The sequence below is a fragment of the Drosophila serrata genome, unplaced genomic scaffold, assembly GCF_035046125.1.
Source record: "Drosophila serrata isolate PLE 108 unplaced genomic scaffold, ASM3504612v1 contig_245, whole genome shotgun sequence".
Lineage (NCBI taxonomy): Eukaryota > Metazoa > Arthropoda > Insecta > Diptera > Drosophilidae > Drosophila > Drosophila serrata.
In genome coordinates this window covers 1,820,113-1,880,678 of record NW_028257143.1, presented here as the reverse complement: position 1 = coordinate 1,880,678, position 60,566 = coordinate 1,820,113, and the positions used below count along the sequence as shown (strand labels likewise).

Here is a 60,566-nt window from a genome sequence, read left to right as displayed (position 1 = left end):
TTTGATCTCAACGTGCTCGTAAATTTCGATTTAAAACAATTCTCCCCCATTCGCAAGTTCCGCTGACATCATCGCTTTTCCAACATGGTTTCCCCCCCATAAAAATATCCTCACATCCCGGCAATCATCTAATTGAAATCGAGATGAGATCAACCGTACTAACTCTCACACCGAACGCACTACAAAAACCATTCAATAGTAGACTTTGGAACGAAATCGGCTTCCACCCCCAGAGATGGAATAATTGCAAATACATAAATAAGTTGATGGTGGATCGGGCTTTAAAGCGTAATAAATTTTGAATGCGCCATTAGCATGATTTATGCCCATTTAATTTTTCATAACAATGAAAAAGCACAACAGGAACAGAGGACACACGGGATGACAAACAGGACAGGCCGGCATTAGCAGGACAATAGAGCAGGAAGTTCGAGCAAGGGGACTCGCTCATCATAAACAAGAGTGCATAAAAAATGCTGCGAACGAGGCGACAAGCGGCAACATAATTGAATAGTAAAAGCGTTGCACTGAAATTAACCACCACAAAATGACGCAAATAATGTTAAAAGGCTGGGCAGGATTGGGGAGGAGGTGGCATGGCATGGTCACTGCCATGTACGGACGATTAAGTTTCATTGAAATTGAATTACATTAAAAAAAATAAAGAGAAGGGAAATAGCAAAAGCGGAGGAGGAAAGTGCAAAAGGCAAGCGTTTCATTCAGCGGGTCCTGCAGGACAATAGTGCACAAATTAACTTACAAAAGCTAAATACAAACTGCCAACGCGGCAGTCAACGTGTGGACGTTCTGACTGGACGCATTTTCCTCTTTATCCTTGCAGCCTGCCATCTGCCTTAATTTCAGTCCTGCCTCGCCCTCTGTAGTTTACGGCTCTGGGCTTGTTTATGCCAAGTTCTTATCGCGCTTATTGTCATCCAACCAAGAAGCCCAGGATACCCCGGGAACCCAGCCAACCCGAGCAAACAAAATAAGCAGCCCGAAAACGAGTTGCTTATAAAGTAATTTGCGGATTTATTAAAAGTTTTCAGCGCCTCCAGACGCGGTCTTTGTCTGACTGGAAAAGGCTGTTTTCCTTTAGCTCCCTTTGCTCCCAGAAACTGCGGCCAATTAGTTTGCCTAATTCTTGAGGTGAAACGCAAAACGCTTTAATTGAATTCTGCGGTTCACGGCAGGGAAACCCCAGCTGAGAGGTATTTAATCAGTTGAAAAAGTTTCAATAAGTAAAGTCCTAAGATCATATTTTTATTATTATCTCTAAGCAATCATTGCAAATTATCTTTATTATCTGCTCTTTAAAAAATCCAAAACTCTCTCCAGTTTTGGATCCCATTTTAAATATCCTGTGTGCATACGAGTACATTTTTCCTCTTTCAACTTTAGTCTATGATTTAAATATTATCTCAGCAGATGTTCCATTTTTTCCTGGGTGGGTTAACGGCACTTCCTTTGTGTAAGTTTTCTTCGCACAAATAAATCAAAAAGGAACTCATCACCGCACGACAAAATAGCAGCAGCCACATAAATCTACTTGACGCAGCAAGACCCCAACTTCATACAGACCCCCCCGGGCAGTGAGGGTGAGATTTATGAAACAGTCAAGTATTTTCTATTTAAGTTAATAACAATCATAATAATGGCAACGGGAAAATTGATGCAGCCCAAGCTGTGAGAGAAAGGAAGGAGCGAAGGAAACAGCATCTCAGGGGGAAGTGCAGAAGTGGAGCACAGTTTTCCTTTCCTCCCACACACACAACCTGATGATAGATGATAGATGATGTGCATATAAGCGCAAATAAACACAAGATTCGCTCTTGTCTACGAAAATAAGTTCCATTTTTCCTGCGGGGAGTCCTTGAGTCCTTGGGGCAAGAGACTTTCCTGGCAGGGTGAACGTAATAAGCCGTAAGGTGTCCTGTATGTTGGCGTCTGCTTGGGGTAAAAGTCTTTGCATATTTGAGCAGCTTGTTGTTTCATTGTACTTTGTGCATTTCTGTGACATTCGCTTAAAAATTCCATTACACTAAGCTCGAATTACAAACATCAGCAATGGATATGACGATGTTAGCAGGAAATGTCCATAAATGGAGGCCCGATATACCCTTCATTAATTTAGGTGGCTAATAAGTTTCTTGTTAACTTTGTTGCTGCAAAATTATTGATGTACCTCCGTTCATAAATAATATTATATGAATATTTGTCCGTCTTACAAGACTCTAACCAAAAAACCAAGCACCCCTTGCAAAGGGTATCGCAAATCTTATTTCAGGCAGCGTTGAGCACACAAAATATGAAATATACCAGACTGGCAGTGGAAAATGTTTGGCTTTTAAGAAATGTCCTGGGCTTCTCTCCTTTCGCACAGAAATATCATTTCACTTTTCATTAGGCTGCAAAGAGCACTCGAGCAGCTGTCAGCTTTTGATTTTGAATGGCCTGCGGCTGCACTTACCCAACACCTTGAGAGATTCTCAAATTCGGCGAAAATACGTTCTAATGCCATTCCTGGGAACTTTGTAATCAAATTAAATTTGTGTATTTAGCAACAAGTTAAACAACAAATTTCCATAGTTCCCAAACAGCAACCAGAACTACGACGAGGGTCAAATGAAAATGCCTGCCGGCAGGTTTTTTGGTCTGTCGAATATCTTTGATTTTTCTCTGAACTCTGGTCAAAGTACGGCACTGATGGATTGTGGTTAGCCCCAGGAAATGCCCCAACCATCTCGGCAGCACAGCTTCCAATCTTCCCACTCAGACTCATTAAATTTTTAATCATTCTGTTGTTTGTAGCCTAACCATAACAGTCAATAGCAATTAGTGGGGGAGCCAAAATGAATATGTCTCTTCCGCAGTTGGGTAAAGTGTTTGGTCCTGGTCTCGTGGATGGATGCTGGGCCAGGATTTTGGGGTCAAGAGAAGTCAATTATCCCGGAGGCGTGACTGTGCGTACATCAATTTAATTATAACTCCTCAGATGTCTTTTTGCCAGTTTTTTAACTTTTTTTTTTTTTATTGAGCTGAATTTTATTATTGTACAATTACTGTAGTATAGCAACTTTTTACAATAGTGAGGGGAGAAGTTCAATGGAAAATGGATGGAAGGTCCGGGGGTGACCATGCTACTTACTACCGGGACTCGAACCCGGACCGGCAGTGCTACGGGTTCCAGTGTTTGTCGTCTCAACCCTTTGAGCTCAATAAATCTGAGATTAAGCTAAGGATATGCCAATACACAAAAACATAAAACATTTACCATTGGTAACTAGATAAATTAAAATGATTAATATGTTATTATTTCATATAATGTAAAACAGGATATTCTTATATCTTCTAAGGAGACTCTCTCTCAAAAATTTCCTATTTGTTTTATATTTAATTTTTTATACATTTAATATACAAAATGTATCTCTATTTTAATTTCTCAAACTAATGTCTCTTCTTACATGGAGTATTTATTGTCTTTTGGTTTTAGTTTTTTAATAAATATAAACAAAACGTTTAAATCTTATGTAAAACCATAGTTATACCACGTTTCTTCAACTGTTAACTAGCCAGGGATTTCATAGATTCCTTTAACGAAGACAATGCCAATTTCAACGCTTAATTAGGCAACGACTACAGTAAGTTTCTGGGTCTTGTTAAAATAAGCTGGAAAGCCTTTAAGCGGCTCCCAGACAGACAATGGCCAAAACAAGGGAACTATTTATGTCTGTCCAGGTATTCGCCATTCAGGGGTAATTTCCCTAATGCGATTTGGGCCCAGAACAAAACGAAACTTGCCCCAGCTCGGGTCTCCTCGCACAGATGGTCATAATTAACACACGTTGTCAGTCGTCAGTCTGGCAGGAGGAAAAACAGAGGAGCTGGGAAGATGAGTGCCAGACAGACGGCAAACCAAACCGAAACCCAAACGAAAGTTTCCCAATGCCGCCAGATGATAGTGGGGAGAAGAAGTTTTCTGGGAAGCAAAATACACACATGACAATAATAATTATTGTCTTGATTATGCTCCCGTGCATGTTTTACTTGGCCAAGTTTGCCATTTAGCCAAATTGCCAGACATTTGTCTTCCTCTCGGCTCGGTCTGGTTATCCTGCTTATATCAAATTTATCTCTGGCATTTTTATGCTCCATCTTCACCTTGAGCTGGCGTCTGGAGCACCTCGCTTAAGAGCTTTTCATTTAGCTTAATTAACTTATAACAATTTTTATGCTGGTTTATCGTCTTAATTAATAAGCGCCAGGCATAAATCGTGAGAGGGATTACACTTTAAGTGTATTTTTGTGACAGTTCTGGAGGATGATTTTATGAGGCACTTTAAAATTAAGAACTTTTGTTTTTACTTGCTGAAAATATGATAATAAAATTTAAAATAATAACTGCCTTTAATCTAATTCTTTATCTTATAAATTTCTATAAATATATTTCAAATTTTTTAGTATTGGATTCGCATGTAATTTTCTTAAAGTGTTCCCTTTGATTTATGGCCAGCTAATCAAAGGACTCAATCAGGCCAAAAGAAATGTGTCTCGAATACAACTAATTTATTTAAAATGCTCATTCATGTCATGCCGAATTCTTGGCCATTCATCAAAAGTCAAACGCAGGGGAAGGACACGGGTCAGTCGAAGCGTCGCGTCCTTTGTGCTGGTTCGACTTGACCTGACCCCCAGGACCCACCGCCATCTTATCCGTCTTCGTCTGCCCTCCGAAGCTCCGCAATTAATATTGAAAAGCTCAAGGAACTCCGTCACCAGCATCAACATAAGGATCGGGATAAGGGTAACGAATGGTTGAATGAATGGCCATCCAAATCAAGATGATGATGGAGCTGGTGAAAGCGAGCGTGTGACAAATGTCCTGCTGCCTGTTTGGAAAAGATTTTCTTGAATTCTGACAAAACATTTCGGTCGTTGGGGCGCTGGTGGGTGTGGGTAATTAATTGAACTTCTACCAGATAGTTACTGACCGAAGACTTCTTTGAAGTCAAATGAAGTTTTGGGACAATAATGTGTTTTCCATTTATATTATTTGCCATTTAAGTTGTCTTAACCATGAATTGAGAAAATAAATATAAAATAAAATGTTTATTTTTCCAGTGGCAACCATTATGCATGAATGGCTCATGCCGATTTAGTTATGAACGATCTTAAGACCAAGATTCAAAAGGGTCTGGGTCTGAAACCGAGGTCTGTTGAGCGTTTTCCACGTAAACAATAGAGAAAAATTGAGTTTAAGATATTTATTTTTTATAAATACCAGCAATTGACTGAGCAGGAGGGCCGAAGATCGAACAACTAAACCCGAAGTATCTGGGTATATAGCTTTAAGCAGCCTGTGAGTGATCCAAACTCTAATACCTTACTTTTATTATTTTTGTTGTACTTTTAGTACAAGCTAATTTTGTCATTTAATTTAGTTCTTGCTTGTCAAGAGCGTGACAATTACCATTTGTGAAATAAACTGTCAAACTGTTGTACATGCTTAAAATTATATACACGCTTTGGCGCATTAATACTGTACATTAAACTAAACTCAAACTTCTTTGAAAAAATTGTACAAGCTGTCCAATATAGTTTCTTTCAAGCTGGCAAATTTCGTTGGCTTCAAGGCATATTATACTCCAAGCTAATTGAACTTTTCAGCCAAGTTTAATAGGCGTTGAGCTGTGAAAATTTGTCAGTCAGTCATTCGGTACGCAGCGGCTTAGCCATTATGTGGGCGTGGCGTGACTGGGCAATTATTTTGGTCCGATGGCAGGGTGCCATGCTTAATGAGCTATAAGTATCTGAAAACTGTCGAGGCATTTGCATGATGATGTGGCAATATCTCCGGCTTGTACATAGCATGTACAATATCTGGCTGCCACTAAGTATGCAACAAAGTTTTTGACAAACGACGACGACTCTCGGCGGGGGCGGCACTGGCAATTAATTGTCCAACTTGATGAGACAGCACCCACAGAGGGAGGGCAGAAAGTGATCCATGAGTGGCCAACTGAGAAGTGAGAACGCAGAATCATTCCCGTCATGGCCATCACATTACGTCTCATTAACGTTTTGAATGCATCGCGGAAATCATTCATTTCCACCCGCAAAACGAAAATGAGCACAATTTCTGTTCAACTCTGTAAACTCTCCAAGTGATTTTTCAGCTAACAAAAAAGCACCGATGACATCGCAGACTAGCCAAAAAAAAACATGAAAAAAAAAGGAACAACACAGAGCAAAAGTCAACCCTCACAAAAAAAAAGACAGGAAGGAGAGGGAAAAACAGGAGAGGAAAATGTTTTTCAATTGAATTGATTTTGAATGCGCTCCGTCTGACTTGTGTCTGTGTTTGGTCCATTGAAAAGTGCGTACTTTACTACAATCGAACACAACCACCCACTACACCGGGAGAAAAGTCCAGTTATTTACTAATTGAAAATTTTATAAGTAACTACTATGAAATACCATTTATAATTAGTAAAAGAAAAATGTTTGTAATTTGAATTAAGAAGAATATAGTATATTTCAAATTCTCACTTCTGTTTACTGTTCAATAAAAAATATTTAATTTTATAATTTGATTTAAGTGCACCCTCCTTCACTTTTGTCTGGTCGTGTGTCTGCCACGCCTACAGCAGCATCCTTCTCCCCTGGGGATGAAGTCCCACCCCCTAGACTTCTCTCATCTGCTCAGCATCCAATGCATTGATTGACTTTTGCATTGACATTTGCGCCGGGTTATCACTTCTTTGGGGGATTCCCCAGCTGGTGCCCCTCCCCAATTCGACATTGTGTCCCCCACAATAAACGCATTATGTTGCCATTAGTTGAGTGCCAGAAGAGCCTTCCGCTTGTTTGCCAGCTTCCGTTGTTGTCCTGCGTCTGTCGTGCGTTTGTTCGCTTGTTTATTTGTTTGTTTGTTTGCCTTTCCACCTAACAATACACAAAAAATTCCACTCAATGGGGGGCTCGACGGAAAAACTTGAAAAGTTTTCATGCCTTGGATTGTTAATTTAGTTAAACTGTTCTCAAGTTGCTCATCGAGTTTAAGGTGCTGCACATTGAAGTTGATTGAATAGAGTCTATCGTTTAATTAATCTTTGAAATTCAATGAATGAGGAGCTGAAAGTCATAAAGAAGGCAGAGGATTTTAAGGGTTTCTATTCTATTTAATCTACGTGGACACACTTTAAATCAAAGACCCTTTAATGACAAGATAAGGTAGAGCTGGGGTAACTCATCTCAATATTATAAGGTCTTGGGCAAAATGGTGAAAACCTTTGGTATTGGCTCAAAGGGGTTTTTACAATTTAAATATTTAAATTTGCATATGATATTGTTTGTATATTTTAAAGCAATAAATAAGGGTTGGGGTTCCAGTATGAAATAGTTTTTAAACAATTATTATATCTACATTTTTAAGTCAAACTTTTCCCACTTTGCATACCTAACTTTAGCTAAAATATTCCCATGAGCTTAATTTAAGCCACTTCAATTATGTAAACGATCAAACATAAATGGCTTCACTGTCCATTAAAAGTTGCGATTAACATGTAAACAATCATGGGCAATTGCTGGCGGAGCAGAATCCTCACAAGTCCCCTCCTTCTGTGTATCCTTCCGCTGACAGCATAAAAATAACACATAATCATTTTATTAGCTCAAGGAGAACGGTGCAGTGAAACATGGGAGTCGTTACGCCGGATGGTCCATCCTGTTGCTATATCGCCAGTTCGCCGGAATCAACTCGACTGAAAGGAGTCCCCAGTCCTGCGTCGTCCTCGATGCTGTTGTTACAGTTGCTCCTGCTACTTGGGTTAACATGCTGCACTGGTGGCACCCAATCCCAATCGTGGGCCATGTGTGTGTGCGTGGGCCGAGCAAGCCAGTGGAAGTTTTCTCGTTAGTGAAACTAATTATCCGTTGTCGCTGTCAGCAAATTTATCGTTAAACGCTAGGTGACAAGTTGAAGCCGAACGCATCTGTTACCCCAACAAAGCCCCATCTGTCTGCCAGGATCCTTTAAGAGGACATTGCCTGACTTGCCGATTTGCTTTGCTAACAACACAAGATAAACAATGACTTTGGTTATTGCCTCTTAAGCGATTAAATGATAATATTTTTGGACAAGAGTTGAGTTTTTCCTTTTTCTTTTTTAACTTTTATTGTTTAACGATACTTTGTTTTAGTTTCTATTAAATTTTTATTTAAATCCCCTTTTAGCTCCCTCCTTCTCCAGTAGATAATTAAATTATAATTTAACATTGCGATGGTTTCTTTTCCCATTAAAAAACCGCAACTCACAAATGTTGTTCCGCTTTCCTTACTCACTCTCCATACTACGTCTCATCCTCCCGCATTTTGTGCACCGGAAATGGTTGTCGATTTGCAACAAATGGCCTCCGGATGTTGCCACATGGCGCACGTGAAAGCTTGGAGCGGGAAAAAATTTGCGGGATTTTTGTAACTCTAACCCCTTGGGGCCATTAATTGCCTAGCACGTAATTATTTTGTAGTTAAAATGGGCGCGGTCGCCACGTTTTAACCCTTCCTCTCCCCAAAAGCCCACCACTCGGTTGCACGGGGAGTCATGCATAATTTGGGTCTCGGAGTTTGCAGCTAATTAAAAGCGCGTCGTCTGCCTGAAATTAGTTGGTGGCAAAAGGATGAGGCAGACTTGCATGGTTGGGAATTTAGAGAAGGGGTTCCAAATGGATTGGGGATGCGTGGCCGAGCATTCACAGGTGGAAAGTTGTGACATTTCAATTAGCAATGTCAGAGTAAAGACGATACGGGGAATTTTATGTTCTCCATTTTGTCTCAGAAAAATTATACATCCGTTTCCTTAATATTTTTTTAAACAATCTTTAAATTTTAACCAATATAACAAAGCTATTCGGGAAGACTACAAACGATTTAAAATCGCAAAAGGTTACGCCTTAAAGTATGCTCCACCTCCGACCAGCAACTTGTTCAATTAATTTTGTTAAAATAAATATTTAAAGGACATTTTAAAGAGCTTTCCAAGAGATAAATTCAACTGTAATAAAACAACAGATACCCAATCATCGAACTCCAATCACTCCAGCTGTGGAATATTTACCGAAGAAAATCAACAACAGCCAAACAGTAAATAGCAGTTAAAAAAACAAAGCTTTCGCCCATGATTTTGTTTGTTTTAATTTCATAATTATGGCATTTTTTATTTTCGCTTTTGTAATTGCTACATTGTAAATACGTATTCAATATCAATAATTACAATTACGCATAGACACACATACAAAACGCACTTAATTACCATCATTTTGGGTGCGATAAACAACATGCTAAATGAACTTGTGTGTGCTGAACGTCCTCAACCGAGATTTCGGTACAAATCGTTGGATATATCTATAAATAATTGTCTGCGTTTGAGTACAGTTCATTAGTGCGAACCAAAGAAGTAAACAAAATGCTTTTTGTTTCGTTTTTTTTGGCTCGAAATTGAAGGATTTTTTTGTATATATGCCTTGGTGGTATTCTTTTTTTTAATTCAGTTTCTATAACTATGCGGATTATATATGTATGTAGGTGTGTACGTATGTATAGGGTAGTTAAACAACAACTAATTAATGGGAGTGTGGGGCTGCTATGATTATTACATTTTAAATTACTATATGCACAATTTATTCACTTGTCTGTAATTCTTTATGTTTATATATTATTTGTTATGTCTACTCATTTGTGTTCACATTTGCATAATTAGATTGAATAATTCATTTGATATTTATAGAGATACATATATATACGTATGTATAATTACCTACAGCTAGGGTATTACAATATGTACACTTAGCGGATAAACATTCACGGGTATTGAATCGATATCTTTTCGAATGCTTAACCTAATTACGAACCCCTTAAGTAGCTAACAAATGCGGCCCCTAATCGATCTATCTAAATCGGTTGACATATCCTAAAGCTAAAGCAGAGTTTTGGCTATCATCGTCTGCATACTTGGAGGAACTTATCATACGTTTGTTATTAACATTTACAGTGATTTGCTACAAGTAACCTTAGTCTACGGTGTAACGAAAGCAGTTTCTTAGTCAGAGGTTTAGCGCGAGATAAAGATATAGATACTAGATAGTGCAGGAGAGATGGAGAAAGGGGATAATATGTCTATCACTAGCATAGGGCCGATGGCTCAAAGTTTACTGAGCTCGGCTTTTCATTAAATCGAAAAGAAACCTTGTAATACTAATCAAACTATAAGTAAAACTCATGCAATCCTCGCACTCTGTCAGTCTCAGTCTTGGTCACTAAATCAGCTTTGTGACAAATGCAGCAAACGGAACGAGCGAACAAGTGACTTCTTCAAATGGTAAACTATTTTTAAATTTTGATCGATTTTACCTTTTTTATAAGTAATAAATATGCAATATGTATCAAACAAAATAAGCGAAACATTTTATTTCCCCAAGAAATGTATATCCTCTTTTCATTAAATTGAGATTACTGAAAATAATAATCTAAGTAATGGACGTCTATCAATAACCAAAAAGGGAAAAGTCACTTCACTCGTTCCACTGTCGCTCCTTTCTAGCTCTTAACTCTCCAACCCTTTTCCAGCAAATATCCTTTCCTTTCGCTTCTCCCTTTCCGAATATCCTGTTTCCCAATCTACTCAAAATTCTCAGCTCCCCCGTTGTTGAAGCGTTCGCACCAGGCGAGCAACTCCCGCACCTCCCTGGCATAGAGCTGCTCCTGGGACGGGGACTCCAGCTGGCTCTGCGATTGGGATCGGGATTTGGATTGAGATTGAGATTGGCCCAAGGATGAACCACCGGGCAGGGGTCAGACATTGTGGCAAGCTGGCTGACTGCTGCTGCCGCTTCCCGAGTTGCTGAGCAGGCTCCTCTCGCTGGCCACACTGCCGGGGGCATAGATCAGCTCGTTGGGCTCCTTGCTGGACTCCTGGCCATTTTTCCGACTGCCTCGAGTGCTCTGGTTGCGCCACGACTGCAGGTGCGGCGAGGGTTGCATCAGTTCTGCGGGATGTTGGGGCACCAGTGGTAGCAACTGCTGCTGCTGTTGCTGCTGCAACGGTGGCTGTTGCTCGTCCACCTTCACGTACAGTCTCTCCATATCATCCAGATCTCCATCCGCCGTGTGGTACAGAGCGTGCTCATCCTCGTGCGACATCAACATGGCCATGGGAGAAGGTGACCCACCGCAGCCGGAATCCGCGAGGCCGTTGTAGCACAAGGAGGAGCCATCCAAATCGAGCAGATTCTGCTGATTCTTGCCCTGGTCCGTGTTCAGGACCTTGAAGCGAGCACTGTCCCTGCCGATACTGCAATTTGGCGGCATTTGCTGACGCCTCACACTGGCAAACTGCGAGGATATCGGCGAGGATTGCTTGGCACCGGGAGCAGCCTCGTATGTGTGACAATTACTCAACTTGTTCTCGGTAATATGGATGTGTCGCTGCTTGTCCTTGGGGTAATAATACTGTTCGGAGTACACGGACCGCGGGGCTCCCGAATTACTGGGATAGATCTCGCTGGTGGTGGACATTTGCTGATAGATGTTGCCCGGCGGCAGTTGCTGTTGCTGGTGGACCTGATGTTGCTGCTGCTGCTGCTGCTGATGTTGCTGCTGCTGCTGCTGGTAGTGGGGATGCATCGGCCTTTGGAGGCCATAACCAGGAACTGGTCGCTGTTGATAACGCGGCTGGTGCTGCTGTTGCTGTTGCTGTTGCTGTTGCTGCTGCTGGTGGGGATTCACGATCGAGGAGGTGGCATATGGGGCAGGCGAGGCATTTCCATGACGCCCATATTCGCTGGGCGCTTTGCCGAAACTGGACACTTCCGCGTAGTCCGTGGGAATGTTGGAATACTCGCCCACGTACCTGCAAATGAAAAGATAAAAACAAACACAGAGTTGAAAAAAGGCAGACTCGGTTATTACTCGGCTTGTTTATTACAATATTTCTGACCCCAGTGGTTCTCCCACTTTGGTTATAAATTTGTGCGATTTATGGCGTGGCGGAAATTTGCATTTTTGGTCCTGCTGCTAGCTGCTGGCTGCTGGTGCGTGTTTTTCCAACCGGAAAAATGTGAATTTAGTTGGGATTTCCCGTACATATATTTCATGCACTCCCACACACACACACACATGCCCAAGATCAGGTGAGAAAATAGTGCTAGAGACGGTTATCCTTACATCCATTAAATAAATTACCAGCTTAAAACAAAAGGCGAAAACGTTGCTGGATATTCCCAAAAGCACCCCCAATTTCCATTCCCACCAGGAGCCACTGAACCCCCTTCATTCTCACATTTTTAGCATTATTTTCGTATTTAAATACTGAAAGCGGATTAACCTGGCGGAGCCATCGCGAACCGAACTCACAAACCGACCAACATACAAAAAATAAAATGAGTGCAGAACGAGAACATTTTTAAAACTCTGAAATGCTTGTAAAAATATACGGCGCATTGATGGAGTTGCCATGGCGAAGGGGATAAAGGCGAGGGCACTCCACATAGAAGGCTTTTAATGCCCTTAATGAGTGGCGTTCTGGAATGAAAGTTGGTCCGGTACATGGAATAGTAATGAGCTTGTCAATGTCCGCCCTCCCCCCAAATGGGGTAAAAAACATTTAAACTTATTAAACGAATTAATTCGGATAAATCTATTCGAGGAGATAGCTTCACTTAATTTTTTTATAAATATAAAAGGAGCACCAACTTCCCCCACAGTGTATAGTACTTTCCAAATTGGTCAGAGAATAAACTAATTTTCCCTCGCACATATGACACTCATTATTGTGTGATTACTTTTATTGTTATGGTTATTATTTTGTTGCAATAATTATTAAAATTTCTGTTAAATTGCACACTGCAATTGGAGGGGAAAGCCGGGAAAGGTGAGACTCATTTTCAATTTGCGTTTTAATGGCTAATTAAGTGTGCAAAAATAATTATAATTATCTGGGCGCCGTATTTATTTACAGTAGTCGCTTGGAAAAGCATTCTCATTTAATATTCGAGCAGGCCAGCGTATTTTTAAATTAAACAATTTTGGTTTTGCTTTCCTCAACCTATTTTTTTTTTGTGGATATTATTTTTAGCATGACTCTTCGGCTTTTGATGCCTGATTGGCATTTAATTGCCATCGGATGGACAGCAGCTGGGATGCTGGCGCACAATAAATATATATTTTTTTCATTAAGTAGATTTCATCATATTTTCCTGTTGAATTTTCGCCATGGTAAAGCGATTATTTTGTAAGAGGTTTGAAAATTTACAAAAGTGAGGGTCAAATTGCATTTTAATTATTGAATAGCCAAACAATTGTTAGCTTAACATTTATATGCACTATTTTCTCAAAATTTAAAGAGTTCGAACGTTTGCTTTTTCACACCACCTAAAACAATTTAGTATTATAATTTGTGGCCAACGCTATATTAGCCGCAAATAAATAACAATTACAATTCGATGCCAGAAACATTGCGCCAAAACATTTTCGAGCCGAAACAATATTTTTTCAGCCCCATTTGCTGGCTCTCCTGCACTTGCCAGGGGCCAGACATATAAATTAGATCGCTTTAGGCCAGATTCTGCCCGCTAAATGGATTTGGCTTTGATTTGCCATCTACCGCAAAACTAATTGCAAATGTGTGGCCAAAATTATGCATAGCATATTTTATTGCAGCCCTGAAACCCTTTTTTCCAAATCGACTTAAAGCTGCCTTAAAGCCGACCCTCTGAGCCATTGGTAATTGCATTACCCTTTTTTTGTGGCTCAAACTCAACTGGGCAGTGGCCAAAAATCAACATAAATAGCGTGGCCAACATTTCTATTCCTAACTTGATTTTGCCTATGGCCCAGGGGAGAGCGAAAGAAAAACTCGTCCGAAAAGTGAGCTTTTTGGTGTGTTTCCCTTTTTGAGTTTTCCCTTTTTTATGTTTTCAGAATTTTCGTTTCTTTTTTTTTTTGGTAGTCGCCGCGGCAGAAAAATGCAATTTCACAGTTTGGTGAATTTTTATTGTCGTCGCTTTGAGCTGCCAGGTTGTAAGAATACTCTATACTCTACCTTGGAAGGTGGTTTTACAAACTAAATATTGTTGATTATTCATGACTAAATGAGCACAAACAAGAGAACTAATTAAAGGAAGTACTCAAGAATAAGTTAATTTATGAATTTTAACAAAATTTTTACAATTGAAATATTAAATTGCTTTCAAAAGCAACTTATTGATATATTTCCTTTTTCAAACTACGAGTATTTCTTTAAGAGCATTCCAAATCGAGTTTATATTTTAACAATCTCCTATCTTCCCCCACTTATTGTTGTTGGATTGAGTTTTTTTTTTTTTCGGAGTAAAACTTACCGCTGCTGATTGCGTTCACTGCCGTGTCCTCCATGAATGTCATCGACGCCGCTGGCACCGCTGCCCGCACCGCCGGAGCCACCGGAACCAGCACCACCGCCGGCGGGTGAGCCCGGGGCACCGCACACAGGCGCATAGTCCGCTATGTGATCCTTTTGCATCTCCAGTGAGTCGCCGCTGGGCGAGGGACGCCACACCATTCCGCCGGTGGAGGAGTCCAGCCAGTAGCCATTCCCATTGCGAGTCGATAGGTTCGGCATTTTGAGCACGTCGTTCGTGTGATTGCCTGCAGGTGAGATGGGGAAGGGGCCAAAATGGTAGACAGTCAGTCAGAGCAATTAAATGTGGTGCAACAAATTGTGAGCCGAATAAATTGCATTCCGGAAATTAAACAAAAATATACAAAAGAGCAGCCTAGACAACTTGGGTGTTCCCGCAAAGGGAATCGCTGGATAAAATCCAAGAGATTTTTGTATGGTATACATAATATATATACATTTGTTCTTAAGTTACTAATATTAAAATACAATAAAAATGCGATTTATTGTAAATATGCCCTAGATATTCCCACGTTTAAATCATGCGACATGACAGTATATGATAGATTAAATGAAGTCCTTAGTGAAAAGTAAAAGTGAAGATTAAAGGTATCAGTAGTGTGATCACAAATTGCTTATATAAATAATACTGTTAAATAATTTCAGATTTCGACAACCAATTTCATAGTCGGAATCGAAAAATTTCCCCGCTTCTATAAATTGAACGCATTAAAACAATATTATCCCCATCCAGCAAAGTCGCGGATGAAATTTTCCCCAGTCTCTGCGGCAGCCAAATCAAATAAATTATTGTCAATTTTCCAGTTGCATTGCCTGGTCACAAAACACATCAGCACAGCAACAGCAGCAACTGCAACTGCAACTGCAACAGAATGGGCTGCATAAAAAATGCAACCAATTAAACTGTCCCCGGGTTATAACTGAGCATCAAGCAAGTGTTTTATAGCCTGCCACCTCCCGTCTACAGTTCTCGTATATTTTTGCATTTTTTTTGTTCAGTTGGTTGCAGGTATTTCTGAACCCTGAACCCCTGTTCCCATTTTTGTTCTTTTGTTGCTCCCTTCCTGCTGCTTAGTTTATGGTAAATGGCGCCCATGAATATGCAACGCTTTTTTGTTGCCTTTTTTCAGGCCATTTGGATTTTTTGGCTTTGACTTGTCTGCGCAATTGTTGAGCACTGAGTTGTGACAGCACAATGTGTTGCTTCCCTGACAATATTTAAGGATTAAAGTAGTCGCAGTATATCACTTTAAGTTAAGCCTATCTGATTTCATTTAACTTTCCATTTCTATTTAATTTCTCTTTCCCTTTTCGAATGTTAGGTATGCCCAATAAATCTCCACAATTTCCCTGACCCCCTTGACAACCATTTGGGGTAATCGTCTAAGCCAAAATGCCCAATTCCCCAGTCAACAGGCCACCAGGACTACTGACTGCTCCTTCCGCTCACCTCGTAATGCTGCTAATTTCAATTAGACCACAAGGCTTGTCCCCTATAGCACTCCCTGCTCCATATCCCTATCCATATATATGGCTATATATATACTGGTAGGTAGGTAGGTACCAAACTGGCCGGCACACACAACTTGTTGGTTAATAATGCACACAAAACTAAATGCATAATTGCAATGGCAGCCATTAGGGGGTTGGAGTCTAGGAATTCCGGAGGGCGAGCGGAAGTGAACTAGGGGAAGTCGACGCCGTCACGTGCAAAATGTTAATTTCTATTATGTGTGTGGCATGTTCGAGTGTGTGTGTGCCTGGTGCTCTGCTTCCCTGCCTGCTAAAATATTTATTCGCACCTATTTTGGACTTTTTATTTCAGCCTCTGTCCTGGTGTTGTTGTGCCCAGCAATGGGAAATTAGCGTTATTTATATATGCAAATGTGTGTGTGTGTGGTGTGTGTGGCGTGTGTGGCGTGTCTGGCGAGGAAGGAAACAAAAACTAGCAGCTCGCAACGGATGCAAAACTCGGAGGCTTCAGCCAACTCTGTATCCCTACACTATGTACAGTAAAAGAAATAAATTCCACTTTAAATATTATTTTAAAACTATAGAATTAGCTACTCTATTAAATTCAAGGAAATGCAATTTATACAATTACTATTTTTGTAAGTGTACTTACCACGCATGGTATTCAGGGCCGACTGCTTCATCATCATGTGCTTGCGCTTCACAAAGACCATTGCGCCAAAGGACAGCATAAGGATGGCCAGGATGGCGCCCAGGAGTATTATGAACCAGGGCTGTGTCAGCACATCGTTAACATGGTCCTGATTGATGGGATAGCTAAGGGACGCGAAACCAAAAATGTATAAATATAAATTATTTTCTAGTAACGGCCTAGAGGCCTTACAGGTCCTTAAACTTACCGCTGATTGATGAACGGATCAAGGCGCTTTGTGATGGGATCCAAACGCAATGTGGCTGGGACACAATAAGGACCAATTCCGGCATTATTTCCCGCTGCCACGCCCACCGTGTACATGACGCCCTCGGTGAGATTGGCCAAAACCAAGGTCGGTGAAGCAGCATCGATAGTGACATTGGTCAGAATTCTAGAGAAATTATGAGCGGTGTCAATGCCTCGCACAATGACGTGATAGTTCAAGAGAACACCTGAAAAAATATAATATATATAATTAAATTAAAAATCTTAACATTTGTCGTTTGATTTTCCTATCAAACTTGTTAAGGTTAAACTTTTAAACTCACCATGCCGATCCTTGAGCTCGGGTGCCTTCCATTTGAGGAACACCGCTGAGGAATTGAGCAGGAGTGCCTCCATTCCATATGGCGCTTCATTGGGAACTGGAAAGGAAAACGATTTGGTGCGGGTTAGATTGGGATTCGTGCCTGGGCAGAGATTGAGGAGCAAAGTTAAATGGCTTTTTGATTGTGGTGCGTGATGTCACCCAGCTGACGTCCGCTCTAATGAGATTTGGTGTCCGTAATTAATTAGCATTTAGTGTGTGGGATCAGGCTCGGGGAAAGCTCCTGCAAAATCTCCGGCCACTAGTTCCGGGTGTTGACTCTAGGGGCTCAGACACATCCTGCCTGCACATCCTAAGTGCGTATAAAAACGGGGAAGTTGAATAGCAACAAAGCAATCCTTTTCTTTCTCCCAGTTGCAGCTCACTTCACTCATAGTACATGCAACTCTCTTCTTCATTTGTTTATTTATTTCCTGCTGTAGCGTTTTACAAGTGGCTACACCTAAAACAACGGGCTATTCAAAATAGTTTACTATATTCTCTATCATAAACGAACTGTCTTTAGTTTATAAACAAGCTAACGATCGTCATTGAATTTTAGAAGTACTGTATTTTGCTGAGTTTAATTTCACAATTTTGGAGTAATTTTCCAGCATTTTCTCAAGTGCAACCCTTATCAACTTTATCCTCATTCCTTTTCCCTACCCCCAGGCCTGGGTATCCTTTTTGTGTGTGCGACTGAGTGAAGCAATTTCTTTAAATAAACACACACGTGCAAAATTCTCAACGAGACAAAAGTGGGAGACCGGGAAAACAAAGCGGAGAATGAGGGAAATCTCTAAATAGGCAACGTCTAGCGATTCTAGCGGAGTGTGAAGTGGAGTGCAGTTCTTCTTCTGTGCTTTTTTTGGCTTTGTTGTTACCCAAACCCTCTCGTGTCCTCCAGGACCCCTTCCTCCGGGGACATTGCGACATGCTAAAGTGCTTGTCGTGCTTTTGTCTATGCGGGTGCTGTTTTTTTTTGTCTTCTTCCCTGTACCCCTTTACTTTCTACTCCTGGTGCTTTCTCCTCCTGTTGTCCTGGCTGTCGTCTTCGCCTTTTCTTCCGCTGATGAGGCACCGCGATGCTTAACACGTAGCTGCTATTGTGTGGCATAAATGACCCCCGGGCGCTCGAGATTCAGGAATTGTCTCAGACACACCGGCAAGCAATTGAAAAGCTCCAAATTGGCTATGTGATCACTTGGAGTGCAGCTGGAACCAAACGAGAGCTTATCTAAATGCTGATACGGAGGCTTTATTCGATAGTCAGTGCTAAAAATATGACTCATCTCGTTTCGGGGTTAATTCGATAGTGACTCAGATTGGGTTGCATGTGACTGAAGGGATAAGTGACCACTCCTTATTTGGCATTTCTGTGTCGTTGTGCAAAATATCAAATTGAAATTCTGTTAAGCGGACAGCGAACGGAACGGACAATGATATATTTTATTTGTTGTATATGCAAAAGAAAGGGATATTAGCATATTGCGAAAGAAACTTGGGTGAATAATTATATACACGGTAGGGTTTCTTGCCTTTTTAAATTCTTCAAAAGTTTCCTAGAACCTTTACCTTTAAAAGCTCCTTCAGAGCATTCCCCAGTCGTTGAATCCCTGTTTAAACTATAGAGTATACCCTCTAACATTTACCCGGAACAGCACACCTTTATTTGCCAACTTCCGACGTGGGTAAAAATGTTTCCTGTCGCCAGGGAAAAGGACTCCCTGGAACTCCCTGGAACTCCCTGGGTTTCCCTGGAACTCCCTTTACTCCCCTTTTAAGGCAAACGCGCATCAAATTTGCATTGCCAGCACTGCACATTTTTGTGGCTCCATGTAGGGGCTGAGGAGCAGGTACTGAGTGCTTCATATAGCAGCAATAATTGTTGTTTATCTTTACACAATTGCGTTGGCAATTTCTTTGAGTTGCTCCCACTGCCGAGGAGCAGTAATGTGGCTTTGAATGTTGTTGTCAGCAAAAGTCAGACGACGCTCAAGTGAAAATGTGATGCATACGAAATGAGTTTTGATTTGACGACAGCAGGACGTGGAGCAGGAAGGGACGAGCAGGTGGCCCTGGACCGGCGGAGAGTGTTGGCTTTGGCGCAACGTTTGTGCATTTTATATTGCTGCGGTTGCTGCTGCGTCTGTTGACTTATTTGAGGCACTGTGAGAGGTCTCCTCCTCTCCCAGTGTTTACCCTTTGCAGCCAAAAGCTTAGCGTGGCTTTTGTTTTTTAATTATTTTCTTTTTAATTTTGGTCCTTTTTGGGGTCCTTTTCTCATTGAGACTTGTTCACTTCTCGCTGCACTTTCGGTGCTGCTGCTGCCGGAAGTTTTTATATCTCAACAGCTTCACCGGTGATGGAATGAAGTGATAAACCTGTCTGGAAAGTTTCCTTCCTTTCTTTTTTCCCGTCGAGTTTGCATTTTTCCTGGCTGGCAGCAAGTTTTCCGTTTCCGTTTAAAACAATCTTATCTGACATACTCCCCGCCTGTCAATGATATTTTCGGATGGCCTAATCCTGTGGATCCGCTGCGGGGAATCCCTTAACCGCTCCCGGAATACAACACATGTAAATCGCCAACATCAAGTATTCCGCACACAAACCGCATTTGATTTGAAACTCTTTTTTTTTTTTTTGATTCCCCAACTGGAAATGTTATCCACGTGGATTTGACATCCTTACCTTGCTGCCGGGATATCGCTGTCGACATTGTTCGCCATTTAAGTACGCATGATTCGCCTCTTGTCGGTGCTCAGTGATTGACATACATACTTTCCATTATTCGCCCTATAACGTGACCCCCTAAAAAAATAAGTAACCAAAAATCCTACCGAGCTGCCTACGCCCTTTTTTGCTTTCGCTTATGCGACCCAGGCAAAAAATAATTTGCGATTATGCGACCCGCATTGAGCGCAGCTGATGTCCGCCAAGGATAAAGGATACCTCCCTCCCTCTCCTGCCTTTATGTTCTGACATTTTCCTTTTACCGCTCATATCCTTTTATTGAATTTAGGTTATTGTTGCAATGCAAAAAGTGCCCTGTAACCCGCCTTCTGCATTTGTCACATGAGGCTCATGGGCTTGGGGTTTGGGTTCGGGTTTGGGGGTTGCTTACACACAAGGGGTAGTTTGTTGTAAAGGTATTTTTACGGTTAGTTGGATTGCGCTGGATTTGATGCACATGCTTCATTAGATAGGGCGGGAGAAGGTATCGCGACTACAGTGCAGACAATTGGATATAAATCCTGAGTGACAGTACGAACGAACAGTGTATATAAAGTTGGAAATGAAATTTCATAAGTCCGACTGCAAAGATAGCAATCGAAAGTTGGATGTTCCGAAGTCCTTAGTTTTGATAACTATTCCAACTTAATTAATTTTTAATTGTACTACATATTTTCATATTTAGGAGTTCTTATATCCTTCTAACTCGTAAGCTAGCAGCACTCTTTACTATATAAACTTCTTCTGTCTAATAACATATTAAGTTTATCAGTGATTTCCTTAGCGAGTGCTCACTGTCATTCGTCAGTACGAGTGTTTACAATTTCAAATAACCGAATTCCCCATATCAAAGTGACTTAAAATCAGTGTAAGAACCCTCTGTGTATCCCTTAAATGTTGTTCAACTCACCATCTTCAAGGGTGCGGGCGATGCGCGAATTCGACGGCTTGCCCTCGACGGATTTGTAAAATGGCACAATGAAAAATTCATACAGCGTGTACTGGACGAGACCGGTGATGGTGCAGGATGAGGCTCCACCTCCATTCAGTATCGTCAGCATGCGGTACTTGGTGCTCAGTGCGGCCGGGGATGATGAGGACGATGGGGTAGCTCCTCCGCCCTGGATGGTCTCCCCGTCACGTTTGCCGGCAGCGGCAATATTTGGTTTTGTCGAAATCAATGCGGATGCCGAGGCGGACGCGGAGCCCAGCAACGGATTCGTATTGGCCGTAACAGGCGCCGGATTGTTGACTATTGGATTTGGCAACTGTCTAGCGTAGACATAGAAGCCCTCGACGTATTTGCCATTGATGATCTGCATGAATAAGGCAAGCGGCGCATGAGGTGACGATGAGCAATGGGATGAGAGGGGACCTCGATTACTTACCTGCCAGGTGAGCTTCATGCTGGTGGAGTCCACCACACTGGCGTTGCTCAACTCCACAACATCTCCGGACAGGAGGCTGGCACGAGCCTCGCTCAAGTCCAGGCCACTGTTGAAGTATCGCTGTAATAGAAAATATAATACGTATTATAAATATATAATATATAAAACTAATTGTTGTAAAGTCTCTTTTTCAACTTACCGTTCCCACCGTTATGGGTTCCGACATGGGACTGGGCAATGAGAGGCCATGGGAGTTCTCCGCTCGGATCAGGAAGAAGTAATTTACACCCGGCAGCAAGCCAGTTTGGGTAAATGTCGTGTTCTGCACCCTGGTGCCCACAGCCACCCATCCGTCCGTTTCGTTTTTGCCAAACATCTCGATTACGTAGCCCACGAGGCTGGAGCCACCCACTTTGTTGCTCCTCGTCCAGCTGAGCGTCACTGAGCTCTCACCCTTCTCCACCATCTGCGGTTTCCCCGGGGGCCCTGGATAGGTGGAAAGTTCCGCAGCTCGGTAGAATTTAATATTCGGATTGGTGGGCGTGTCCAGGCGCAGGTAGCCGCTCCAGGAGGATTTCCCATTCCGATTACTGGCCACACAGGTGTAAAGGCCCTCGTCCTCGTGCCGCTGAAGATCGGAAATGGTCAGAGCACCAGCCTCCGATAGATTCCTGCGCTCGTGCTCCTGCACATCGATGGGTATGCCGTCCAGGTACCAAGAGACTTGTGGCACCGGCGTGCCCAGTGTCCGGCAAGGCAGCACCACAATTGACTTTACGGGCAGCGTCTGATTCACCGGACCCTGTTCGATAATGGGCGGCGGTAGCTCGAATTGTGTATCCACACTGACCACAGTCCTGCTGCTGACACTGCCCACGGCGTTCAGGGCATTGCAGGTGACCACCTTCCCAGAATCCTCGCGGGCAAATCGAGCTATCGAGAGCACTGAGCGACCCTCGGGCGTGAGGGTAACTTCCATGCGTCCATCCCGATAGCCGGGCAGGAGCAGGGAGCTATTGCCCTCCACCGACCAGTAGAGGGTTGGCCTGGGGTGTCCATTCGCTTGGCATTCGAATAGTACTTCATCACCGATCTCCACCAGTTGATTCTTGGGGCGAATCACAAATTTGGGGGGTGCTGAAACAAGAAGCAGGGGGAATGTTAGCACTGGGGGAAATATTGCACGGAGAATGTTATATATTATATTTGCTATTTCAAGAGGTTTCTGCCAGTGCACTCCTTGAGCAGTTTGCGCTGCTTTCAGGCAATTAACTTACCGTGAACGGTGAGGATGCCCGTGGCCGTGATGCCGCCCACCGCATTGTCCGCCTCGCAACTGTACTCGCCCATGTCCTCCAGCGTGACGTCGTCCAGCTTGAGACTCCGGTCCTCAAGTACGTGCACACGACCTGTCGAATCAACGTAGAAATAGGGGAAATGAATCTCATGTGTGTGTGTGGGTGTGGGAGGGGAGGCTTCTCTATCCCGCCCGGACTCCTCGACTCCATTCGAAAGAAAAACAAACTTTGTGGCTGTCTGTCCCTGTGTTTCTGAGCTTCTGGGTTCCGAGTTCTGGGTTCTGGGTTCTGCTTCTACTTCGTTAGTAGTTCAAGTGGCGTAAAAATGGCCAAGCCGTATTCTCCGCAGCCGGAGAGCCAAATAACCGCAGCAAAGTAAGCCAAGACAAGATACGACTACAACATACAAAAGTACCTCACCTTCCGCCGCTTTCTTTCCCAGGAGGAGCCCCTTTTGTGGTTTTTCCTCACAATAAACAGAAAGAAAAGACAACGGTCGGGGGAGAGCCTGTGCTTTCTTTTTGGTTGGTTGACTGCGAAATAGGTTTTAAATGTGGGTGCCACAGCTACACCACCTTATCCCCTGCCCACCTCCACCTGGCCACTGTGCCAATTGTTTGCTTAACAAAAGTTTAGGACAACAACCGAGGTAGCCAGCTCTAGCTCTGGCTCTCCGGTGGAATCTTTTCTGCTGCTGCTAGTATTTTCTTTGAGGTCTTTAAAGAAGCGTAAACTGGACAGGGGGATGTCTACCCTAGTGGAGGGGTTAGTTGCACTTCCCCCGGGGTTGCCAACTGACTCTGACTCTGTCTGAAGGACAACATTGCAACAGTCGAGTGTTGTGCAAGCAAAATTGTTGATTGCTGCCAACAGAGATTGGCAATTAACGGAATTAAAAGTTACAGTTGTGTTTACCCAGCTAGGGCGGTCTAAGGGGGCGTGGCAAGAGGTCGACTCTTTGGGGGGTGGTAAGTATAACGGGGGGTGTGCCCGCAAACCGCACCACCCAAAACTAACAACAACAAGCGGAATTGGTGGGGAGATGTGGGAATGTTTTCGAGGTGTTTTCTTCACTGCAAAAATTTTATTTTTTGAAATGCCATAAAGTGTTTAGGAATAGTTTCTAGCAAATAGTATAAATATTTAATTTAGTTTTGTTAGAGTTTAATCAATTTTTAAAAAATTTAAAAAAGAATATGCTTTGAAAATCCTTGAACAGATTTGTACAATAAAGGATCAGAGAAACTGAATTGTTTATTGATGAAAATTGATTAATTAATATAGTGCTTAATAATGAAATTAATTAAATGGAATCATTTTTATCCTTTTTAATATAACCTGAGTAAATATTTCCCAGTGCATTTCGTAAAACACTGCCAATTGGCAACACGAAAAGCCACCGGCCAAAGCAACCGCATAAACTAACTTTTTGTTTTGTTTTCTTTATTTTTTCCCTGAGCTATATATGTGTAACGGACCCTCTCGACACAACTTGAGCCATGAGTAAACAAAGGGCTTTAATTTCATTTGAAATTGCGGCCTCTGTATGTGTGAGTAACTGCCTTTAGTAAGAGAGCCACTAACGGCGGCAACATGGCTGCCCGGGCATTTCCGGTTAATTGAAGCTGAATGACGTAGCCGAGAAAAACTTACGCAGTGGCATATTGCCGCCAGAGGCAGTGCGTCGCCACAAGACATCGGGCAGGGGATCGCCACCGATGCGACACTGGAAAACCACTGAGCTGCCCACGACAGCCGTCTGATTCTGGGGTCCACGGATTAGGAAGGGGCGAACTGGAAAAAGAAAATAGATATATTATATTAAAAAATACATATAAATTCATTTACGGTTTAAAATAATGAAAATTTTGCTTGAAAGTATGCAATCTCCGCAATCTATTTGCACCTTGTTAGTTGATCTTAAATTCAAAGCGAATGAACATTTGTTTTGTTTGTTTTAAAAGTGAACTTTTGTTAATAGAAAAGGGTGTTCTTAATGCTAAGAAAAGATTTCAGATTGCAGCTAAAAAGGACATTTAGTAAGAATTTTCACTCGTTTACTTACCATGCACTTTGAGAAAAGCGGTTGCCGATTCCCTGATGCCAACGACATTCTTGACCACACATTGATACCGTCCATCGTCGGACTGGCGGGCATCCTGGATGGCCAGATTGCCGCCATCGACAATGCGAATGCGCTTGTTTCCAACCAGATTCAGGGTCTGTCCATTTTTGCGCCACGAGATTTGCGGATCTGGGGATCCTCGGGGGGCACCGCATTCCATCAGGGCCACTTCGCCCTGGGCCACCCGGGTATTTGCCGGCTCCAAACGGAATTCGTCGCGTAGAACTGGCGGGAGAAACGGTGAGAAATGTCAGCGGGAATGAGATGGGGGGAAATGGCCCGCAGTAAGAGCTTTGATTGATTCAATATTAATAACTGTCAGGTGTACAGACGACGTCCACTTTGCCCGGCTTGAGCTATACTCCTTCATATTTTATAAGCCAGTGCCGGGCCCCAGGACCGTCGACCTGCTTCTATACCAGCTATCCTTGGTATCCCTGCTAGCCGTGCTTCAATATGCCAATAAAAGCTCGGTAATGATGCCCAGGTTTAAGGCTTTGAACGGACAACTCTCTCCTCGGACACGGCCAACGGAAATATTAATAAGCTTTGGCATTTGCAATGCTTATTTTTATTTATTCGCCCGCCATCTCTCGCATCTCCTTCGCTTCACTTTTTATGGAGCGAAAATGCAAAATGCCCGGTGTACACAAAATGTAAAATGCGAAATGCAAAATGCACTTCAATAAACGCATAATGCGCTCCACTGAACGCCAAAGGCACCGAAATAAAAACGAACAGAGCTGCTGACTTCTCTTTGCCAACTCGGTTATCAGGCAGCATACATTTGTACGTAAGTAGGATAGGATGCCAGTGAAACGGTCAAGTTTTTATGGCTTTAAGCGTTGCTGAAATGAGAATCCTTTATGCCACGCCAGATTAATTAATACCAACTCAAATCTGGGAACCTCTCATGAGCTGGCTATCGATTACAGAGTCAGAGGATTCATGAAATTTCTCGTTATTTTATTAATTAGAAGAACAACCGGACAGTGAAATCGAGAACTTGGGCGGGAACTGCAGCTTCCCAGCTTGGGGTTAATTTCACAAAATGCAACCCTCCAATTAGCAGAGAATATTTTGCCGCTGGACCAATCGATCAATGTCGTATCCTTGACTGGATTGCACATTTAAAATAAAATGGAAGCATTACATCTTTATACAGTATCAAAATAAGAAAATATGTTAGGAAATACAATTTTTAGTCTCTTAAACTCTCATTTAGTTAAGAAATTGAATCAGTGTTAGGTACTTCCTCATAATGATAGAATCAATCAAAAAGTAATACAATTTGTACTGCCCTTAACTCACATTTATATATAAAAATTGTATCAATTAAGCTCTTTTTTATTAATGGTTAAATATAAAAGTAAATACCATTTAAGCCAAATATGGTGATACTTACATGCCACTTGCAACGTTGCATTTCTGGAGCGAGCCACTCCAAACTCGTTTTTGGCCTGGCACCAATAGGTGCCCGCATCGCTCTCTCTACGTGAGTGGATGACCTGGAAGGAGGAGGACGGGGATTGTGGGTAAAACGAGAGAGATTATTAGATACACGAGTTAAAAGATTTAAGTAGTTTTTCGGACAGCTTAGGCCGGGTCACGTGTCAGATCAGAAAGTCTCAAAATTGCTCATCCGAAATCAAATAAAAGGGAAACGTGCCATGGTTGGACCCTCAACTCGCTGCTTGTCCAGCCTGCGTATACGCAATTTAATTTAATTAAAAAATACATTCAAGCCCAAGGGGTAGCATCCTCTGCATGAGTCTCTGCCTGGGCCTTAATCACTTGGCCACTTCAGTTTTAATTGGCAACAAACCGAGTATCGCCCTTGGATGGGGTTGACTTACCCCTCCCCGCCCAAAGGCGGACCTCGAAAAAAAGAATAAAATGCATACAAATTGGAGAAGAAATTGTTATGGACAATAATAAAAGTAAATTGTTGGACTTGAGCTTCTGCCCCGTGGGGCTCAACTTGAAAATTCGTGTGGAATGACTTAAGAGTGTCTGGCCACCGCCACCCTGCCTTTATTTCTATATTTTTTAACATTTCAATTTAAATTTAAAACACAAATCCCGGGCTCACTGAGCCATTGATAATTTTCGGCAAAAACAATAACAAAACGGAGCGAATTTGTTGCATTTAATGAAAATAACAGGGAGTTGGAAAGGAAAAAAGCGACCAGGAATTTAATATAAACAGAGTCCGAGGATATTGCAATGTCGGATGGGAGACATACACACCCCTTTCTTCGATGGAGTTTGGGGATTTCGAGGAGTCTCGTTAGCTGAAATTGCGAAATGTGCACGCACGAAATGATATAGGGGTTGTTGCTTGGAGGTCTAACCCCCCAAACAACATCTTTTGTTTGTTCATCAGGTTGTTTTCCCTATCAACTAAAATGCACCCAGACGGAAGGCCATAAAATAATATGGCCAAGCCGAAAAAAAGGAAGATACGAAATATGCACAAATGTTGCGTTTCACATGGGCCGCAGGAGGCGAAGAACTCCTGGGCCTGGGAACCCAAATAAAGGAGTTCTGCGCCTCCGTCCTCATCGACAGCTGTAAAACCCATAATGATGGAGTTGGAATCGGAATGAGTTGATTGGCTATGATGTGTACCTTGAGAAAGAATAAACCACCGGCGGGCAGCATTATGCGATGCGAGCCCGTATCCGTCTTCAGTTCGCGTCCGTCCTTAAACCATTGTATGCTTGGTGTTGGATTGCCCTCGGCTTGGCAATTAAACGTAAATGGATCATTTTTTGGCACCGTCGTGTCCATGGGATGCTCGATGATGCGTGGATTTTCACCTGGAACGAGAGCAAAGGAAACGTTTATTTATATTCATTCATTTTGTGGTGTATTCTTATTCATCTTATGGGGTAAGCGTAACCCTACACTGTACACAGCCACTTGAGTGCGTGTTCTATTTCAGTTTGGTAAAAAAAGGAGGAGGAACGGAAAGAGATCCTTCATCCCACACACACAGAGACTACTCACATGATCGTCTCTGGGGACCTGCCTAAAACCGAAATTCATCTTTGACGGCTAAACAAGTTTTGTCACTTAATGCAGGCGGCAATTAAGAGGCCATTAAGTAGTCTGGTGCAGGAGAAGGACCCCCGCGGTAGGGAAATCCAGGCAGAAATTATGTTAAACAGCAACGAAATTCCACTTGGGGCGGCTGCTCCTCTCAAATTCAATTAACTTCATGAAAATATTTGCCCGCCCACGGCTTCGCGCACAAAGGCAGAGACGCGAGCAAGGACCAAGGACTAAACATAAATTTAGCGCATGTCGATAAGGATGAAACAAAGGACATCGCTAGATAAACTTTATTAAAAGCAACAGCGGAGCCAGAGCCAAAGCAAAGAGAGATTTCCAGAGAAAGCAATGGGAATGGCAGTGCGAACAGTTGGGAAACAACTGAAATGTAATTACAAAAAGCGCTTAAAGGTGAAAAATGTGTGTGTGTCTAGCCAAAGAGAGAGAGAGAGAGAAGGAGGATGTAAATCGCTGGACAGAGATGGGATGCCTTTGGTTAGTAACATCATTCAGCCGGAAATTAAGTTTTCCAGATTTATTGAAAGCGGATAGTAATGAGAGCTCCCGGCACAGGAGAGCAGGAGGAGGAAGGCACTGGAAAGCCAAAGCAGACAGTGATAGAGATGCTCAAATATATCACTGTTTGGAATTGTAGGGAATTCATATCACAAAAGGTTCTCCTGGCTTTGTGGAAGTAAAATTTTGAGAGATATGTTAGCGTAAAGCCTATACAATAAATCAAGTTATTAGTTAGATTCATTTTAATTAATGAAACATTATTAAAGTACCCATTTTTCATAGATCTTTTTAAGAACCTAAAACAAAACCCCTTCTCAATTAAATTAACTTAAATGCAACCTTGCTATTTAGCCATCTTCTGTGTTCATCAAGGTAACGAGATCTGCTCGCAATTCGACACCCAAGGTATGACCTCTGAACCCCTGGCAATGCGAATATGCAAATCGAATGGCATCGTGACATTGTTATCACTCTGGGAAATCACTGAATCAGCAGCATCCAGTGATTTCTATTTCAGCCCAAGAGCAGCAGAAGCAGAAGCAGCAACAGCCGATGAACGATGACATTTGTCAAATTTGTTTAAGCAACAAAAAAGGAGAGGGTACAGAGGGTAAAGAGACCGAAGGACGAACCGAGTTTGGACTGCAACTTGGACATTTGTCAAATGCTGTGTTGTGCTTGGCTTTTGATGTTGCTGCTGCTGCTACCTTTGTGATTGCCACCCGGCGCCAGCAGCCTTTTGTTGTATTTGCACTGAAGTGAGAGAAGGTGAGAGCTGGTGTAGCTTTGAGCCATTGTCTGATTTTAGCCATGTCCAAAGGCTTTGTCCCTGCCCCCTTTGTTCGTCGTCATGGCTACCTCCTGTGCTGCTGATGCTGATGCTGCTGTGTGCTAATTTAAATGATGAAATACTTCAATATACATAGTTTTTGTCATGCCAACGCACGGGTTATTAAGGGCACACCTGCCACGAAGACCACATCCCTTTTTTTCTTGCTTTGTCTTAAACCCACAACTGCAGGACGAAATAAAATATTTAATTAAGCAAATTTCCTTTGCTGCTAAATAAATATTTTTGAATTTTTTCTTTGCTATTCCCAGTCAGAGAGCAAGCCGCATTGAAAAGCAAAGCGATATCCTAGAGTAAAAATAACAGAAATCAGGTAAAATGTGTGAGCTTTCCACAAGCATTTTCCACGTGCACACTCAAGTTTCTCATAATAATGTGCAGAAAATGTAAAAACTAAAGGAAAACCCACAATCCCAAGGAACAATAACATAAACTCTTGCTGAAAAAATATTTCTAAGAAAATAGTACTTAATATAATATTGAGGGAATTTTTTAGGAAGTATTATCATTAATGAAAATGTACTAAAAAGTCTATGCAAAAGATGTTTGTTCGTAAATTTTCCCACATAATCACACACACTTTTCCTCAGCACTTAATTACACTCATTTGGCATAGAGTATGGATGTGTGTGAGCTCTTCATTTGTTGTGCGTGTGTGTGTGTGTGTTTGGAAAATTTATGCTTGCACACACGGCAAGCAAAGAGCTCCACAGAGAAATGTAAAAGAAGTTTTCAAGTAAATAAACAGCAACAGGAACACAGAGGAAAAAGTGCTGCCGGCGATGAAATCATGCAAGCATGCACCTAAGCAAACAATGCGCGCAAACACACACATGTGTGTGTAGTGGAGAGAGACAGCTAGATTCGGTTAGAAAGAGAGAGCAAGCTGCAAAAACTCATAATGCACCACTAACGTGTTGGGGAGTTCTGAGGGAGCAATAATAACAGGAAATGCATTTCGTAGTCGCTGTTAAGAAATCGCTGGGCTGCTGCTGCTGCTGTTCTGTTATCTTAGCGCATGTTCCCGCTGTTGTTGTTGTTATTGTTTGCAGCCGTTTTTGTCTGTTTGTCCAATAAAAGCATAAAAGAAGTTGTGTGTAGCCCGGGAGCAAGACATGGGTAACATAGAACAGGTATCACTCGACTGGGATATACCTATTATTATTCAGTAGATGCTAGAAATTACTGGTACGCACTTAGAATATGCAGAGTACTAAAAACTAAATCTAGACCCTTTTAAAATGTAATATATATATTTGTCAAAATAATTATTTATGAAATATTATAAACTATGTTAGCTATTGTATTCTACCCATTAGGACAGCATAGAAATAACTAATATAATAAATTGTTTATCCCAGAATCTGTGCATTGATTCACTGTTAATGAAAGAAATTATTTTATAATGATTTATAATTGTTCAAAAAATAATTAATGAAGTCAGAGTGAGTATTAACTAATTAATTAATTAAAATGAGAGTTCAAAGAAAGTCGTAGGTATAGCAAAGGTTAGGTTCCTCATCAAACATCATACCAATAATTATTATAGTACTTTCTCCAAGTCCAATATACCCTCATACACGGTATTAAGAAACCCAAGAAGCAACTACAACTTCAGCTGCTGTTTGAAGCTGTTGCATTTCTGCTAATTTGCTGTTGCCCCGTTGTTTAACTTTCGGCCAGTAGGTGCTAAAAGAGACTCCAGACTCTCTACGTTCTCAAGCATCTTATGCCAATATGCATCATTATTAGCATGTCAACAACACACACACACACACATGGTGACAACAAAAATCACAACTTTCCCAACTGACGGCAACATTAAACGTGTATCCGAGCAGCTGCTCAAAATGCATCCCATACATATATGCAAATAACTTGGCCAGTACACCCAGCCTCTTACCCTTACCTTACCTTACCTCCCCCTCATATTATATCGCACCCACAAGACAGACTTGTAATCAAACAACAAATAGCCGCAATTTGAAGGGGGGACCTAAGGGGGTAGCTAGTAAACAGGTGAAGTTGTTGGGAGCAACCTGGTGGAAAACCATCATCTATGCTACATGTGTTCAGGTAATTGAAGATGTTCGGATTGCATTTGTTGTACCTTAAAGTTGACTTTACTTATTGTTAAAGAATCATGAGAATATATATCAAATATTTTCCATTTGATTTCATTGTATTTATTTGCTTTTAAGCAAATCTGCAGTTGATTTGACTTTTAACCTGAATGATAAATATAAATCCCAAGTTATTTTTACTATTATTCCGAAATATTCTTCATAAATATGCATTTTGTTTTAAATTTCCAAACACTTTCATGCTTAAAATTCCATTATTCAAATTATTTAATTCAATTTAAATGCCACCAAATTTTCGACTGTCCCTTGTCAGAAAGTAAAAGTTTATTTTCCTCGTCGAGCTCACAAATCACGAATGTCAAACTGTGGCAGGTTGACTACTGTTGCAGCCATTTTTTGTGCTCTTCTATTTATAAAAAAAGAAAAAAAATAATAAGAAAAAAATGGGGGAAAGCGACAGGTTGGAAAGTCCTTGATGTGAACTGTGTGACGCCAGGACGGACGACGACTACTAGAAGGGTCTGTTAAAAAATTAACAGCGCTCGAGTTAGTCCTTTTCCTGCTGTAGTGCCATTTTGATTTTACTCCTTCCCCCTTCCCGCCACATCCTTTGCTCCTCCTTATTGTTGCTGTTTGCACTGGGGCTCGACAATAATTTATAAGCTTTTAGTGCAACGCGACTTCTCGAGGCAACAACAGCAACAACAATAAAAACAGCTTGGTCTGAAGTTTTTGATTTGCCGCCAGCTGATGGAGGTGGACGTTGTTGCTGCTATTTCAACTTTCTGCTACCATTTATTTATTTATGCTGAAATGTTAAATTTTTAATGTGGCATGCAACTCGCCAACTGGAGCTCCTTTATTTGGGGCGCGTTTCTGTCTGAAAGCTCGAGGAGGAGGAGGAGGAGGAGTTCGTAAGCCTTTTGCACAACTTTTGCCACTTAAGCTTTTGTACAAGTAAATGGCAATGAGTGTGGGAGTGTGTTTGCATACTTTTCTCTCTGTGTGTGTGGTGTGTGTGTGTATTGTGTATTGCAGATTTATGTTTACAAACTGTTGTTGATTTTTTGTTGGTGAAGCTAAATACGCGAAGGCGCTTATAATTTTGCACCCGATTTTTAAGCCGAGAAAGTGTTTTCCAAAGGCTTTTAGGAGCAGCTTAAACTAAAAAATAAAGATCAACTAAAATATTGTCAGTGCTTAAAATTTACCTATATAAATGTTAGCAAATTCTAAAAAGGAATATATATTTTAATTTATATATCAAATGCTTTTATCTAGGCCTTTTATTACCTTAAAAATTCTTTTAAGGTAAAATCTAAGAGAATTTCCTAGTCGGCACATTCTTGCTTTCGAAAAAAGACAATGTTTCAGGAAATTTTTTACGTATTGTTTTTTTGTTTTTATTTGTTTGCTTTTGTGTTTGCGCGCCTTGCCACCGCGTCTTTGCCTCCTGCTTATTGTTGTTTTTTTGTTTGCTTAGATGGTTGGGTGGAAAAACAGAAGGAGGGAGGGAAAATAAGACGAAGGGGAGGCTGAACAACAACAACAACATCAACATCCTGAAGCGGAAGTTGCCTGGTTGCCAATTATTTAAATGCTGGTATTTACCTACCAACACGGCGGATGTGGGCCAAACACCGAGAGATACAAAAGCGCTGAGATAGTGAGAACGAAAGAAAGCCGACTTTTCTTTGGCAGCATAAATCATTATCACATTTATGTAATATGCACGGCAGGCCAAAGGAAATTCGGATGGGAAGGAGAGCCAGAACCGACAGGCACAAGAGCTACCAAATATTTGCCCGAAAAAGGACCCGAGGGCAGCAATAAAAACCGCAATAAACCAACAGGGATTATGGTCCATAATGTGAGGATTTTCAACAAGCTTCGGGAAACTCATACGATATATGTATGTCCTTCCTCCTTCCCCCCTTCAATGACTTTGACTTTTATTGTTTTGTATTATTACCACAAAAAAAAAGTGAACAAGAAATCAAAAAAATCAAATAAATTATTCAAAATGTTGTTTGGGCAATACGCATATTAATAGAACAGAAACATATTGCCTATCCCTGGACCGGTCCCAGGATGAACCCTCAAGAACCTTAACGCTTTTCCCATCTGGAGTCAATCCCGTTGGGCTAACCATTTGATAAGGCAAAACAAGAGACGAGAAACCGCAGGCGCCTCCCCTGCCGAGAGCTCTTAAGATATAGACGATGGTTACAGTGGGTATCAAGTACTGGGAAAATATCATATAGGGCATTAGAAATATCTTGGAAGATCTTCTTAAGGGAATATATTAAATTATATGTATTTTGAATGCATAATTTAAGGACTAAACAGATCGTTTTAATATGGAAAACTTTAAAAGCAAAGGTCAAATATTTGTAAACTGTTTAATAATTAATAATAATCTCTGGTCTTTAGTATGTATTCCAGATATATTTGAAAGCTGTATTTAAGGACTTGAAATTCAATTTCTAAAAGGTATTGAGCAATGGCCTAGTTTTACTTGTTTCTTATAACAAATATACTTTACTTTCTACTATGTATATATTTAACTCTGCAAGAATTTCCAAACATTATTCGATTATTCGATGTGTTAACTTTGATACCCAAAGACCACTGTTTCTGGATTTATTCGTCTAGTCTGGAGCATTTTCCTCTCGCATTTTCAATGTCAAATTTATGCCAGAGCACGCCGCCAACTTGAGGGGCAGAGTCGCTAATGAGCCAAATCGCCTGAAGGTGCCAGGGAAAATGTTCAGACTCAGACTCAGACTCAGACAGTCGGTCTTTATGTCTGTTCCATCTTGGCTTTGGTCTTGGCTCTGCGATTTTTTTTTCGCACATTGTACGCATATTGTTAATTTGGCGCCGCAGGGTACAAAATTCCCAGACCGCCAACCCCCTCCGGAGCTCCTCTTTTCCTTTTTTTTTTGGTTTGGTTTGGTTTTCCACCCAACCCTCAATAGAAGAACTTTTCCATTGTCTGAAGGGGTTCTTCGTTCGCTTTGTTTCCCTTTTTGCTCGACTCCATTTTTGTGCGACTTTTGCGCTGTTAATTAAATTCGACATTCAAGTCTCATGTGTGGAGGGAGGGATGGAAACCACTTTCCGCCAAAGGGAATTTGGGATCCAAGTTTCCTCTCACTCGCCTCGCTTATCAGCAAAAATATGCATTTTTGCCAAAGAAAAAGAAGAGGAGCCGCCGCAAAAACGTCGCCAGTTCGCGTCGCCTCTTATCAATATAATTTCATAAATGAAAAAACACTGAAATCCTTTTAAAGGTTTCACCAGAATATATGTACGGAGTCCCCAGTCATAAATATATATGAGAGGTGCTTGCTGCACGCAAAAAAAGGGACACATATGGCTGGGAAAGGCGGCTATCAATGTCATATTTTTTTACACAGCTCTTTTTTATCAACTCTTTTATAGTTTATATCTTTGTTTTCTATCAGCTACATCCTTTCGGGCTCCATTTATGCGAACGGAAAAGGGTCTGAGTGTGGAAACTGTTTGGTTTATCGAGAAACTGCATTGCCCAAGAGAACTTACATATTTCTGGCCTGCTGATGTAACCGAAAAGTTCGACTTATCCATATGGTTTTTTATGGAGTCAGCTAAGAGCTATGCTAATCCAAAATCTGCATTATAATGTGAGATCATTTGTCAAAAGATGAAGCGATAAAGATGATGTATGATGAATGCTGTGCATAATGAAGGTGCGAATGGTCAAAAGAGATACTCTACAGATGAAGATATTATGGTTTTTCATACTACTAAAATATTTATAAATATTTATATACACTATATACTTTCGATGTTTAATTTACACATGAGTTTCGAAAATAACAAGATCCCAGTGCCACACCCTCACCTTTTAGATATATTCCTCCAAGCCCTCAACCCAGAAAAGTGCCTCATCATCCTACCCTCGATAAAAATAAATAATCCCATCAAGTCTGTCATTATCACCTGCCAAAAGTTCATTTCATCTATGGAAACCCATATGCCCGACTCTCCACACAAGTAGAGTATGCATTGTGACAACTAAATAATAGATGGAAAAATGGCTGAGCGGAAAAAAAGAAGTTTGGGGGCAAAGCCAAAATCCAATTAATCATTCAACCTAATCTCTTAATTGTATTTTATGTAGATTTTAATTTGCTTATTTCATAAGCCGATTTGAACAATTTCACAGTTTGCACAAAGTGGTAAACGAAACCCGAAACCGAACCCAAACCCAAACCTATAACCAGAATAAAATTCATTTGGTTGATGTAAAAGCCCCCAAAGTTCATAATTTGTCTATTTTTCTTGTGGCTTCAAATTAATTACATTTGTCATGCCCATTGACATTTCGACAAGTTTTCTATTAATTATTTTTGATAGATGTTGGAACTGTTCAAAATACAAGGCGCACAACAAAAATGCTTTAAAGCTCGAGGAAATGTGTCAATGGCTCGTCTGATTTATGACTGCGGCGACACAGTTTCCAAAAACGAAAATGCTCCAGATTATATTTTTTTCAGTCTCGGAAAGTTTTGGAATTCGTCTCTTCGCTGCGATCGTCTTGGAATTTTTGCTTACCTAGAAAGAGAAATGAAAGAAATATAAAATTTATTAGTGAATCATGTGGTGCATGGAAAATAAGGTATGTGGGGACAGATTTTTCGGGGAAATCTTTGCCGAGAAACGAGAAAACGGTAGCACCGAGAAAAGACTCGAAAACCAGGCCTATAAAACAATTGCACATAAACCTCGTTTATGGGACGGACTGTCGCATGTGCAGCATAAATTATGTTTTGTCGTTTTGACATCCCTGACAGATATGCATCTGTAACCCCTGGCTCCGGATAGCCAAGCCAGCCAAGCCATCCAGCCAGCTGCCTGCCTCTCATTCCCCCTTCCCATCCTGGCAGGCCAACAAAGAGATCATTATCATCGAGCAGGGTAAGGGTCGGGTCGAGTCGAGTCTTGGGGCACAAACACAAGAGAAGCAGAGCTCGAAAAAATGCTCACAGATGTCGTTTATTGAATATCGATTTACGCCGACTTCGTTAGAGAAAAACGCATGTTAAATGTAAATATGAATAAATGAGCTGAAAACGGCAGCAGCAATAGCCGTCGACTGCGATCATAAATAAAGGCAGCGGATCCGAGCGAGGGTTCCGACATACTACCGACTTCAAGTGGACTTGGAGCTGCGGTCCGAGCGGCTCTCAATGTCACATGTTGCATGTCCTGCGGCCAGACGAGAAATCCAGAGCCAGATCCGCATCCAGATCCAGGGCCACTTGAAGCGCGAAACTCAACACTGATTCCAGGGTAAGGGGGCATTGGAAAAGGATGCTGAAGTCACTCAATTCGAATTGAAAATGCCCTTTTAGTATGGGGATGGTATTGCAGTCATATTTAATTGTCTACAGATTCTTCTAGTCGAATGGGTTTTGGTGATAAAGTTGACAAAAGGTTCGAACTTAATGTTTTTCTATTCCATTATTTCAGTAGATAAAATTAGATGGCTTTTATGATTCAGTATTTTTTAAACAAAGATAGATTCCTACTCTCGATTCCAGTAATTTTCATAATACCCTTCATTTAGGGTATCCATTTACCGAGAGTGAAAAAATAAACAGCCTCATCGGCCCTGGGCAAAGATTTTCAAGGCGGATAAGCGAGAGGCAGGACAACGGCGAGACTTGAACCAAAAAATGGGCAAAAAATTTAGCAGGAGAAGAAAGAAGGGTTGCCGTCTCTTGCGATGATTGATTTCATGCCAAAGTTGATTTCAATCAGCAATGTTTATGCAGTTTTTTTTCTTGCTCGCCGCGTTTTTCTGTCCTCATCGCCATCGCCGTCGTCGTCTGTGGACTTTAGTCGCTTGGGGGTTGGCTTTTGACAAGAATTATGACACTAGCCATATTTGGAGTCAGTGCCGGAGAAGGGCAGCCCCGCCTGCTGTCGTTTAATTGCCAAAAGCGCATAATTATCGGGCGGACAAGAAGCGTTCAGTGAACCTCCGTCGGTGCCCCCGGGGCACCGAGAAGAAAAGAGGAAATCAAAAAGCTAATAGGCTTTTTGGCACTGGCCCATTGTCCGAACCCCGAACCCCAAACCCCAAACCCGAAACCGAGACCGAAAATTGGAGTACCAGCAGCTAAAGTGATACAAAACCGACCAGAAAACAACGTTAATCAAGAGCCATGAAATCGCATTGAAAGAGAAAACGAGAAGGAAGGAAAGCATCAACAAAATAAGCAGAAGCAAATCAACAAATTCTAAGCGTTATTATTGGAGTCCAGAGAGCAGACTTGATGATGATACAAATTGCTGTTATTATAGCGCGAGCGGAAGGAGATACAAAGTAAGGAGATTGAAGAGCAGCGACAAGATACTGAGATACTTTTTAAATGATATGAGATACTTTAAGCGGAGATCGGTGTTCAGGCGTCAGTCGATGAGTGCTTGTAAATGCTTTTAATTTTGATTAAAGCAAGACAGAAGACTCCATTTAAACTAAGGAAATTGTTACCACATCAGAGTTGGATAAAATCCAGGGTGCCCAAAATAATATTACCAAAAAGTGAAACCCTACTACCCTTGGACTGCCTTTCGGGGGCTCAAAAAGCCATTAAAACGAACCCTTATTATCCTCAACTAATGTCCAGCTCAGTGCCCTGGCCCATGGCAAACTGATTTAAGCTTCTCTGGCACACAGCACACACACTCTCACAACATTTAATAAACGTTAAAAGTAAATGTCATTAGAGAGACGCCTTCTCCTTGGCCATCCGCAGCATTCTGCGCTGACACTTGATGAGCTGTCATAACATTAGATCATGGAGGTCTCCCACTCTCGGCCCTCATTAGTCTTGGCAGCGACTGTTTACTCTGCTTATTATGATAAACATTGAGAGTCCGGCACTGGGCGAAGGCTTTAATGCACTTTAACTTGGCGATTTCCCCAAAAGAAAACGCCTCTAATTGATTGATGGATGGACGAATTGGTTGATTGACACTGGATGGCCATATACCCAAGTCAAAGGTGTCAGGCAATGGTTTACTTTTTTGTAAGTAAGCAGATGATATATTTATTTGACTTGCTGAAATATTTCTAGCTTTTTTCGAATTTATTTTTGGAATATAATAACATTTCTAATAGCAGCAGCTGTCATCGCGAGAGGGGAAATTCGATGCGCTTAATAGAAGTGACACTCGAGGATTGGCTGATGTGAAAAGCGGGAAAACTGAGACTGCTCGACTTTTCTTGTACTCTTGTTGCCTGACTAATCAAAAAATTATGAGACGATTTGTTACATATGCAGCTTCTATTGGGTCTAATGAGTGCGGGGACAAGAAAATCTCCAAGAATGAGCACTTGATTGAGATGTGGGTTGTCGTAAAGCCAAAGCGTGAATGATTTTCGAATGGAAAAAGTAGGATTTAATGGAGGAATTTATATCTGGCAAAGGCTTTACTCTATCCCAGACGATGCTCTCTCTTTGATTGCCCGTTTCTGTTGCACTTTTTTCTTTAGCCCCACAAATGACTTCCGCTACAGACACAAATTATAATGTAAATCGATGCAACATGAACATGAAATATAATTGAATTGAAAATGTTGCCACACACAGCAGCAACAGCAACAACTGACAGGCGACAGGAGCAACAGCAGCAGCAGCAGCAAGTAAAGGGCAAAATGCTAATAAATGCAAACAAAAAAATGCAAGTCGCTGGTGAGGCAACTCTAAGCACAAAGCAGCAACATCAGCGGAGACAACTGCAACATCAGTGAGGCAAGCAGACAACGAGTTGCGGACAGAGCCACGTCATGTAAGTTGTAACTTGTAACTGGGCATCAAATATGGCCAGGCAAACGGGGGAAAGAATGTTACTTGGGCGGCAATATATCATCAAAGTGGATGGTAGTGGACGGATCATGAGGTCCCAGCTCAGGATGCAACAACCCCCGGCCAGCAGCAACATCAAATCAATGCAATTTCCATTTGTAAATGACCAAAATGAGCAGCAACAAACGAATGTTTCGTTTTTTCCTCTTCGTTTACTATTTTCCTTTTTGTTTTTTGGCTGACTGGGGGACAAGCAGCATGTTGCTCATGGAGACCACCTGGAAGAGCCACTGATAGAGTTCTTAGAGGCGATCCGCCACCTCCCCGGCGTCCCTTCTCCCATGCCCCATCTGACATTCCATTTTCGCTATAATTAATAAACACATGGCAAAACAATTTATCAGTTGCTGCTGGCGCCCGAGTCATGGCAAATCGATTAAGCAATCTCTCGCTACAAAAAAATGGAAAAAATGAATTAAAAATTACAGCAAAAAAGTGGGCAGTAAAACTGCGACTCCTGTGAGTGCAGAAAAATATGAAAAACGACGCCGACTTTGGTGATGCATGTTGCCAAAGGGCAGCAGCAGCAGCCACTGCGAATCCGCCAAGACTTGCCCCCCAGGCAACTATAGTTGCCAGGAAGAAGGGGGGGAGGAAAACCTCAAGAAAACTTGTCTGCTCTTTGGGCAGATTTGTTTGCTTTTGCTTTACTTTGGCGGCAACGGACAGGAAAAAAATTCAATTTAAAAATTATTGCTGCACTTTGCTTGTTGCACGGCAGCAACATGTGCCTCTGCTGCTGCTGCTGCGAATGCCTCGTCTCGGCCCCCAAAAACATGTTGATTATTTTAAAAGGCACACATGGAAAAAGTGGTTAATATATAGGAAATATTTATAACAAAAAATATTATATTTGTTTATAATACATGCGATTTAACTAAGCCAATTCATTATAATCACTCTCCAACTTAATACAGTTTCCTGTAGCATATTTTAGACAATTTTTTAGAGTACTAATTCAGATAGTTTTCTTAAAGTGCATCAAGAAAAATGGCTTTCCAGAGAGGAGCTGCAGTGGCAGCAACATAATTTGTTGCCAGCAACATGTCCAAGTTCCTGTGTTCGCAATGGCAGCCTAAAAGTTTAATTTCGCATTTCGCATTTGGCATTCGGCTCATTTGCATTTTACTGTCAAATTAATCCAATTTAACACAAGATCCGCGACTGCAGGGAATTTCAATCCATTCGAGGGCTACGCAAAATGCGGCCTGCCAAAACGAACAACATAATTACCGTTAAGAATTGCGAGCAGCAACATCAGCGGCAACAGCAACAGCAACATCAGCAGCAGCAGCAGCAACAATAACAGACATGCCCCGGACAGGCAGCAACACAGAACGTTTTGGGCTCCTTAATTGCCATTGGGAGACTCCATTTGGCATGGCAGAGGAGTCGGAGCTCGGAGTCTCCACAGAGTCCGAGTTGCAAGGCAGCTGCCCGTGGCCAAGAGCACGATTTTCTGCCCGGATCCTCGCATTAGCAATATGGGAAACGAATCGCGTTGACCACAGGTAAACGCAGGCATGGGCAGCAGCAGCAACTGCAGCAACTAAAGCAGCAGCAGCAACATTGCGGCATGTGCAACATGTTGCTGCCTGTTCCCTGTTGCACGTATCGATCGCATTCCGCGTTCCTAATTCGCTAGCATTTTACCAAAGCTTCTTTACCATATTCAGCAGCAGCAGCGTCCACAGGAGGAAAAGGCAGCAGATAGCGCGACTTGACTTGACTGTCGCAAATCAGATACAAGAAGAGGTCTTGACTGAGAAGGGGCAGAGTGCGGTGGCACTGGCACTGGGAGAGACAATGCCGGACCCTGTGTTTAGCATATGCAGATAGATGGGTCTGCAGCTCCCCATCTAGGCACTGAGAACAAAATATCATGCTCGAGGCAGTGAGTCAGGAGGAAATAACATACTAAAATAAAACCAAGGGATAACTGAAGCACATACTAATATTCCATGTTATTATTAGGGAATAAACGTGACTTGATGGAGTAGAAATGTGCTCAAAGATTCGTGAAATTTATAAGGAGTACTCTGATCAGGAAATTATTTCCCAGTGTATTATCTCCTGTCTCTCCCTGGTTACGCACGCTGGATTTGCAGCTTAAAATATTTGCATACGTTAGCGCTCCGTGGCACTCTCCTCTCTTCCACAGGTTCGAAATATATTAAATTTAAAACGGACCTCGAAACGAAACGAAAAATATGTTAAACGCGTGACTAATGTGAGAACGTTCCATGAGATACATTTGGTTCGTTAGCCTTGGCTCTGGCCTGGCCTCACAGCGCTGATCAATGATCAAACACCGACAACGGGAACGGCAACTCTGGAGCTCAAGTTGGCTAATTAGCTATGCAAACTATGAGATACACAACACAAGATACCATGTATCTCAAATGCCTCGGGCCTCATGCGTGCAATTCGCGGCGTTGTTTTTTTTTCTTCGGCTTAGCGAAAGAAAGTTTAACTCGATTTACTTCCAATTAGCTGCCATTTTCGGCTATTTGTGTTTGTATCTGTGTGGGCGCCAAATTTGTAGCTCAAAATTGCACAGATACGGATACGCGAGATCGGGGAGAATGGAAACGGCTTAGCCGAGTCTCCATCACCAAATCGGAATCCCAAAGAGTCTGTAATTTGACTAAAGACTGAAATTTGAATGATCGCTTTGGCTAAGTGGAGTCTACAGTCTGGAGTTTTGGGCTCGGGCTTTTCGCAAGAGGAAGTATCTCTTTGAGGAGCCTGCGAATTAATACGATTTGGGGCTGGTCGAATGCGTTCGTTTAGCGATAGCTTAAGTGCCCGGCCACAAAGTGTATTAAGTCTCTGCTATGGCATTTCGAATGCCGTTCGCTTTGGATGAACAATTTAAAAATCCAAAGTATATGTACGGAAGTATGTGCTGAATACTGTGTGGGTTGTTTTTGATTCGAAAGGAGAGGTTTAAATTAACTGTCACGGGTGAGAAAGTATCCAGCAAATGCATGAAATATAATTTAGCACACACTTGTTTTTATTACCTAAAAATATATATAACTTATAAAGGTATTCCGGTTAGTTGCACCTTCCAGAAATTCGTTTTTGGAAACCTTTTCCATTTAAGAATCTATACAAAGGATCTTAAGACCCTGTCAGCATGCATTTCTACCGACTCAAATATCTTATCCTAAGACAGTCTCTTTTCCCATTTCCTTCAGCATATGGTTTCTTGTGTGTTTTCTTCTCGAATCTTTCGAATAAATACTATGCCCCGATTGTCCCTGAAGCCAAATGACACCTGCATACTTCTACCTAGGCCAGCAACCTACTTAAGATACTTTAGATACTTTTGGCCGGCCCACGAGAGTAGTTATCTATCCATCGAATACAGCCTGCCTGCCTGCCGCCTACCTAAGATGCACACTCTTCTGGAACCTTTTCAGGCTCTTTATTTCGAAGTTCTTGGACTATTTGCTTTTCAATGCTGCTTCGATTCGTGTTCTCCTTTTGTTGGGCTCGTTTTTATTGTTTTTCTGGGTTTTTTTTTTTCGGGGAAAATTTATGACTTGCTGGCTGGTCTCTCATGTCGGGAATGCGTTTCTTGTTTTTCCTTTGTTTGACTTGGTTCGGTTCGGGTCGATTTTCTTTTCTTTGAGCTGTGAGATGCTGCTGCACCATCGGAATTCTCTACCTACGCAGTTTTCCAGCGGCGGGGCAAAAGAAAAACAGAAACAGACACCGACACTGACTTTCCTCCACTCCTTGAGAGCGTCTCGAATTGCCTTCGACCTTGTGTTTGCGGCCATTTTCTGGCAAATAGATTTTTCCCGCCACAATTAGGCAACTTCTTGGTCTCGCATTAAACGAAATTGTAAATGGAAACGGTTGCCCCAGCAAGTTGTCCTTCAGAGGGAAGAGAGATAATCATAAAAACTGTAGCGGGGAATTGTTAAATTTTATTAGCAAAACTTTTGCGCCCAACCCCAACCAACACCCGAATTTAATTTGTTCAAAAAGAAAACATCAAAAGCAGCTGGTTTTTTGGCAAACGAAAGGAATAACAAAAATATATATATAAAATAATAATCATAAATACTTTTGGTCCCTTACTCTCCTGCTGCTCCTCCCTCCCTTGGCCTGTCTTCTGGGGGGGATTAAGGTGTGCGATTGTGTGTGGGTTCCTACCTGGCGGTGGTGGGATTAGACCTGCCAATGCGAAATTATACAACTTTTATGTCTGGTCTTTGTTTCGCTTACTTATTGCTTTTCCAAGTCGAACTTTCGTGCGTTCTGTGTGTGTGTGCGTGTGTGTGGGAGAGCGTGAAAATTTCGCTAAGCCAAGTTAAGGCAACTTCTTTATTGGCAATTCTTGTTATTGCTCCGCTCCGTCTTGTGGTCGTTCTTTGAGGGGTCTTGACCTCTTGAATTCGCATCGTATCTGAGGCCGTTGCTAATAGAGATACGAGTATGTAAACCTGGCCTTGCAAGTGCAAAAATTTAATTTATACATTAACCCTTTGGGGCATCGTGTCACACGATTTGCATTGCATGTTGTCACGTCATGCTGTCAACAGTCACCCAGCAGCAGCAACATCGACAGCAGCAACATCAGCTGCAGCAGCAGCAGCAACACAAACTGTCGCGCGCAAGTTTGCACCTTGAATGGCATAAACTCCCCTCCGGCTTAAAACAACAGGAGACGAGAAGGAGAAAATAAAAAGGGAAAAGATATTTTCTGCCTTCTGGCTACTGTGAGTAATTAAGCCGCATGCCTTTTGCCTGCCGTTGTCCCTTTGGGCCAGCTTCAAACATCCCGCTGGCCGCCCAATTAAAGCCCTATAAAATCACTTAAGGGCCAAGCATTTGACAATCAACTTTAATAATAACACAAAAAATGATGCCGTCGCCGCCGCCCTTGTTGCCCCCTTTTACTCACTCAACCTTGACCTGGCCAGAAAGTCGGGATATATTTTCACAAAACATTGCCAAGTCAATGGCAATGGCGTCAGGAGGGGAAAATGATGGCGAACAAGTTGCGATAACAACAACAACAACAAGCAGCAGCGGCATAAAAAAAGGGGCGCAAAAAATTATGAAAAATTAATTTCTGCCCGACGGCAGATTTTCGCTTTTTTTGTGTTTTTTTTTTCTGTGTGGCAGACAGACAGAAAATTGATGCCGGTTCGAGGGGGGTATCAGGGAGGTTGCATTGAGGTTTATGCGTTGGATGATAAAGGATTCGTTAATAAAAATGAAAGGCCTAAAGATAAGGTTGAAGATGCGTAGGACTTAAGGCTGATATGCAAAGGGGATTGACTTTTGTAAAGCAAAAATAGTATAGGATTGAACATTGATTTTGGGATAGAATAGAACTCAAAGATAATTGCTCTCAAAGTTCTCGAACAGTCTAGGAATATAACTCTAAGATAGCATATGATTGAATATGAATTGAGTTCTTAAACAAATTATATTTAAAGAATGTAAATGGATACCTTAGGTTGTTAATTTTAATAAAGTTCTACATCATAACTTTGCATCTGCGCATAAACATGATTATCACACATTCCTCAAATATAAATTCTCCCATCATCGGCATTGGGAAACGTTTTTTACCCTCACTTAGCTGCAATTGCTGCCGTTCATTGCCGTTCCATGTGCTCTTGCTGCTCTTTTGTGCGGATGTTTTACAATGTGCTCCACTGTGTTGTGGTAACGATGACGATTGCTGTCGATTGCCAAAGCGACAGGGAGCAGCAACATCGGCGGCAGGAGCAACAACCACCAACAAGCAACATCGGTGGCAAGTTTGGCCCGCAGCCTGGACCTGCGAAGCCTTCGATTTGTTGGTCTGTCATCATGCCTCATCATTGTCAGGCAGCAGCGGCTCATCCTGCTTCCCCCGGCATGTGCAACATTTTCATCATCATTATTTTATGTTGCAGAAGGCAACCCCAAAGGCCTGTCTACTACTCACTCTCCACCTTTCCGTTCCCATGTGCCTTTTCTCCTTTTTTTGTGTTTTAGTTTATTTCTCTGTATTTATGCATTATTGAATTTTTGTTTATAAGACAAAACGACATGTCTGTCTGCTCAAAGCCTGAGAATGTTTACTCGGAACAACAATGTTTACTAACCGAAAGGAGAGGCTCCCGCAACGATATCCGCTGAGATTCATCATCCTAAAAATGAAGTTATCACATCGTCGAGGCAATTGGCAATTGTCACAGTGGAACCGAATGAGAGCCAAGTCGAGTGGCAACACTGTCACTCAATCCCCGCAGTTGATCCTCGTGTTGATTTCAGCCATCTCGCAGCGAAAAGGAGATATTTTCCACCTCCTCCTGCTGCTGCTCCTCCTGCCCGTCTCCCGTCTGGTTTCCCCAGAATGGAGATCTGACTTGGCAGATCCCCGATCGCAGATCGCTGGACGTTGATGCCTATTGACAGCTCACAGCGGTTTATTAATGATCATGCTGCGGCTGCCCAGAGATCGCGATGTGGTCCCTGTGGATCGGATCTGCGGCTCAATGTTTTTCCCTGCACGCGATGCGCATCAATCTCAGATAAAGAAAGATCACTCAGCCGTCAGATGATCACTTTGCGATCGCCGAACGCCGAATGGAGAACGTTCTATGCAAATTCCATGCCTCCGATATGTTTTTCTTGTTTTGCCTCGTCCTTCTCTCACTTGATTAATTGCCGCTGTATTTTTAATTAATTTTTTTGTTGTTGTATAGATTCCTGTGCTCCCTTCGGCGGTTAATAATTGTTGAAAATTCTGGCTAACTCTGCGCTGGCGTTGGGTTTTTGTTTTTAGCATTTCCCAGAAACACCACAACTCTACAAATCATTTCCCACAAGGTGCGTCTGCTAATTAAATATTTACACACTCGCCCCGGTCTAGCCCAGTTCTAAATTCTGATTGCAATGTTTACCAACTTCTCTGGCGTTTCCCAAAACTGTAAACAATTCCACACACAAATGTCAGAGTTGGTTCTGTAATTCGAAACTATCCGAGGGATAGACAACGAATGCAGGCCGCCGCTTGATGTCTTTCGAGAGTCTTCAAAATGTAAATAATGCCATGCTAAAAAACAAAGAAGAATCGGCTCGAGGCTCGAGTTGAAGTGGAAATACCGAAAGGCGACAAGTGAAGCCTTATCTTAAATGCATGCCCCGATGGGGAAGACACACGCAGTGAAATGCGGAGAGCTGGGAAAGTGTCGCCGCACTCTCGAGTGATTGGCATATCGCATTTCCCCATTTGCCGTCGTCGCAAAAGTGCAATAAATTAGCTTGGTAAAACGAAAAGAAAAGAAAAGCCAAAAAGCAGAGGGAAAACCAGTAAAGAGCAGGTTGCCCAGGCCGAGGACCATCATCGTCATCCTCATCAGCAGCAGCAGCTAGCCCCAACTAAAAACCAAATTAATTTTATGACAAACTCGTTGAATGGCAAAAGCTACCAAATCTTCAGACGAACGTGGGCAGGTTACGGCCCACTCCCAACCTGACTGCGGAGAACAAACTTAAAAAAAACCTAAAAAAAAGGAATAATAAAAATAATTCGATATGGCGATACCTGGAATTAAAAGTGTCTAACTTTAGTGGGACGACGACGGCTTTGGTTACCCAAGAAACGTCTCTGGAAATTTATGCGTAATTTGTTCGAGAGGTTTATGGAAAATGGAGTGAAATGAAGTTGTTGAATAATCAAATTGAGAGGAATCTGCTTAAAAACAAATCTATTCACTTGGAATTCAAATAGATACAATAATTAAGTGATTAAATTTCTTAATTATTAGTTACAGATTTCGGAAATAATATGCTTTGTAAGTTCTAATAGCTTAAGGATTTGTATTTCTTTAATAAACATAAGTCAGTTATCCAAAACTAATTAAACTTAATCTGTATTTTATTGGATTTTATTCAGTTTAAAGGTAAACTAACAAATTCAATCAAGAGATACTTTAATTTATGCCTCACATCACACTTAGTTTTGACATTTATTTGACAGCTTTCATTAGAATTTACAAAATATGGTTCCCTGTCTCGATTGCATATTATTACTTTAAGGACGTGCTTACATCTTTTCTTAATTTTATTGCCGCGGCATTTGCCATAATTTAGCAAGCACTTTGCATATCCCCGCCGCCGTCTGAATTCCTTCTATGATCCCTAACTAAATGCTTTTTTGCTTTATGGCACTGGCAATGCCACCGCAATATCAATATCAAGTTTATTTTAGCTTTTTAGCATATTTTAGTGTCTTATCAGTGGCCCGCCAATGGCAGCAAATGAGTCTGGGTCTCCTCCAAGTTTGGGGGGCAGGAAACGGTGGGGTGGCAAGTTGCATGGCTGTGCAACATGTTGCTGCTGCTGCAAGAACAAGACTCCATTGTAGGTTTCGCCTGGGTTGACAGTCATTTAGATTTATGGCTGATTGTCTGCAACGGCAGCGCCTTTTTATAGCCAACTTTGAGCGGGTTGTTGTTGCCTTATTTGCACGCAGAGTCAGCAATCCAATTTTTGCATGTTTGTTGTCGTTGTTGCTGCTGTTGTTGTTGTTGCTGCTGTTGTTGCTGTTGCTGTTGCTGTTGCTGTTGTCGTCGTACGCAGGTGAGTACAAGCCACAAAAGCAACAACCGCGAAACTTGTTTAGCAACATTGGCCAATTTGCATGTGTCGCACTCGCTGGCAAAGACTTGAAACACGGCACTTGGACTTGGTCTCGACGCGACTCCGACTCCAAGTCCCAGTCCCAGTCCCAGTCCCAGTCCAACTCCTCATCCGATATTAGATATCCCGAATGCGATAAACGTCCGGGCGATCGACGAGACTCGGTGCTTTATTGATTTAAATGCCGGGCGTCGCATCTTCTGTGATTCGAGGATCGCACAGCAAGTCCCGATTGAGATTAAGCCGTTTGTCAACTTGTCATAATTGCCCGGACTCAGCGGCGCCGATCTCTTTGGGCTTGTTAACAAATTATAAAACTTTTGCCGTCGTCTCGCAGAGAGACAAAAATGCAACGCCAACGTTGTGGCAACTGACTGCAAACGATGACTCAAGGCGATTCTTTGAAAATTTTTCATCATTTCCTTGCCGCGCGTAGGCAGCCGGGTAGCCAAACTCAAAAAACCCAAATGGCGATTGCTGGCGGGTATGTCTGCAGCAGCAGCAGCAGCAGCAGCAACTTGCAACGTGCAACTTGCAACCCGGCTCAACTTCAACATCATCAAGTGCAAATATGCAAATCTCTGCCGACGACTTGCTTAAGGATAAATGACAAAGACAAAGACAAACCTCTTTTTTCGGAGCAGCCGGAAATTTCAGATTTGTGTAATTAAATACATATTAGCCACGGCGACTTGTTGATCTTCCAGTTAACTTATTTCGTTTAACTGTAAAGCGTTTTTCCTGCAGCATAAACCAGGAGAATTGTGGTCTAAATTGTTGAAATAAAACCAATAACTTTCAAAATGCTGCCTCTTAAAACGTATTTCTAATAAATATCCAAAGATAACCCAAGACAATCTCTCCCTCACGGCTTTTCCCATAACTTGTGAATCAAATTTCCATGTTGATTGACCTCTCCAGAATTGCATATCCTCCTCCGGTTACAGTTACACCCCTCCGTTAACTCCTTTCTCCCATTTCTAGCCGTGCGATTCCCCACCCCTTCACACATAGCATTTCCAATGCAATTTGCAAACCTTTTTCTCACCAAGCTCAGATTTGCTCCGAGCTAACCACCACGAACGAATATAAACGGGCAGCGAGTAACCAAAACGAAAAAAACGAAAACGCTTTTCGGAAAATCCAGTAACGCCTTCTCAAAAAAAGAAATAACCATTTTCCAGGCGCATTGCATGCAAAAATGTGGCCAGAAACTGCAACAAAAACGGCAAGAGCAACAGCAACAGCAACAGTAACAACGGCTTTAAACGCCAACTGGCATAACTGCAACATTTCGGATGCAAGTTTGCATTTTACGCGGCTGCCAGGCTTAATTTTCCTTTATTTTTAATATCACAACCCAGAGCAACGGCAACAAAATGTACATAAAACCCACGGCTATATCAAGTACGGCTCCAGCATGGCGATTTGGACTGGCTGTCAGGCTGGGTCCCAGATCTCCAGGAAGCAAGAAATAACAAAAATCTTTGCGTAGGCAAAACTTGGCTCAGACCACGTCGCTGTGCTGACCATGTCCAGCTAGCCGCCTCTCAGCCTTTCCTTGGCCATGTCGCTGCTGTTGCAGCTATGTTCTGGCCCAGCCCGGATTGTTGTTTTAAATAATTAATTATTGTTTGGTTGGCAAATAGCCGGCCCAAGATCGAATGACTGAAGCTATAGTTAGTAGCAATTAGTAGTTGAATGATTTTCCCAGTGGAAGGAGGACATATTTGTATTGCTCTAAAAGTCTTTGTTACCTTCTAGGAAAGTTAACACACTCAGGATGTAGTCATGATTAATAATCACAAGTTTATATTTTCTATTTCAAAATGTATATGATTTATTTCCACTCTAACATTATAAGGTACTGGCATTACATTCATTTTTAATTTGAATAACCAAATATCCTGGTTAGCTTTCCACGAATGGTATATGTGAGACATATCTTTATATTTAATACCTTTCCCTAGCTGAAGGAACCCCCACATTTTCCACCCACATCGACCCGCCTTTCAATCACAATTCCTGCCCCCAAACTCTGTGGCAACATATCGGTGCAAGACCGAGTCAGAGACCCCCCTCATTATGTGGCCTGCAGCTGGGAGCAAATGGGAGATCTTGTTGAGTGCCAGGCGATTGGTAGGGCAATCATGTGATTGAACAAATAACATACTACGGAGCTGCCACAGCACTTGACTCCATTTCTATCGCCCGGGAAAGGAAAGTAAGCCGGAGACCGCTACTTAGCCCAATTTTCGCATAATGCACATGAGAAAATTGCACAAGAGCCGAGAGGCAGCAAAAAAACACAAAAATGCTAACAGAAATTGCCAAGACAAAGGCGAAACCCGAACCTACAAAAAGCCCTGCCACCCCCGGAGACAAAAAAAAAAAAAAGGAAAAATTAAGGAGTAGAAAAAAGTGCAGTGAGTCCAGTTAGCTGGAAAAACGCTCCCCAGAGTGGCATTAGAAGGTTGCTGCTCACTGTCAACCCTGCAACTTTGTTGAGGGCGATTATTTTTATGACCCCGACAGATTCTCAAGCCGACTGCGATTGACCCACCACCACCACCAGCAGCACCACCCAAAGGCAAAAGTCGCTGGTCTTCACACACCACCAGAACCCGTTGCTCCTTGACTGGGGCAGGGAAAAATCCTGTCGTGTGCCAGTGCAGATAATTTTATACAATTTATTACATGAAACGAGCGACGTCGCCAAGCGTCGCGTGCAACACTTGCCACATCACATCATGGGTTGAGCGGAGAAGAACTGGGATACAGATACTCACAGCCTCAGGTTGCGTGCTAAATGTTTACTGAAATCCAAAATCCGAAATCCGACTTCGAAAATCCGAATTGCGTGTGTCCACGCCGAGATATCGGTGGAATGGGAATCGTTGGTTTGGCATTAAAAAGCGTTTAATAAGCATTAGATTACAACATTCTCAGCGCAGCAGCGTTGCGAAGGGGTGTGACGGCTTAAGCTCATTTAGATATATGTTTTATCTGAGGATTTGTCGAGCCATGAAATCGCCAAAGGGAGCACAATTCAAAGTTGCTTTTAACCTCAAGCTCAAACCATTTTGCTTCAGTTTTTTCTCTACGAACTTCCAAAACCACAAAAGCCGCAAACTGTATTCTTTGTTTGATTTCTTGTAATCAGCTGTAAGATTGGTTGGGGAAACCCATCTCTATGTATAGCGGGCTTGATTAGTCTTTCGTGGCGAACGAACTGCAAACTCATTACTCATTTATCTAAAGTTCGGTTTCTGGTGAGTGATCTTTCCCGTGATCCTCCCTTAGGGGTATACAGTTTTTTTTCTTCTGCCTTGAGTAACCCTCATCTGTCTATGTTTCCTACATGTCTTTCTACACATGCATTTTTGGTTCGTTTTTGTCCCGACTTCGGAGTTCGATTTGTAATTCAATCTGTGTATTCTTTGGAAAATGTATTTAGTTTCCACAAATGCGATCCCTAAGTGGGTTCACTGGGTTAACATTATCTTTGTTTTATTTTTTGTTCATTATGATAAAGAAGCATCATTTGGGTGGCCCTAAACTGTAACTTGCAGTAAATAGAGATTTGGAAAGAATTATAAAATCTAAACCTATTGCACCACGCAAATCAAACAAGCTAACATCGTGCTCCTAGCTTAACATTTGGTGCCCATTCCTGCTTTAAAAGATGCGTCCAAAATGGTTATATCTGCCCATAATGTTCATCTCTAATGAGAAAGAGAGAAGAAGAAACATTATCGAAGAGAGAGAGAGGCATGAATAATGGGTCTATGAACGGAGTCGATGTCGCGTTGTCTATAAAGCGGCCTTAAAATCCATTAGCGAACGTTGCAGGCATAAATAAACCGCAGTGCCTTAATTTCACTTCGTTGCTGGTGTGTGTGTTGTTGCAACCAAAAATAGCCAAAAAGATGGAGACGAAAAAACGTAAATGGAAACAAATGAGGCTAATAAATAAACGGGGGAGTGCATAGGCTCGAAGCGGAGGAAGCCATATGCATTGGCAGCCACAAAGGATTTTCGCTTTGGCTCCGGGAGGAAATAGTTTGTCATATTGCCCTTCAAATGGTGTCTGCGCTTTGCGTCTTTGTATCTAGTTGCATCTGTTGACACTTACCCTTGAGAGCTCCAACTTGTGTTAATCCATTTAATCCCGCGAGGAGCAGCGGGAGCAGTGGGAAAATCGGGAAATTCACCAGCGGACGACTCCTGCGATCGAGTTTGATTATTTTTAGACGGTCGCCAAGAGCTGCTCGATTGTTTCTATTTTTAATTTTATTTCTGATTCTTATTTCGCTTTCGTTAGATAAACGGTGAGGCTGCAACCGCCGCGGCATGCCACGCATCTCGCACGAATGCATTTTGTCAAGTATTTTTCCTTCCCCTTCCCTTAATTGCACACCATTTAAAATAGATTTGCACTCATTTCGCGATTTTCGGTTAGCACACGCTGCCTGAGACTAGGCTGTTTTGTTTGAATTCTTCAACATTCACTAGAATGAATATCTGAGTCCACTCTTGATCCGATACCCGGAACGAACGAATATCCACCGAACGAACCGAACGGTACATTCGAACCGACCGACGAATAAAATGCGACTGAAACGCGATTTTTCGTATTGCTTTCGGCCCAGCAGCCGCTTACCCGAACTCCACTTCGGCTGCGCTTCGTGCGGCCGCTTCGGCAGTTCCGTTTCTCACTCGTTTCCGCTTGTTGCATGCTGTGGAACGCATTGACGTTTGTTTACGCGCTGCTTCGGTTTGTTATGGTCCGTTTCCGATCGTTTCGTCTGTGGACCGGGAACGAGGAAAATGTTGATGCATCACCATGTTGATAATACGAGGGAACCCTCTATATTGCTATTGATACATTAATATACATATACCACATTGTCTTTGTACAAACATATTGTCACAATGGTAAGCTTAAATAGCAATTATTATTATTTACTTAAATGCATTTACCTAATGCTTATTGATTGTACGGTTTCGATTTTTAATTGTTCACAGTTTTAAATTAAAAGTTTTCTATATTTTATAAAGTTCTCTACTCAGATTTAGTATATTTGGTGGTCAATCGCACTGATTTTATTATATTTACTGGCTTAAACAAATTCAATTTCTTTTTTTTTCCGGCAGCCGGCCTTCCTTTTTAATAATCAAAACTTGTTTGTGTCCTTTTTGCATATCAATTGGAACTTTTGAATTGAAACAAAAATGGCATTTCACAATATCATACTTCGATAAGCACTGAATTCACTTTAAATGAATTAGGCAATCAATGATAAAAAGCATTATAATTTGGTATAAAAAATTGTAACATTCAAAAAGACTACAAATCAACATAAATGTAAGAGCTTGCTTATCAGTTATATACAAAATAAAACAATACTATAATCCAGCATTTTAATAAAAGTCTTTCAGGTGAATGTTTTTATTTCGACTAACTCTTTTCACATCATTTGGATTAGTGAAAAATGGGCTTTAATGCTGGACTGTGCTTTATTGACACAAAAAGTCTTCTATTAAATTGATGTAAACACGAGTCGCAGTCCATTTCTCTGTTCGAAATGTTTATCCACCAACTCTTTTTTTTTAATATTGCTTTATTCGTCCATAATTTAAGCTCTTTTTCAGGTTGTCAAGCCAACAAATTGCCAGTCTTTGTGCTGCTTAGCTCGGATAGTTTCCATTCGAATTTGAAAACATCTCGAGCCCGGGGATAATCCCTACTTGTTGCATCTGATTGCCCCCTTGGCTCCATTGTACACCCTCCAACTCCAACTCCGCCTCAAAGGGGACGACCATTTGCTATCTAATCTGCTCGAGTGCCGCACTCACTCTCCAGCTGTTAGCTCATCTATTTCCAAACTGCAATAAAGCCAGACACATTTCTGGGCAAGGAATACAACAACAACAACAACAACAAAAGGTATAGAGAATAGAAATGGGAATATCCGATGAATAGAAATCAAAGTGGAGACCCCGATCTTGGACACTGTCCCTATATCATAGACGCCTCCGTTGCTCCGTTACCGGCGCGCTAATGAATTTCGAAATCAATTGAATGGCCAGCCCAGACGATATTGTATTAATTTATCAAAGTGCATATCCGAAAGGGCTTTCCTCTATAAATCGCTGCCTAATTTCCCAGCATTTGTTAAATAATCAATAACTTTTCTAACCCAGGTAGTTTTTCGAGTGTGAAGTCGGTTCATTAATGCCGGTGCTCAGAAGAGATACATTCGTTTGGGAAGTGTAAAATAAAGGTGTGTATCTTTTCTTTCCATAAAGGAATTGTGCGTGCATTTTAGGAGCGGGCAGGTGTGGACGCTGCATCTTTCTATCTCTCTCTCGCTCTCTGCCACACAATGTGCATTGTCTTTGGAAGTAAAGAAAGGTCAAAGTGCGTTTGTCGCTGGATATATATATATGTATTTGTATGAAAATACATGCATTTGTTGCCTTCTCAAGTCCCGATTCTCGATCCCCAGTGCCGCTCGCTCACCGCTGGCTCACCTTTTATGGCCGAGGAATGCAGGTAGAGGAAAAGGGAGAATTGTGGCAGGTAAACCATATTTCAAATGCTGATAATTGGCCAATTTACAGCCGGGGCCGAGTTGCTCTGCTTGAGAGGTGAGATATCCGTCCCTTGCCCGGTTGCCGCGCTTCATTAGCACTCTGAGTGAAGTTCGGCAACTGCGCAGGGCTACAAAATCGGGCTTAGTAATGGATCAAATTAGACCAGACACTAAATTACATGTATTAAAATATATAAATGGACCATTAACTTGGGAAAGAACAAGTATTCTTCATACGAATCAAACATAATTTATAGTTTACTTCACACATGTATTTAATGTTAATTTTAGTAGTATTCTAAGTAATTCTATTTAATAAAATGTGTTTCTACATAAACTGATGAGTCACTTTTACCCAAAAGGAAACCAAATTACTCATATTCATTCATTTGAACTCTTGTATGATATTTTATTTATTTTATTCAAGCGTAATAAAATTCAATATCTTATAGATTAAGTAGTTGGTCTCTAAATTTTCTAAATTATTTGAATACATTTACTTTATATATATATTTTTATACTTTAATAATGTTTTCGATTTCGTGTCTCATATCTATTTAAACTGTTCAATACCTTTCAAGGTATACATTCCCAAACAAACAAAGTGTGAGAGTAAAAGTTAATTGCTGAATATCAGCAAAGACCTGAGAACTACAAGTCCCTCAATTCTCATTGATACAAATATTGTTGAACCAAATTGTTTACCCATTTACATCTTAAGCTGGTCTGATTAAAGATGTGAACCGATTTCACATTACTTGGTACCTCAAGAAGTTTGGCAACCTTGCAGTGCATTCGGCATTATCTAGGCAGAAATGTTGACATTCCCTTTGTTGTCTCTGGTCCTATCTCTCTCTGCCGCCACTCGCCCTCTCTGTCACTCACTCTATGACTCTGACGGACGGACGGACGAACTGACGGACAGACTGACTGCCTGTTTGACTGTCATGTCGTTTGGCTTAAGCCTTGTTAATGACATGTAAGTTGCGTCTCAATTGCGGATTTGCGAGCTTCCCAAACGAAATGAAATGACATTTTGATTGTCAAGCCAAAGCCGAAAAAGATGAGGAGGCCAAGGGAATCACGAGACTTATAAATGCACTTTAATGTACGTGTTTAACTTTATTGGAAGGATGCGGATGCGCTGCCTTCTTGCCATCTTTTTTCCTTCTCAAAAGTAAACAAATTACGTATACGTGCACACTCAAGATAATTGAAATTAGCGACTGTGACAGCATGATTACCTTCCCCAACATCTCCAGGGATCCGGATCTCCGCCCAGGCCACAAATCTCATGGACAAACACATGGAGGCACAGATACGGCGCTCAGATACAGAAACACACGCAGTTATCCAAAGACCCCAGGACGCCCACTCACCGAAGTACCAAACCCCTATATTGAGTGGGTTTTTTGGACAGGCCACGACGAGTGTGGATATGCTTCTGCCTTCCCCTGCTATCCATCCTCCACACTGGCAAAAAAATGAGGTGATTGAGTGATCATTAATACAAATATAATTAACTAATATCTAGATAAATATCTACTTATACTTTTAGTTAAAATAATCAATTGTCTTTAAATGTTAATATGAATAAATATTATAATAGTTCAATGTGTTCAAATGTGTTTAAAATAATGTTGAAAATGTTTTATAAAAAGGTCTTCACTTTGAATAATATTTGTTATATTTTTTCCATAATAAGTGTAATAATAAGTTTCAAATAAAATTGAAAATACTTTATAAAAATGCCTTGAATTTTAATAATATTTATTATGAAGAGTATTAAGATATCATATTGAAAGTAGTACTTGTTACGAAACTTATAATGGAATTTTATTAGATAATTTTCTAGTATTTCTTGCAGTGCATCCTTAGACTTGAGGTTCCCCAAAAACTTAAAAACCCAACCCAGAACGCATTGAGATTGTGTCTGAGGTTTTTGTACAATTTCTGGATATATATGATAATGAGCAGGAAATGAGTTGAGTGTGAAATTTATGAGCAGGAGTGCTGTCCTATGATTCCACAATGACTTATGATTGTAATTAAAAAATTTCCAACGTTTGTAAATAAAATATTATGCCTTTCAAAGGTGTCGGGTTGAAAGTGTAAGTCCATCCCTTTCACACATCATCCATCACACTCACACCACACTCTCTCTCTCTAATCCAGTCGGTCCTAAAAATATGCACAGATGGCACTCGAAATGTAAAAAGCCACAACTCTCCCATAAAATTGTAATCCCATTAGCATAAACTAAATACGGCAAATGAAATTAAAAGTCAATAAAAGTTTAACTAGCGGGAACAATAAAAATCAATGACTACTACATTCCACTGATCGTGATATATAAATCAGGGAACAAAAGCACAAAAGTATTTATAAAATGGCAAACGATTAAATTGCATTATTAGGATATGGCCAGCATAATCGCCACACACAAATACCCAAGAGTTTGTGTTTTAAATTACCAAATTAAATATTCTAATTTACATAGTGGCTTATAATGAAAAAGAATCTGGATAAATAGATAAACATTCAAAGGGTAATTAAATATGATGATTAATAAATGGAAAAATGCAGATTAAATTGAACATTTCAACAGTAAAATGAGCAAATAAAATAAATATTATTAGTACTGAAAGTATATAAATTTATATATAAAAAAAAGATTATAATAATTTAAATTGTGCTTGGACTTAAGTTTAGCTTCATTTAAATAACCTTCTTTTATTTTAAGTAAATGTTTTAATTAACTTTAATAACGTAACTTTATTTCCCAAAACTGGAGCACACTTTTCTGCAAATGTTTGCGTATAATCTGTATTTGCTTTAATTTTCATTTGAATTTCGAATTGAAAATGCAAAGGATGATAACTGCTTATTAACATTTTGTTGGTTTTTATGGCTTTTAATTAATATTTTCAGTAGTTTGCCGACGAAACGACCACCAGGCGAGACGGCAGCAGACGACAGAGATAGCGATAGCGATAACTCTTCATGCATTCATGCATTTATATATGCTTTTGTTATTGTTTTTTGTACATTTGTTGTTAGCTATTGGCTGAGTGGGCGTGAGTATTTCATTTGAATGGTTTATTTGTGTGGCGCTTTTTTTGTTTTTGGGGGAACTGTTTCGTAATCAAGATAATCATAGAGTGGATTCATTAAAATCGAAATATGAGCAGCAACAAAAACGAAAAAACAACATAAAAAAAGCGACGCTTTTCAAGCTGCTGGCGGTCCCCTCAGCCCCCAACTTTTCAGTAAAAAACTCCAAACTTTGCCTCTGACAGTGTGTGGCAAATAGTTTTGTAGATTTCTATCGAAAAAATGTTTGTTGTTTTTTTAGTTTTCAGCTTTCGGCTTTCGTTTTTTGTTGTTTTCTGGTAGCAGAAAAATAAACAGCAGGCGACCACCGCCTATGGGCATAATTAATTACATATTTCAATTGTGCGACATTCGGGGATTACGAAACGGTTCGAATTGTCATTATATTTGTTTTATGCCTGCCCTTTTCACTTTGTTGGGGATTTCCTCGAGTACCATTGTGTATGGAAAATGAAAAGTTCATCGAATTTATCTGCGGCTAATCCCATAACAAGCCACTTCGATCGATTCGTTAAGTCCCCTCTCAATCTAATCGCATAATGCACGCCGCCGCCAATAAGCCATTGTTTAAGTTCCAAGACGGGTCAGTCAATTTAACAACCATCTATCATTAAATAATTTGTTAAATTTCTTCTTTTTTTTAACAAAACCAAGAGCGCCATGAAGACCCTCGGGAACCGCTGTTTAGTCTCTTTTCGACGTTCTTTTTCACTTTTAATTAGCTGTGCAGTCGATAAAAATGCGCTAAAAATGAACCGAAACGGCTCTGGCAACAAATACAACAATGGCAAGTCTTCAGGGGCAGCGAACGAAGGGGTTAAAAGCGGCAAGAGGGGCGGGGGATCATGGACACACTAAGCCGCGGCCAAAAGATTCGCACGCAGGCGAAATGGAGAGACGGAAGGGGCTACAAGGGTTTAAGCAGAAAAGTGTGACGGAAATAGAAAAAACAGTGATCACTAGAGGTAAAATAATATTTAAAAAAATATAGATACTTTAGAAAAATAATAAACACAATAAGTATAACATTGATGTATGTATGAGGGATTACTTTAAAGGGAATAATCACAATATTACCATTATAATTCCCTACGGGTTCTGGCCATTCTACAAGTGTTGTTGATAATTGAAATCTTAAAGCAATTACATTTTTGTATAGTTGATAGTTTTGTTTCCTAGAATATTACTGATTTAATATATGATATTAGCTGTTAGTCAAAAATGTAATTCAATTTAGTTTTGATTACCTTAAGGTAATATTTTCTCGAATCGCCAAAATTAGTATTATTATTTAACTATAGCCAAAAGTGTTAATATTTTGTTAATATCGTTAAGTTAATATTATTAACAAATGAAAATTAAAAATAATATATCAAGTGAACATTGATATCTATCTAAACAACATTGTTTCTTTTTTCATTCGAATGGTTCCTAAAATAGTCCTTGAATCGACATAGCATGACCATTTAGGTTTAAAAAGCATAACAAAGAAATGACTGTATCTAGAGTTCCCTTTAAGCGAGCACTCACTGTAGCATCTGAGAATGAGGGACAGATTTTAGCAATGCCTTTGGCATTGGCAGAGGCGCTGGCAAAATGATCGCGTCTGAATGGTTAGTACGTGATCGGTTCATAAAACTAAAGGCGGCCATAAACTGATAATTTGAGAATTTATAAAAAATAAAAAAATACAAAATACAAAAAGGGGATGCAGACATTGGGGTCTTATGGGTTTCGGACGATTGATCGACTCGAGTAGCCCCAACGAAGGCAGGAAGCACCGACAATCATTAGTGATCAGAATGATGATGATCTCTATGTTTTCTTGGAACTTTTGATTAGGAAGCCGATCTTCACAATGTTTAAATACCACCCAAGGAAACAGAAATAATTGATAGCGAATATATTAAAACAGGAAGATTAATAATCTACTTTAAACTGATCAAACATTTAACATAGTTACCTAAAGTGAAAGTCGAAAAATATAGATAAATATTATTTAATTAAGTTCTCAATATCACTATTTTTCCAAGTGATATGGGATAGTAAACCTTCCTATGAATGTGCCTAAATCACTTCCCTATTTTTAAGACCTCTGACTTTTAACGCTTTCTATTGATTTAAAACCTATTGGCAAAGAGCTGGAGGCGAATTCTCAAACTCAATATAAAAAGTAGTAAACCTGAAAAGTTTGTTGACTAATCTCTTTGCAGCCCCGAAAGAATGTGTTTCGAATTTCATTGCCGAACTTGATCCGTGATCCCTGTTTATGTTCCAGTTAGGCGAGAGACCGAGTTCATGATTAAAATTTAATGCGTTTTCGTTTTAAGGCTTTCCCATTGTGCAAACTCTTTCGACACAAGAACACAACAACTACTGAGTAGAGTGGAGTGGAGTGGAGCTGCTGCTTCTGGCAGATCGTAAAACGCCACAGTTTCCTCTCCCCGGGTTTTATGATCATGGAAGCTAATTAAAATATTTAGCTGGGGCGTTGCAACGGAACCGCGCTGGAAATGCACACACAAATGAAATTCGTGTTAATTTTTTTACGGTCCCGATTTGCAATTTGCCATAATTAAGCATTAGCTTTTGTGGCGTGTCATAAGTCGGGAGACAGGAGATTGCCGGGACAAAGACGTTGGAAGAACGAATCGTTATCTTGCACCCCGAGAGGCAGGTCAAGAGTGCTGGCGACCCAAGACGACTATAAAAATTGAAAAAATTACCAACGCAACGAGATCGGCGCTCAGATAGAGATACGGATGCACAGATACAGATAGTAGAGAACAAATACAAGTGAAGCATCTCGAATCTCAAAGCCATGAATGAAATGCGTACTGAATGAAATGGGTCTGGGAATTGTATCCCGGCGATCTCATCGCCATGGCAAATTCGAGCTAAAAGATACAAAAAACACTGCTCTTCCTCTGGCACCACTATTATTATTAGTATTATTATATTATATAGTTTTTGTTTAGCTGTGACATCGCCCCGGATTCCCGTGTCTT

The 60,566-nt window shown here is 41.2% G+C and overlaps 1 protein-coding gene across 2 annotated transcripts; it reads right to left on the bottom strand.

Annotated features, from left to right (window-relative positions):
- Positions 1-9,179: 9,179 nt before the first annotated feature.
- On the bottom strand, positions 9,180-52,484 carry robo2 (roundabout 2). 2 transcript variants are annotated; one of them, XM_020954662.2, is made up of 14 exons: positions 51,981-52,471; positions 27,381-27,571; positions 26,155-26,257; positions 24,690-24,974; positions 24,278-24,418; positions 22,604-22,735; positions 21,526-22,463; positions 21,327-21,446; positions 20,849-21,254; positions 17,168-17,263; positions 16,825-17,071; positions 16,578-16,741; positions 14,394-14,679; positions 9,180-11,905 (listed from the first exon to the last, which is right to left on the bottom strand). In XM_020954662.2, exons 1-14 carry the CDS (start codon positions 52,222-52,224, stop codon positions 10,849-10,851), a joined length of 4,410 nt encoding a protein of 1,469 aa, XP_020810321.2. In that variant the 5' UTR covers positions 52,225-52,471; the 3' UTR covers positions 9,180-10,848. The 2 variants fall into 2 exon arrangements, 1 of the variants encoding a protein (XP_020810321.2); XR_015271486.1 differs by lacking the exon at positions 20,849-21,254 and having other exon boundaries at positions 11,621-11,905; positions 51,981-52,484.
- Positions 52,485-60,566: the final 8,082 nt, after the last annotated feature.

Excerpts from the sequence above, each read along its gene's own strand:
- robo2 (XM_020954662.2), bottom strand. The coding sequence starts at position 52,224 with ATGCATTCGTGCGAGATGCGTGGCATGCCGCGGCGGTTGCAGCCTCAC. Across the intron at positions 27,572-51,980 it reads ACAAGTTGGAGCTCTCAAGG|GTGAAAATCCACGCATCATC; the intron begins GTAAGTGTCAAC and ends CTCTCGTTCCAG. Across the intron at positions 26,258-27,380 it reads GTGGTTTATTCTTTCTCAAG|GTCATCCACTCACGTAGAGA; the intron begins GTACACATCATA and ends TCCTCCTTCCAG.